A 72,089-nucleotide genomic window follows, 5' to 3' on the forward strand; every position below is an offset into this window, starting at 1 on the left:
CTTCTTCTTCTTCTTCTTCTTCTTCTTCTTCTTCTTCTTCTTCTTCTTCTTCTTCTCCTCCTCCTTCTCCTTCTTCTTTCTCCTTCCTTCCTCTTTCTTTTCCTTCCTTCCTTCTTTCTTCCTTCTTCCTTCCTTCCTTCCTTCCTTCCTTCCTTCCTTCCTTCCTTCCTTCCTTCCTTCCTCCCTTCCTTCCTTCCTTCCTTTCACCTGCCTAAATATATCTCCTTCTCTTTGGGGAATACTTTGTAGGATTTAATCATGTACTCAGAAATATTGTAAAAATCATGAAATGACTGATTGTGTTTGACTCATAAGCCAAGAGTTGACCGTGTTCTTCCAGCAGCTGAGTTCTAAGGGGTCCAACAATGTAAGGAGGTTATCATTACTTTGCTCCTCTGTTTTTTTTTTTTTTTTTTTTGACTCCAGTAATTCCAGCTTTACCTTACAATTTCCTGTGTGGCTCAGCATTGTTTCCTACTCAGCGATACTTGTACTTGTAAGAGAGCTGTGTTCTATGCTACACAGCTAAATGAATTCAATTCCGTATGCAGCAGGCATGGAGGAGAAGATGGAATGCAGGAGAGGGGAGCGAGCCATCCACAAAGCAGGAGCAGAGAAGGAAGAGCCAAGCATAAGCAATCAGTGTTGCAATGAAGGGACACCCCAGTCTACAGAGGGAAGGACACCTGGCCTAGGGGCGAGGTGGCTTGGGTCACAGGAGGCCTGATCAGTAACTCAAGAAAGGCCACTGAGCAGAAGAAAGGCTGCAGGGCGAAGATTGGTGCTGAGAATGGAGAGCGTGCCCCAGTTAGGGAAGCAGGATCTCGTGGCAGCGAAGTGTCCGAGTTAGACTACAGTCTAGGGTCTAGGTCTTAATATCAGCCTATTATCTCAAGCAAGTGTGAAACAAACCAAAATTGCAAACATAATATACAAACAGCCCCTGAGGGCATTACTAATGTAACTTGGCTGAACACATGATGGAAACAGAAAGTTTATCCTTCAGGCACCAGAATAATAGTGATTTAAACATTCATATCTGGAGGCACTTGGGTTACTTAGTCAGTTAAGTATCTGACTTTGGCTTAGGTCATGATCTTGAGGTCCTGAGATCGAGCCCCATGATGGGCTCTCCACTCAGCATGGAGTCTGCCTCTCCCTCTACCGCTTCCTCTGGCCCGTGCACACATCCTCTCTCTCTCTCAAATAAATAAGTAAAATATTTTTCAAAAGTTTGTATCTGTATACCTAAACACAAAACTGTAATATATTTCAATATAGTTTTATCCTGTTGTATTTTATATAAGAAAAAAAAATCCTTGAGACAACCCCACGCGTGTGAAAGTTTCTTTTGGTGCTAATACCCTTGAAGCTGTTTCTTAAACAGCAGACACACTCCCCCAACACAGGTTAACCTCAGGGACTTTGCACTTGCTGTGTCCTCTGATTGGAAGGCTCTTGACCCAGAGAGCCACATGTGTGTTCTCTCTCCTTCTAGGGAAGCCATCATCAGTCACCCTATCTAAAATGTCAGCCCTTGGGGCACCTGGGTGGCTCAGTCAGTTAAGTGTCTGCCTTCAGATCGGGCCATGATCTTGTGAGTCATGGGATTGAACCTTGTGTCGAGCTCTGTGATCAATGTGGAGTCTGCTCAGGACTTTCCCCTCTGCCCCTGCCCCACTTGTGTGTTCTCTCTCTCTCTCTCTCATAAGTAAATAAAATCTTAAAAAATAAAAATAAAAAATAAATAAAATTCCAGCCCTCATCCTATTGCTTCTTGTCACCCTTCCCTGCATTATTTCTTCCTTTGCATCTGTTATAGTAACATATCATATTCTGTTTGTCTTGTTTATTGACTATCTCAACCCACTAGAATGAAAGCTCCATGTGAGCAGAAACACTTATCTGTTCTATTTCTAGCACCTTGAACAGCCCTTGATGTGTAGTAAATGTTCAACCAAGATTTGTTTTGATGAATAAATCTAAGAAGAAAACTGGCTTTAGAATACCCCAGACCTGAGTTTGGCTCTAGTATTTTCTACTTATGGCTTCTGTGAACTTAGATTCCTCCCTCAACCCAGCTCTCTGAGTTTCAGTGTCCTCATCTATAATATGAGCTAATACAACCCACCTCTCTGTGTTGTAAAAAGGATAAAAGAACTGTTATTGACATGGGTGGTGAGCCTGCAAGGAGCATCAGTTGCTGTCCTCTTTCCAAAGGGCCCTTCCCGACTCACAGACATTCCCGTCAAGAAATCAAGGTCCAGAAAAAGTCATGTTAGGAGCTGCTCCTAAGCATGCAAGCTCCACAAATGAGCAAGGAGTAGAGTGAGCCCAGGGTGAGCTCCGTGCTAGAGGCTGCTCCAGGGCAGTACTCTGCCCTCCAGAGGTACCGACAAACCACCCAGTGAAGGCAATACCTGGCATCCCGAGGGATTCTGCTCTGTTTTTGGAAACTGCTGTGTCTTGAAATGTTACTATGCAAATGTCAGAGACTCAACAGCACCATCAGAAAGCCAGGTGCATGGGCTTTAAAGCTGTCCAGCTTCTCTGAGGACCCGGCACTATCTTTCCCTCTGTTACTCCCTTGAACACAGTTGACTCCTCCCTGGTCCAGTTTCCTCAGCTGTACAATGACTACCAAGCCGGGACACTGTCTGGTTCAAGAAGGAAGACCATCCAGAACAGGCAAAAGACCCATCACTCGCCCACCTCTGAGTTTCCCATGGGTCATCACTTTGGGATCTCACCTAAGCGAGCATGGCTGCTTTCCCAGAACCCTTCACTCTTACTGCAAACCACAAACTCCACAAAATGTTTTAATTTGAAAAAAAAGCAGCATTTTATTGAATCCATACATCTGCTCTTACCAACCTCATTGTGTGTTAGCTGCCTGTACAATGAGATTATTGCTATCAGCTTTTATCTTAAACTTCAGCCTGGCCAAAAGAATCTGCAGTAATGCCCCCTTGGCTAAGGACCCACCAGACCCCAGGTAAAGAGAGTGCATTTCCATCCTCTTGGGTAATTAGCAGTAACACGTCAGGATTCGGTGAACTTGCTTCAAAGGAAGTTCATATGTCAGCATATGCAGCTGGTTGGGACAAAAATCAACAGTTAGTGCAACTTGCCAGCCATCTTAACAAAACTTAAGAATGATCTTCTATTAGATTTACTACCTCATTTACCAGACCATCGAAAGCCACTCAACCATTTATAAATAGTTTATAGAAATCATTGGCACAAGGGTCTGGGTATATGGGCATCATAACTCACTTTAGTGCCCCTGGTATGTTATGGGATGGACCACCAAGGCCCCACAATCATACTGGTTTGCTGTGATCTGAACCACACTGGTGAATCATGTCATCCTTCTCATCCTTCCTGTCCCTTGGCCTCCATTCCACAGAGAGCCCTGATCAAAATAAAGGCTGCACAAAAATTGCCCAAGGGGATTAAAACATATTTAGTTCCAATAATGTCTTATATTCTTGAGCTAAGAGAAGTAATTGGTGAGTCACAAAACAGACTTGGAATACCTGATTCATATTCTGTTATTTCCACTGATAATTTTAAGGGAAGAAGGGAATTTTCAGTAGGATGTGTTCGGGTGCCAGTTATTTGAAGCATGAAAACTACCTGTAGGCCTTTAGTTACTACTCAGTTGCTAACTTTTGACAACAATGCCTTGACATATATCAAATTATTAACTATAGTTTTAAGCATAGACACAGAACATTTTGGGTGCCTGGGTGGCTCAGTGGTTGAACATCTGCCTTCAGCTCAGATTGTGATCCTGGGGTCCCAAGGTTGAGTCCCACATCAGGCTCCCTGGAGGGAGGCGCCTCTCCCTCTGCCTATGTATCTGCCTTTCTTTCTGTGTCTCTCATGAATAAATGAATAAAATCTTTAAAAAAAAGAACATTTTTACATGGACTGTTTGTTTTCTTATGGCTAAGTTTTTAGAGTTCTTTATAAATTCTGGACATGAGTCTTTTATCAGATAGGTGATTTGCAAATAATTTCTCCTGGTCTGTGTTTTTTATTCTTGTTTTCTAAAGAGTGCTTTTGAAAAAGCAAAACGTTTTCATTTTATAAAATACAGTTTATTAATTTGTCTTTTTGTTGTCTAATGAATCTTGCTTAATCCAATGATCACAAAGGCTTTCTCCAGGGTTTTCTCCTAGGGGATTTATTGGTTTAGATTTACACTTACATTTATGATCCATTTTGAATTCATATTTGGATATGGTACAAGATATTTTTAAAAGAGGGTATTTTTCCTTCTTTTTTCTTTTTTATCTATGTGTATTACTATTTGTTTAAGAGTATCTTTTCTCCATTGAACCAACATTGCATCATTGTTGGAATTCAGTTGTCCATGTATGTGTAGGTCTATTTCTGGAATCTACCTCATTCCATTGATCTGTTTATTTGTCTTTACACTAACACCACACTGTCTTGATTATTGTAGCTTTATAATGAGTCTTGAAATAAGATAGTCTAGTTCTCCAACTTTGTTCTTCTTTTTAAAGATTTTACTTGCTATTCTATTTTTTGAGCATTTTTTATTTGTATTCATTTTCTTATTGAAGTGTAGTTGACATACATACATTATATTAGCTCTAGGCATACAACATAGTGATTCAGCATCTACACATACCAGGAAATGATCACCATGATAAATACAGTTACCATCTGCCACCATACAAAGCTGTTACATATTTGCTATTCTGCTTTTTTTCATATTTGCTACACTAGATCCTTTGAAGTTCCATGTAAAATTGAGAAACAGTTTGTCAATTTCTACAAACTGAAAGGATGCTTAGATTTTTATTGGAATTAAGTGAAACTTGTAGAGCAATTTGGGAGATAATTTCTGATCCATGAACATGGTCTGCCTATCTATTTATGTAGGGCTCTTAGAATTCTTATGAATCATGTTTAGTTTTCAGATCTCTCACATCTTTCCTAAGATCTTTCCCTAAAAGTTCCACATTTCCAATGCTATTGTGAATAGTATTTTTTAAATTTCAAAATCCAACTGTTCAATGTTAGAATATGGAAATAATAATGGTCTTTTATATACTGATCTTTTAACCCTGCAACCTTATTAAACTCATTTGTTAGTTCTAGAAGTTTTCTGGTAGACTACACAAGATCTTCTACATAGACAATCTTGTAATTCAGGAATATACAGTTTCTTCCTCTCTGATCATACTGTACTTTATTTCTCTTCTGTGCATTGTTGCACTAGTTACACCTCCAGAGCAATGTTGAATAGAAGCGGCAGAGAGGGCATCCTTCTTGCTCCTCAACCTAGGAGGAAAGCATCCAGGCCCTCCCTACTGAGGATGATGTTTCTTCATAGGTACATCTTTATCAAGTTGAGCAACTTCTCTCTATTCATAGTTTGCTGAAAGTTTTTATCAAGAGTAGATGTTAGATTTTGCTAAATAATTTTCCTGTATCTTTTGAGATTATCATGTAGTCTTTCTTTCTTAGTTGGTCAACATGACTTATGTTAAACAAACCTTGCATCCTGGAATAAGCACTGCTTGATTATGATACATCACTATTTTTAATATTGTTCTACTAGATTTGCTAGACTATTGTCTAAAATATTTGTATCTATGCTCATTAGTGATATTTATCTATAGCTGTCTCTTCTTGTAATATGTCTGTCTGGTTTTGATATCAAGATAATGCTGGCATCATACAATGAGCTGAGAAATATTCTCTTCTTAAAATATTTGATGGACAGTTTCCCAAATGATACATGGAGGGTCAATGAGCATGTGAAAAGATGCTCAACATCATTAGTCATTAGGAAAATGCTAACACATTAAAACCCAGATGAAATGTCACTACTCTTAGATTAGAAAAGCTAAAATTTGAAAAATAAAATCAGCCTTACCAAAATTTTGGCAAGGACACAGAGCAAATAGAACTCTCATTTACAGCTATTAAAAATGTAAAATGTCACAACCACTTTGGAAACAAATGTGACCAATTCTTGTAAGGTGTAATACAACTAGCATATGATCCAGCCATTCTATTCCTGTATATATTTACCCAAGAGAGTTGAAAGCATACACTCCTACAAAGCCTGTACACAAATTCTAATCCTTACTTTTTAAAAAATTAACAAAAATTGGAAACAGCTCAAACGCCCATCAACAGATGAATGGATAAACAAACTGGTACATCTTTATAACAATATACTACTAAGCAATGAAAAGAATGGCCCTACTAATACACAACTTGGAATAATCTCAAATTGTCTATCCTGAGTGAAAGAACCCAGAAAAAGAAGCATGCATATTATTTATGACTCCATGTATATAAAATTGTAGAAAATGCAAACTGATCTAAAGTGACAAGGTGACAGAAAACAGAGGCGTAGGACAGAGGCTGGAAAGGTTGAGAGGGAGGGATTGCCAAGGGGCATGAGGAATCCAGTAATGATAGATATGTTCATTTCTGGATCGTGGTCTCAGCTTGACAAGTGTATTCATACATCAGAACTTTATCAAATTGTGCACTTTAAATACATGCAGTATAATGAACGTTGACAATGCCTTGTAATGCTGTTAAACATAAATAAATACTATTTGTAAAGATTTAACTTTTGTGTAATATCTATAATTCTTTGCTGACCAAATTTAATGTGTCTTTATTGTAGATTTGGGAAAAAGAAAGTGCAAGGAAGAAAATGAAAATAATCCATCACTAAACCATTCCAAAATAATCACCTTTTAAAAATTCTATATACTTTCTTTTCTTTGGTTGTATATACATTTTTAAAAGATTATCTTATTTTGAGAGAGAGAGAGAATATTAGCAGAGAGGAGGGGTAGAGGGAGAAGCAGACTCCCCATGAGGAGCCCGATGTGGGATTTGATCTCAGGACCTCGAGATCATGACCTGAGCCAAAGTCAGACACTTACCTGATGGGGTCACCCAGGTGCCCCTGTATATACATTTTTCCTGCAACTTTCAGATTATAAAGCAGAGGCTGTTATGTAATCTACTCTTCTAACTTAATAAACTAAGCTAAGCATTTCGCTATATCATTAAATCTCCTACAATGCAGTTTTTAATGAGTTCATAATGGACTGCTACTTATTAAGCCAGTGTTTTATTAGATCTAGAAGTTAGGTCTAATTTCTGTTTTTAAAAACACTGTAACAAACATCTTTATGTATATAATTTGGAACATTTCTAATTATTTTCTAGCACAATACTTAATTTTCTCCATGTTTAGGAAAAAAAAGTAATTTCTTAGTTAAATAGATAGTAGGCCTTTTATATCTTTTTTTTTTTTTTTTTTTTTTTTTTTTTTGTCCATGGTACCAAATTTCCGGGGCGGGGGGGTTATTTTTGACAGAATTTGTCCTTTTCCTTGTTAAAAATCAATGCATGCCCATCCTTTTTTATATTTTCGGGATCACATATGTCCAGGAAAAATACAAAAATTCATTTTTAGAAAAATAAAATAAGGGACGCCTGAGTGGCTCAGTGGTTGAGCGTCTGTCTTTGACTCAGGTCATGATCCTAGGGTCCTGGGATCGAGTCCCACATCGAGCTCCCCACAGGGAGCCTGCTTCTCCCTCGCCTGTGTCTCTGCCTCTCTCTCTGTGTCTTTCATGAATACATAAATAAAATATTTAAAAAAAAGAAAATAATTGATTTAGGATCATTTCACTGCTTAGTGAAAATCAAGATCATATGTTAGAAAAAGCTATTATTTTTAAAGAGCTGCTTATCATAGACCCGAAACCCAAGAATTAATTTCAATATCTAGTTGTTGCTCTTATTGTTATTTTTTTTTAATTGCCGTAAAACCCATAAAAGGCTCACACTGCTAGTGTGGCCTCATTAACACTATCTCCTGACTAGCGGACAGGGAAGGTGTCTTCAGTTCCTTGAGTCAACTGTGATTTTCTCAGGACTGGGAGGAAGCGATAATGGATTGTTAGGGAGCGTGCTCTGAGACAGCGGTGGGACACACAAATAAATTAGCGTCAAGGCCTCAGGCTGAGATACTAATTAACTCTGGCTGTTTCTGCTAAGCTTGGCCCCTCAAACCTGACTTCACCTGGCTGGACACTCAGATTCTCCCCAAGTGGAGGCCCTGCCTCGAGGAGGAGGGAGAGAAGTCTCATGATCTCTCCTCCCTGAAGAGCCACATGCATCCTTAATTCAGTGCCTTTGTTTAATCTGCCAAGGGAGGCAGGGGGAGGGAAGGAGATGCAGGATACAGAAGGGCAAGTAACCCAGGTATAACATTCCAGTGGTTGCCATTTCTCTGTCCTTCTAGAAGATGCTGTGAGTGCCATCAGAAAAGGCTGAGAGGAGGGTACCTCAGGAGGCCCTCCTGCAGGTCGCGGCATACACAACAGGTCCTCCTAGTGACCTGGCCTCCTTGGCTACCTGCCCTTGTCCAAACAAGGTTGCCCATCAGAATCCCCAGTGATCCAAGGGTCTTCACCAACCTCCTCTACTCTTCGGGAACATATTCACCAGAACCTGGGCTGCACACAGCATTGGTCTTGTGTGCATGGGTGCTGCTGAGTAGTCCAAGCAATGAGCAGAATTTATTTCAGGGCCTATTTGTGCAAGCTATGCATTCTGATTTACACCTGATCCCTGCAGCTGATGGCCTATGATAGAAGGCACGGAGCACTGAGTGTGAGGCCCAGAAGATCCTTTATGGGGTAAAATGAAAGCAATTGTCCAAAGCTAACCCCAGGGTGACCTAAGGCCCTGCTCAGATTCTACTGACATGGAATGGGGAGCAAAGTTGAGTGGTGATCTAGGGAGGGATCCTGCAGGGGTTCAAGGCAGGTGCTCCCAGCCTTAAGTGCAATCGAGGATGTCCTTGGGGGAGTCAACACACCAGACAGGAAGACCATCTGTCAAGGCTGTGTCTTCGTAGCCAGGGAGCACCCACTTGCTGCTTTGCAGTAAACAGAGGAAGGAAGAAGCAGGACTTCAGCATTTTCTCCCGCCGACGCTCAGGATGTCTTCGGAGGGCAGCCTCCAGATACAGATGCTCCGCTAGCGGTGTATGTAGATCTTCTCTCTGAGGAATAGTCACTCCTCTGATGTTGGTGCAAGGATCTACATTTCTCGTTGCCTGCAGTCCCACATGGATATAGACGCTGGATGCTGTGTGCAATTAGGCAGAAGAACTCAAGCCCACTTTGCCCCTTCCTTTCAAGCTGCATGCTTAGCCTTTGTATTGAGCACTCAAAAGGGCTGTGATTTTTTTTTCTTTTTGAAAAAAAGAAAAAAAAAAAGATGTGTGATTTTTTTTTTCTTTTTGGATCATTCTGCTCTGGTTGAACTCATTTAACAACTTTATCTGAATCTTTTATTGAAGGTGAATTAAACTGGATACTTATACAACTGTAATAGCCCAGAATCAGGTTTTCCTTAATTTACACTTGACAAGATATACAGAAATTCCTTGCAGCTCTACAGGAGGTTCCCATTGTATGAGCCACGTAATTACAACAGGACCTGATTTGAGAGGAAACACGGAGACAGCATAAGAAAGACCTAATGTCTGAAAAGACAAAAAGAAAGTGGTAGTGGGTAATTTAAGTATAGCAAACTTCCTGACTCCCAGACACACTTGAACGGGGTGAAGTAGGCCAATGCTGCCCTTAGGTCCCCTCTCTTGGCTCCCAGTGACTTCCTAGGGACCCTGTTTATTGTGCTCAGCTTGAACTGCTCAGGTCTGAGCTGGAGCCCATTGGCTGATGGTCGATGCCCAGACCTCCAGTACTTGACCTGGTCGGCTTCTCGGTCACCACTGGCTACAACACCCAGCCCAGCGTGGCTGTCCCAGTGACCACAACGACCGAGCCAAAGCAGACCCCACATTAGGTGTCGTCCACCGTTACCCACCGCTGGGAAGTTGATCCGTGTCAGTCCCTGGGTCCCTTGGCTGGCCACAGCTTAAACCCCTAGTCAGTCCTGCCTGGGGGAGAAAATACATCTGCAGCCTTTCCTCAGTTTCCCTTCAGACCCCACAGAGCTCTGATTTGATTATCTGCACGTGAAATTTATCACAGGAGTGACAAAAGAGTGGCAACTCCCTCTTCCCTTAAGTTTTGCCTGGTTTCCCAGCTCCAACCTAGTATTCTGGTCCTAGAGATTTAGGGATCAGCATTTAAAGGGCCTGCCTCTCTGCACCCCGGAGCCGCCTGGAAGCCCTAGAACTGGAACATTTCCCCAGAGCCTACGGGCAGATGAAGTATTTCCACCAGCCCGGCCTGATTGCTAAGTTGGACCCTGGCAGCATGTAGTTTTTCACTGCAACCCTCGCTTCTGGGCTGGACCTGCTGGGACCGGCCAGCAAACCCTCATCATCATTCCTGCCTTATCTGTGCCTTCCATCTCCCTGGTATCTGCTGCAGAGGCCACCTCCAGGCCATGCACCCAGCCCTGCCATCCCAGGCTGCTCCCTCCACTGGCCCTGCTGAGGACTAAAGAGCTTTGCCCCTGATGCCCATGGGAACCTGGCAGTAATTGTACCCAGAGGGAGGGATGTAACCCTAGGACATCCAGGGACATGTGTAAATGCAACTTTGGGAACAGCAAGCCCTGCTTTGCCTCTGTTGCCAGATTAACGATAAGTCACTAGAGGAAATCAGTCTGGTGGGAAGAGTATTTTCTGGTCTGTTGGTGAAAGGCTTAGGGGATCCATCCTGGATCTTTCATCTGGGAAGTGATTCACAAATAAAACTGCTTGTCAATTAAAATGCCATTGGATGAGCCTCGAGTTAGAAACAACTCAGGAGCTGCTGAGTCAGCCCGGGAGCAGAGGGTATTTGCAGGAGGAGCTGCTCTGGGCACCGTCTCCTCCCTTGGCTTCCCCAGCACTGCTCTCACATTCTCAACCTCATGTTCTCCTTTTTCCTCTCTCCACGCTCCAGTGTCATCTTCCTCAACTTAACCTCAACTCGACCACCTTCTCTGTTCACACCCTGATAAGGAGCACTCATTCCTATGCCCTCAGAGCTTTCCTTCGCGGCAGCTCTGGACTTGAGGCTCCTGTGGGAATATTCCCCAGACATCACAGATACCAAGGTCAGTCTCTGCCACTACGTGGCCCACAGCTCAGTGGCCCCACGTCCAACCAGATGCAGGTGGCTGAGCTCTTGCGGCACCCTTGCCTCCTCTTTTCCCACAGGGGGTCGGTTACCAAGCCCACTAGTTCTCCTTGCACGTTGGCTGCCCTACATCTCCTCTCTGCTGTCCCAGCCTCCTCGCCCCAGCCTTGGGTCAGGTGCTCCTAACATATCGCTTTCATTACCACACGGGCCTCAAACTGATCCCCGACCCCCACTCCCATGCTCTTCCACCAGAGTTAGCTTCCCACAATATAAGCTGCACTCAAGACTCCCCAGACAATCCCCTTTGCCTTCTTCAGAATGAAGTGCTCATACATGGGGATGGCCCAAGGAACCCTTCATGGGCCCCTGGCATTCCTCTCCAACTCTTCAATTAAACAATGCTTTTTAAATTAAATGAGCCTTTTATTTTAGGGTAATTTTAGAATCACTGGAAAGTTGTGAAGGATGCTGTGGGTACAGCCCTCACCCAATGTCCCCATTGTACCTTATATGCTAAGACACCTTGGAAAAAAACAAAATGAGCATTGGGAAATTATTATTAACTAAACTTCAGATTTTATTGGGAGTTCTAGATTCTGTCCCTTTCTGTTCCAGGCCCCCATCCAGCCTCCCACTGACCTGCTATGTCTCTCCAGCGTCCTGTTGCCTCCTCGTGGTTTGTGACCAGACAGTCTGGGGGAATAGGTCAAGGATCCTGTAGAGCATCCTGTATGGGCTTCCTGATGTTTCCTCGTTAGACAGAGGTGATGGATTTGGGGGAAGGACAGGGTGAAATGACCACCTCATCAGCACACACCATAGGTGAGTGACGTCCACACAACACCAACAGTCATGTCAATCCTCATTACTTGGTCAAGTGGTTTCAGCCAGTTTCTCCATGGAAGTCATGATTTTCCCCTTCCAGACTCCAATCCTAAGACATGATATACCTCTCAGTCCAAGACCTTGTCCAGCAGGCTTTCCATTGCCTAGAAAAATGCAAATCGATGGCAGCCATCAAACTCCTTGCCTTTGCAAGGATGTAGTTCTGCCCCTGCTCTGGTATCCATGAGGATCCTAAATTGTCCTCACTACTGCCCACCCCTCAAGGACTCTCACCCCTGGTAGGTGAGACATAGCCAAGGCTAAAGTCTGCTTACCTTGGCCCTTCTTCACCTTCCCTTGGAAGTGGGGTGGACAGAGGATCATGCATGCTCCTCCACTCCCAGGCCCAAGCCATCAGCAGGCCTACAAGGGAGGAGGTCCTCCTATGTCCAGGCCCATTGCTGGGGAGACCTTGCTGCTGCATGCACGTGAGGAATAAAGCTGGCACCGGGGTCACTTTCTGACTCTCCCTTCAGCTCTCCTGCCACTTAGCTCTGAACTCAAGCAGAAAAGCAGAGGTGAGGGGCTTAGAACCCACCCAGAGATCCACCATCTTTCTGGACTCAATGGTTCTACTTTGAGGAGCTGTCTTAGGGAGACAGGAAGAGCCAAGTTTGGAAATGCCTATTCAAGAATGCCTCTTCCCAGTGTCATTTATAACACGTAAGAGATGGGGGCATCTCTTGTCCTCCACGCCAATACATTCGGCAAATTACTAAATCCTGGAGATTGTGTCCCTTATACGGCTCTTATCTGCTACTCTCTCTACTCATGGCTGCCTTAAAGTTTCCCATCCTAATCCCTTCCCAGGTTCCTGTGGGATCTCTGACACCATTTCTCCCTTCGGATCCATGCTGTATCTAGTTACCCACTGCCCTGCTGCATCTTCAACACTCCCCATTGTCTAAACAGAACAGAGTCTCTGATGTTAAATCTGATAAAATAAATAAAAAATAAAGGAGGACACCTGGGTGGCTCAGTGGTTGAGCATCTACCTTCAGCTCAGGGTGTGATCCTGGGGTCCTGGGATCGAGTCCCCCATCGGCTCCCTGCAGGGAACCTGCTTCTCCCTCTGCCTGTGACTCTGCCTCTCTCTCTTTCTCTGTGTCTCATGAATAAATAAATAAAATCTAAAAAAAAATAAAAAATAATAATAAATAAATAAATAAATAAATAAATAAATAAATAAATAATAGAAATAGGGGAAAAAAAGAAAAGAAAAGAAACCCTCCAACATGGCTGGCATAGTCCCCCAATCCAGCTACAGGGCAAGACAAGCTGAATATATTTGGATATTCTTCCAAATATCTCTTCTGACTAGGAATAACTTTTATAAGAAAGCATTACTCGTGATATTTTTCATGTAGTGATTGATTATATTTCCTGTATATTTTCCTCATTTTCTACCATGAACTTTGTAGTAATTACTTTCATGTAAAGAAAACATTTTTTAAAAAGAGTTAATATGACCTACTTAGGGGGAATATAAGGCATTTTTAACTTAATCACTTTTTAATGTTTTTATTGAAATATAATTAATATACAGTGTTACAGTTATTTTAGGGTCACAAAATAGTGATCCAACAATTGCACACATTTCTCAGTGCTCATCACATGAATGTCCTCTTGACCCCCTTCCCTATGTCATCCACCTCTTTCCATCTCTCCTCTGACTTAATCATATTTTAATAGTAAACACAAACACGCTGGCCCAAAGTCCAGGTGGTAAGTACAGAAACCATGTGATTTCTGTGCAAAGTTTGACTCTTGGCCGAGGGTGGTTCAGGTTTCGACCTCTCAGATGGAATCGGTGCTCTGAGCACCTCGAAGAGTTCGCCCGCCCGTCCACTTGTATGATAAAGTGTGCGGGGCACGGCCACCCTTCCTTGTCAGTGCCTTGCTTAGTTCTCTTCACTTTCATTTCTGATTCCAAAGGGTCTTAGAGACGGCCAGCCATCGCCTGTGGTTTCCTGAGTCTCGTTTGCCCCCACAAGGTTCTTCTCTTGCACTTCATGCTCTGTCTGCTGCCCTTGGAAGGTCCCTGCCTCTGGAGGACGATGCCCCTAGCCCATGTCTGTTCCTCTGAGAGCCTGCGGGGGACACAGGCTGGCAGTAACCCAGAGCCCCAGGACCTTGCACAGAGGCGGTCTGCTCTCCACATTGAGCCAGCCTGCAGTCCTCTCCATCCTGTCAAAGGGCAGGAGGAGCTGGAAAAGAGATACCATATAGTAAGGTAGCAAGAACACTATGGGGCGGACTTCTGGACCTGGGAAAGATCACTCCCAGACCACAAGGTCTGTGCCTTGACGGCACCAGGTCACTGCAGTCCCCACTGTGCTAAACAGCAAAGGAACCACTAGCCACCTGGGGCTTCTTGCATTTATATTTAAGAAAACTAAATACAATTTAAAGTGTAGTTTTCCTTTGCTGCTGTAACAAATTATCCCAAACTTAGTGGACAAAACAACACAAATGTATGATGTGCAGTTCTGGAGGTCAGAGGCCCAGCCCAGATCTCCCTGGGTTAAAATCACCAGTGGGGCTGTGTGGCTTTCTGGAAGTTCTTGGAGAGAATTCCTTCTCGGCCCCTTCAGCTTCCGGAGGTATCTGCATTCCTGGGCTTGTGACCTCGGGATCTCCAGGGCCCATGGTGACCAGTGGAGGCCCTTTCCCCTGGCCCCTGGCCTGCTTGCACACTGCAGGACCCTTGTGTTTGCATTGGGTCCACCTGGAGAATCCAGGACCAGCTTCCATGATAAAGGTCAGTCCAGTAGCAAATTTCACTCCATCAGCTTCCTCAACCCTCTTGGCCACATAAGCTCACAGCTTCGCCAGCCATCAGGACAGGTGCATTGTTGGGGAGGTCACTACTCTGCTCACTGCAAATTCTCAGCCACGAGCCAGATTGACTGGAGCAGAGTAAGACCTCACCGTGATTGCAGAAAGCTCTAGTGGACAGTGTGGCACTCATAAAGTCACTCTGACAAGAATTCCCACAAAAGCAGTGGAGACAGTTTGCTTGCTCAGTGGGGTTAAAGAGCACGAGGAGAGCTAGAGCAAGGTCAAGGTGGAGGAGATGCCTGCTGGGGGTGAGGGGATGCAGAACACCACCCTGAGCCCCACTCACAGCCCCCCTTCCATTCACCTCAAGAACAAAGACTGTCCTTGACCAAACTTCAGACAGGCTGCCCTGAGCTCTCTTTTCACTGAAGGCTCATCCCTGGGCCTCCACCTGCTTCCTCCACCTGTAGACAGAATCCCACTAAGTTGTTGAGCAAGAATCTCCAGCCTTGACACCTGATCAGTTCCCTCAGCAACACCTTAGGGGCTGTGTCCTCAGCTGGCCTTTGGCAAGAGTCCCGTCCAGCAGCTTTAGAAGCCCCGGCCTGGATGTCCCCTCTATGAACTGTCCCATCCCTGAGCCTCGCTGGCCCCTGGCGGTGAATCCCCAGCTGCATCCGCTATGTCTATAGTGGAGCTCGTCTTCCTGAAGCTTCCTCTCCCCCATCGCCTGAGCCCTGGGTCAGCACTGTCTCTACTGCCTCAGCCAGTGTCCACTCCAGTCCTTTGGCCACCTCAGCCTCTCTACCTTCAGTGTCCAGAGTCCTAGCCTGGTGCCCATCCTATCCTGCCCTTGTCTACAAATCCTTAAGTAGCCCTTTGCTCTCTTCCCTTTACTGATACGCCATGAAACCAAGGATCAAATGTTAATTATCCGTGACCTCTTATTGAATAAAGTTTATTTTCTTTATTCTATATGAAACTGTTTACACTTTCTGTAGTTCTAGTTCTCACCAAAAAAGCCTCAGATAACAACATGAAGTAGCTCTTAACTCATATTTGGTCTCCAACTTGTATTTTCAAAAATGTAGATCAGCATAACTACATTTAAAAAAGCAAAGACAAGGAGGCACCTGGGTGGCTCAGTCAGTTAAGCATCCTGACTCTTGATCTCAGCTCAGGCCTTGATCTCAGGGTCATGAGTTTAGGTCCCACACTGAGCTGCATACTGGGCATGGAGCCTGCTTTAAGGAAAAAAAAAAAGCAAAAATGGAACCCCAAGAAGGATGACAAAGTTGTGTCATAAAGCAACACAAAGAGAGTAACCTGAGGCCGACCCTTGCAAGCATACGGGCTAAGCCTGCCACTACATTTAAACCTGATGCTCTCTTTTAAAGGTGCCTGTTATCCAAATGCTTAAAACACATAGCATCTTCGTGGTGAGAACAAATGTGTCCCCTTCAGCAAACATGATAGTAAACCCTATCTACTTCAGAGGCAGGATGTAGGTGGAGCACAGACAACCATCAAAAAATATTTAAAAGGTGTAAATGAGAAAAGGAGACTAAATACTGCCCATCTCATGCATATTACCATTCTCAGGGTGGTACATATCATTAGGAATAATTAACATGCTCGATTAGAAGCAGAGGTTGAAACTTGTCATATCGCAGGAAAAGGACGAAGGAAGTCAGACAGAGCACAAGGAGGAGGGAAGAAAAAGAAATAAAAATAGGAAAACTCTAGATCTTCATGTATTACCAGGAGAATTTCATTTCAAAGAGAAAATCAAGAGCTTTCAAACATTGAGTTGCTAAATGCATATCAAGAAGGGCATTAACATATTTTCGTTATGACACTGCTCTGAGTCTCATTCAAAGTATGCGTTCCTGAGAAAGTGGCACGCTAGAACGGGATCATAATAACTGGTCAGTTGTACTTGACATACACTGAATGAAATATCAACAAATGGTTAAGCACATAGACTAAGAGCAACGATGTATGAAATGCCTACCCGGAGATCACAGATTTACTTAAACCATATATAATATACAGACTATAACAACACTGTCTACACTTCAATACTGCCAAGTGGCTCCGACGCTTAGCTTATAATTATGCAGAATCACTGTTCCTTTATGTTGCTGAGACAGCACTGGCTTTATTTATTTTTCTTTTTTTTTTTTTTCCAGCACCGGCTTTTTTAAGATTTTCTAGTGGAAGGCTCTGAGCAGCTGCTAAGATCCACCCCTATAAGTATTTACTAAGTGACAGTACTATGCCAGGTTCTACAGTGATTCCAAAGGATGTGAGAGCGTAGTTTCCAGAGTTCATGATCTACCTGAGAGTAGCCAGCAGAGAGCAACATCAGAGGTGTCATCATCACATGGCTTATGGAAGGCCCTGTGGGAGAAGGTTGTGCTGGTTTGCTCACACGGATGTAAAGCCAGTTCCCCTACCAGATGGGTCAACAGACCCCGGCAAGGGTGCAGTGGGAAACTCATCTTGAGCGACAACACTGGGGTTCAGTAGAAGGAAGGAATGGCTCATGTGCAGTGTGTGTGTGTGCGTGGACTGTCTGTCTTCTGGGGGTTGTGTTACTGGGCAAGGGTGCCTTGAAACACTTGACCTGCTTCCAGACTCCAAGAAGACAGCAGCATGAGATAAGAAGGAATCGTGTACTGGAATTTCAAAAAAGACTCATAGGGCTCCATTCTTTGATATATGTCAACGTGAGGGATACTCTATATAGCCAGGCAAGACTTGAGGAAAGAGTCTTATCATGAAACTATGAAACAATGGGAGGGGATCAGTGGCAAGAATAATCTTGAGAATAAACTAACATTCTCCAGGGCAGCAGGTCTTTCTATCTGGGCAAAAATATCTGGGTTTGGTCTATGAGTCAGTCCAGTTAAACATTCTTGAGTAGAACAAGGAAGTTGGGGCAGAGCCAGGAGCCAGGAGCCAGGGTCCTCCTGGAAGGGAGCAAGGGCACCTTGGAGAAACTTGTAGGGATTTGGTAAGTGGAGGAGCCATGTGTGACATGCAGGTAGAAGCACACAGGCAAAGGTGGCTCCAGAAATCCTTATGGCAAAGGGGGTCGAGTCTGGCCAGCTGGACACAGCCACAGGAGCCACCAGTTTTGGATGTTGGCAGACCCGAAACCAAAACCAGAGGTAGGAGGGACTTTTGGAGAAGTATTCACAGCAAACAGGCAGCTGAGGGAAGAATGGGATCATCGGAAAACTCATCTCGGAATAAGTATTTTGCTAAATCCCGGTTGGTTGGAAAGGACAGGATAGCGTCACAGTTCTGGATTGGACCTGAGTCCTGCCATTTATAGGTGTTGACTTTCTACGAGTTACATAGCTTCTGACCTTCCATTTGTTGGAGATAATAATAACCCTGCTTGTAATGTTATTGTGAGGATGAAATGCCTTTTGATTTGCACAATGCCAGGTCCACAACAAAGATTCAGTTAATTTAGCTGTTAATGAAAATAAAGCAACAGAAAGAGAATCAGATCATAAGCAGGAAAGAGAATGTCCCAGAAGTCCATCAGCAAGCTCAACTGAGCTGGCTCACATTCACCAGTTGGCACTGGCCATTGTGTGCATCCAGACTCTTCCTCAGCTGGATCAGCTGAATTAGTGAAGCTCAGTGCAAAATAAAGATGCAGAGCCCCTCGTTCAAAATATCTTAGAATTTCAAGACAGCACAAAGACATATCCAAGGAGATAAACAAATAGAGTAAAAGCAAATGGATAGAACCCAACACGACAGTTGGTGACTGCTAGGCTGGATTTTTAAATTCAACTACATGCTATATATAAGGGACACATCTGAACCTAAAGACATGGGAAAAGGTGGAAGTAAAATGAAAGCAAAATGTAAGTAGGCAAATGCTAATCAAAAGAAGGCTGAGCTCACTGCAGCAACAGCTGTTAAAGCTTTAAGGCAAAAGTATTTTAGGCCTAGAGAGAATCACTATTAAATAATTTTTAAAAATCAGTTCAATAAGAGCATTTAACAATTTTAACCTCTATGAAGCTTGTAAAATGCCCCTAAACAATTTTTTGAAGGTATAGACATATATACAGGGAGGAAATGAAAAATCTACCCCATACAATGTGGTCTTTCCACATTGTTTTCAAACATCGTTAGGTCCAATGGGGAGAAAGCCCCAAAGGTATGGAAGAGTTGAACAACACAATCATGATGGGTAATTTTATGTCAACTTACCTGGATGAAGGGGTGCCCAGAGAGCTAGTACATTATCTTTAGGTGTGTCTGTGAAAGATTCTAGAGAAGATTCTCACTAATGCAGCAGACTGGGCCAACACCTGCCCTCAGCACCATGCGCGCACAGCATCCAACGCAGTGAGGGCCCTGCCAGAGCAGGAAGCAGAGGGAGGGTGAATTCTCTGCATCTGGCACGTCCATCTTCTCCTGCCCCTGAACATCAGAACTTTTGGGTCTTGGCCTTTTCGACTTGGGGGCTCATACCAACAGCGTCCCTGTTCTCAGGTCTGGAGGACTCAGACTAAGCTCCACCACTGGCTTTCCTGCATCTCCAGTTTGCAGACAACAGACCCAGGGACTTCTCAATCTCTATAACCATGTGAGTTTCTCCCTTTGTATATATAAATATATCCCCTATTGGTTCTGTTTTTCTGAAAAATTCTGACTAATGTAACAATGAACCAGCATGTTTTAATGGACTGTGCAGAATTCTGCACCCTACAATTAAAGAATCACATTAACCTCAAACTCACATGAAACATTTACAAAAATTGGCCATGCACAGAGCACAAAACAAGTCTCCACTCTCCACCGAGCTCAAACAATTTATGTCTGGCAGATCATGTTGCATGATGCAACTGAGCAAGAAGTCAACAAGATAAAGAAAAAAGGCCTCTAAGTACATAAAAAGGGGAGGTGGAAGGGGGACGGGGTGATAGGCATTGAGGGAGGCACTTGACGGGATGAGCACTGGGTGTTATACTATATGTTGGCAAATCGAAATCCAATAAAAAAAAATACAAGAAACAAAACAAAACATGATTTTAAATGATTTGTGGGTCAAAGAGGAAATTGAATTTAGAAACATGGAGAAATGAATGACCAAGAAAATATTCCATGAGGGATGCCTGAGTGGCTCAGTGGTTGAGCATCTGCCTTTGGCTCAGGTCATGATCCTGGGGTCCTGGGATCTAGTCCCGCATCGGGTTCCCTGAAGGGAGCCTGCTTCTCCCTCTGCCTGTGTCTCTGCCTCTCCTTCTGTGTCTCTCATGAATAAATAAATAAATAAATAAAAATTTTAACAAAAGAAAGAAAGAAAGAAAGAAAGAAAGAAAGAAAGAAAGAAAGAAAGAAAGAAAAGACTCTAAGTATTAACAAGTAAAGCATCCAGATTTAAAAGTTAGAAAGGCCACTCATTGAACAGACCCAAATAGAGCAGATGTGAAGAGACAATAACGGGGCAACAGAAATCAGTTAAATAAATAGTGAATAGAGAAAAGAGAGTCAAATGTTGGTTTGGCGGGAGGTTAATAAAATAGACAAATATAAGTAAAGCTAATTAAGAAGATAAGAGAGAAACACCAATAAAAAAAAAGAAAATGTACTGTGTTCAGGAAAAAAAGATGTAAATAGCACATAACAATGAGTTAATAAACTAAGTATATAATACCGTTCAACTCAATGCATTTAAACCACTTGCATTTTGTTCCTCTTCATTAAAAGCCAAATTATTCTAAGGCTTTCATACTCAAAAGAAAAAAGAAGAAGAAGAAGAAGATAAGAGAGAAGGCAAAAATAAGCTGTATTAGGAATGAAAGTGGACAAACCTACACTTCTAATGCATATTGAAATAAAACATACATAACTATGCACCAACAAATTTGGAAACTTGAAATGGAGAAATTACAGAAAAGCGTAACTTGGCAAAACTGAATCTAGAGGAAACTCTGAAAGCACCAGGATTACCAAGTAATCTGGAGTAGTGGTTAAAAGTGTTCCTGCAGAGAAAATACCAGACTCACACAGTGTTACAGGAAACTCCTACCAAACTTAAAATCTTATGCAAATTCTCCCAGAGCATAGGAAAAAATAATATATTTCCCAAGTATTCTAGGAGACCGTGTGTCTCGACACTGAAGTTAAAACAGGAGCAGTGCATTAAAAAAAAAAAAAAAAAGCAAACACAAAAGGAAAAAAAAATCACAAGCCAAACTCACTCCCAAGCCCTGTTTCAATATCCCTTAAATAAAATATTAGCAAACGGAATCTGACAGTATATATAAAATGATAATCCATATGTATACAGGGCACTTACTGCAGGAATTGAAGCAGGGTTTGATGGGACAAAGTTTATGAATATTACTGACGACATTAACAGATTAAAGGACAAAACTGAGTGATTTTCTCCATATGTTGGGAAAATCACCCATTTTCCTAAGGTAACAATACATAGTGATTCACCTTTTTTTCCACGTGTTTCTGAGGTTCTGTTAGATTTAATATAGAAACAAGTATTATAGGAGTTGGGACAAGGTTTATTAAAACTCCTCCAGTGTTTCTGTGGTTGATTTAGAATAGCTTGATCAAAGCGATGTCCAGTATAAAGCAGATAATTACATCTCATCGTTTCTCTGTCTCTGGGACACAGGGGCTCCACGGTGGGCACCAAGGAGCTCAGGACCAGTCCTGGGGGCGCCGTGCCATCCTGTGTCCCAGACCCGTCCCTGACCTGCACCCCAGTGCCCTGCTGTCCACCTCTGCCAGCGTCACCCCTCGACTCAGCCAGCAGCTAGAGTGGATGGAATCACAGGTCCCTGCAGGGTGACCTCTGCCTCAACCACACCTGTAAGGACAGTCCCTATGCAGCAGAAGGCTCTGCGCTCTGCCCTCCTGCCCCAGGGTATAGGGAGAAGCCCCAGGCCACCACTCAAGAGAGTCCCACTCCTCTCCTGAATCACAGGAACAGCATGTTCTCCTGAGCCACTCACCATGGGCTGTCACCGGGAACATCCAACTGTGTGGTTTAGGAGCTGCGGCAACTCCCAGTCAGGAGGGCCAGTGCCCCCCCAGGCGCATGGTGTCCCAGCAGCAGCGCAGAAGCTGCTTCCCAGGTGGAGGATGCCAGCAGAAGGGGGCATGGCCCTGACCCCAAACCCCAGGGATCGAAGCAGGGGGCTTCACAGAGCGGCACCTCTCTGCCCACTCACCACTCACAACATTGGGTTGGGGGGGCTTATTCCGTGCAGGTGCAGGAGGACCCTCAGCAGGGAATGGGGTGGGTGGGCTGGGCGGCCTGTTCTTTCTCCAGGTCCTGCTCAAAATTGCGGGAAAAGCAGCCAATGAAACAGAAAATCAATAAAACATGTAGAACATCTGATGGAGGTAAGCTCTATGGAGAAGGGACAAAGAAGGCTGGCAGGGGTGCGAGTGAGTGTCAGAGGTGTTAGAATCGGGAAAACTGACTTGGACAAAGATTTGACCTCAGTGGAAGGACAAACTATGCATGTTGGAGAAAGAGCGTTTGAGAGGAAAGAAAGAAAAGTCTCCAGGTGTTTGCAGGATTCGGGGTGCTGCTCCCCCAGCGCCCTCCCCCTCCTGCCGCAGCTTTGAGCTGCCCGATAAACCTGTCATTTTTCTAATGGCCTCAAAGTTCCCAGTTTTCATGTACACCAAGGGTAGGCTGCAGATTTTATATAGTAATAAACCTCAGCTGCTACATTCTTCTTCTTCCTTAGAAGAGTGTAACTCCTCAATAAGGCATTTTAAATTTAAATTTATTTCGAGAAAGGAGCTTTCTCTAAAAGCCTTTATACTCCTTCAAGCAACAGGTTAGGAACAGCCACAGTGATGTGATAACCTACATTTTCTTCCTTGAGCGATGATGGGAAAGGCTTCTTACCCCGATTCTCTCTGCACACTCACCTTTGGCTCTGCACCCAGAGGACCGTGGATGAAACACGGAAGGAGAAAACTGGAAAAGACACTTTGGACTCAAATATGACGTAAAAATCTCCGAGGGATACAAACACAGTGCAGCGATGGGGGCTGGAGCAGGGGGTTCATTCCAGAAGCGGAATGCAGCTGCTGACAGTCAGCTCCTGTGGAGTGGAGGAGACACACCTCTCAGGCATCAGCGGCCCGACAGGCAGGAGGACAGAGACCGTGTGTCTGTGTGGCTGCCTCCCCGCGGCACACCCCCCTCCACCCAGGCTGAGGTTTCAATAAGTCAAGGTCATTCAAATTCCTCGTTGGCCAGAGGCCAGCAGCAGCTAGTCCCAGACTGAGGATCACATTCCTCCTGAAATCATTTCCAGCCATAGTAAAGGAGCAGAAGCCACAAAGCCAACCTCCCACCTTGTCCCAAATTCCAAGAGCCTCATATATTGAGCTGGACTCATGTGGACTCCACTGGGAGCCACATAGCAGCAAGGCCTCCCCTCTTCCAGTCATATTTCAAAGAGCTACTGCAAGATGCAAAGATAAAGGTATCAGTGTTAATATATTAAGAACAAATTTGGGAGTTGGAAAGTTAAAAATAAAACTCCAAAATGCATTAAAACCATGCATGGAGGCAGCCCCGGTGGTGCAGAGATTTAGCGCCGCCTGCAGCCCGAGGTGTGATCCTGGAGACCCGGGATCGAGTCCCACATCGGGTTCCCTGCATGGAGCCTGCTTCTCCCTCTGCCTGTGTCTCTGCCTCTCTCTGTGTGTCTCTATGAATAAATAAAATCTTTAAATAAAAAAAAAAAACATGCATGGAGGCATCCATGGTAGTTAACGGAAGTAACTAAGGTCCATATTGCATTTGGAGGGAGGGCTGAATAACGAATAACTCGTTGACGTGTATACACACACTATATATATAGGGTAAACGTCAAACATAGCGAGTACGAGAATCGGAAGGTGTAGCTACCATATGAGGAGACCCAAAATCTTTATTCACCAAACACATTTTTCTCTGTCTGCAAAGAATCAGATCAGCAAAATTGCTATACAAATGTAAGCATGCAAACACCAGTTGTACTTCTGTTTTTACGAATAATAACCAGTTACAAGGTAAAATACAAAGAGAAATTACACTTACAGCGGGGGTTCGAGGAAGTAATCCAGTCGCTGGTGGGCCAGCCTTCCTGTGCTTCTGGGCAGCCACCTTCCCGGGGGTCACTGCAGTTCAGAGATGCTGGCAAGAGTCTCAGGCCCTTCTAGTATGTCAGAGGTCTCTGGTGGGCGTGTCACCTCTCTGTTCAGAACCAAGACTGGTCAATAAGACAAAGCCATCGATGCCCCCTCTGTGGATTTTCTCTTATTCTCTTGTTAAGCTTCAGTCTTTTTTAAAAAATATAAATTCAATCCGCCAACATACAGCACATCATTAATTTCAGGTGGAGAGTCCAATAATTCATCGCTTACATGTAACACCCAGTGCTCATCCCATCACATATCCTCCTGGGTGCCCATCACCCAGGTACCGCATCCCTCCTACCTCCCTTCTGAAGCCCTCACTTGGTCTTTTTTTCTGCTGGCCACTTGGGTAGGGCTATTCTGCTCCCACCTGGCACCTTCTCTGATTTCTGGAAGCTTCCAGAGCTGAAGCTGCAGGGTGTTCTTTAGGGAGGAGGGATTGTGCATCCTCTTTCAGAGCTACCCTCAGCTAGCTGACTAGAACATCTAAACAGTCATCAGAGAGAGAAGATCTTTCTGTAGAGCTGCACTTCTCCCTGCTGGGACAGAGGAGCATTTACATTTCAAACAGAATTCTGGGTATTAGTACTTGACTTTCCAAAATACAACTTAAGGGTGGATTTGCCCTTGATAATAAAGGAGTCATCATCTTATGAAAGGAGAACAGGGCTCCTTTAAGTGTTTTCTTCTCAAATGTTTTGAGATCATTGACAGAGGGAGAAATTAAAAGCTGAAAGATTCCAGGGGGCACCTGGTTGACTCAGTTGCAAGAACATATGACTCTTGAACTTGAGGTTGTGAACTTAAGCCCCACACTGGGTGTGGAGATTGTTTAAATAAATTTTTAAAAAACTTAAAAAAAAAATTTAAAGCGAAAGTATTCCAAATCGCTGTTGATTACATTTATCAAGAATGATAATGAAACAGGAAAGGAAAGTAATAATAAGAAGGAGCACGTCTCTATCTGAATTTTTTCTTCAGTTTGTTTTACTAGACAAAAATCTAAGTTTGCTAACTTGACTTTCTGGCTCAAAGTCAAACGCCTAATGATGCAATCATACCTTTGCATTTCTCCTTTTACCTTGACCATGTCAGCACAGGCTCAAACAAGGTGCATTGGCTGAGGATGCACCAAGCGATGGACAGTGTGGCATTCTCAGAATGATGGATCCCGATGACTACTGCTGCACCAGGGTAGTTGACCTCCTGCCAAGGCCTTCCCACAAGCTTTTCACTAGAGGACAAGGTATCCTTCCCCAAATCCTTGCTAGCCCTCTTTGCAGCCAGGGCCATCAGAAACTTATAGGCTGGCCATCCATGCCATGATCTAGGTCACAGAGCCCCCTGCGTAGAGCAAGGCATGGTCTGGTTTCACTATATTCCTGCTCGGCTCTTGAGTCTTCTAATTATAATGGATCACGTCAGAGGTTGACAATGGCAGATACTATAACATTTGCTTGTGATGCACACATGAATAAGACAGCCATGGCCTCATGTTCAGAGCACGTAGGGAAGCACAAGCACATGCCCAGGCTGAATACTATGCTGTAAGAGAAGCATGTTCAATGCCAATGGGGCTCAGAAGAGCAAGCCTGGTCTGCTTAGGGGACCAGCAATTCTCTCCAGAAGGACGAGCTGGTGGGTAAAGAAGACACAATGTAGGCAGGGAGTTAACACATGTGTTCACTCATTTATCCATCATCCACTCAAAAGCACTCGTTGAGAGCCTACATGAGCCAGGCACTGTTCTAAGTGCTCAGGCTGGGGAAACAGGAGAGATAAACTCTATGTCCTCATAGGCATTTCAACTAGTATATCTACTGTTGAACTACTGGTTCTTCCAAAGCAAGGGGACTGCTCCAGTTAAAAGGGGGGGGGGGGTTTAAGCTGGCCAGTCTAGGGACCATAGTAAGTGTTCACCAGCACGAATACTAGTAGTTACACTGAAGCCCATTGGGTAAAATAGGAATCCATCATCCTACACCTTCTAGACAGAAGAAAGAGTAATGCAAAACCCCAAGACTAGAAGGAATTTGGCATGTTTAAGAAAAACATGAGGGAAAATGTTCACATCTGATGGGAAAAGGAAGTGTTAATATCTATAATTTAAGGCTCCATCCAAGTCTATAGAAAGACATGATCTTTTTTTTTTTTTTTTTTTTTAGAAAGACATGATCTAAAAGAAAATATGAATATAACTAAGTAGCTCACAGGGGAGAGAATACAATGGGAAAATAAAACATAAAATTATGTTCAGTCAAATTAGTCAGAGGTAATCAAATGAAAATTAGAGTTGTTTTCTTTTTTACCAAAACATTATCAATTTTGGTTATACGTTAATTAAATGTTTATTTTTATTTCACAGGAGTTTTTTTTAAATATTATGTTGAACTTCTAGATACTATTCTCTAGATTGTGCTCTGTTTGCAGAGCTATAGAGAGACTGAGAGAGACGGAGTGACGGGAGTCAGGGAGGAAGTGAGAGAGGGAGAGAGAGAATTTACAAATATTGTATTATTATTGACAATAGTTTTAACACATTGAAAGCCAGACTATCAAAAGGCTGAAAATTTTACTTTCAAATACTTTTTTTTTGAAATATACATTGTTAAAATATTTTTTTGGTTAATTTGAGATATTCTTTGATGTTTTTTAATTTTGGGGACTTGGGAACCATGAGAATGCATTATTTGCTCATGTAGATTACTAGAAAAATATTTTATATATTATAAAAAAATAAAAACAAACTGTCACAGCAAAAATAAATGTTTCCATAAAGATATATTTTCTTTCCACAATTGCAGTCTAGGATTCTATCTTAAAACAATATTCATGTATTTTCCCAAATATAAATGCACAAAGATTCCATCACACCAATGCGGTAATAGCAAGAGTCTAGAAATAAGCTGCAAATTCACCAGTAATCGGCTATTAAAATATACTAGCACATTAAAATTATAGTAAGATACTACTTCACACCCACCAGGATGCCTATAATTTTAAAAAAAGAAATGAAACATAGTAAATGTTAGCAAGGATGTGGAGAACATAGAACCCTCTCGTACCTTACTGCTGGAAAGGTAGGATGGTATGGCTGCTGTGAAGACACAGTTTGACCATTCCTTAAATGGTTAAACACAGAGTCAGCACGAGTCACCATTCCACACCGAGGTATAGATCCCAAAGAACCAAAAACTGTACATATAGAGTAGAATATTATCCAGCCAAAAAAAGGAATAAAAAAAAAAAAAAGGAATGAAGTTCTTCCTACCTGCTATGGTGTGGATGAGCCTCAACAACATGGTGCTCAGTGAAAGAAGCCAGACACAGAAGCTCAGCCACGGTATGACTCCAAATGGACATACAGAATTGGTAAATCCATGGAGATAAAAAACTGGTGGATGCCAACCATGGGCTTTGGAGAGGAGAGAATGGAGAGTCACTACTTAGTGAGTTTGAGGATTTCCATTGGGATGATGAAAATGCTTTGAAACTAGATGGACTAGGGGGTTGTACAATGAGTGAATGTACTAAATGCCACTCGATTGTTCACCATAAGATGGCTCATTTTACATTCTGTGGATTGCACCTAGAGCACACACCCACACACTCATCATAATAGGCTCCTGATTGCATTAAAGACTGGCCATTTGGTGCAGTCCCAGTGGCCCAGCGGTTTAATACCGCCTTCAGCCCAAGGCCTGATCCTGGAGACCCAGGATCGAGTCCCCTGTCAGACTCTGTGCATGGAGCCTGCTTCTCCCTCTGCCTGTGTCTCTGCCTCTCTCTCTCTCTCTCTCTCTCTCTCTCTCAGTCTGTGCCTGTTATGAATAAATAAATAAAATCTTAAAAAAAAAAGACTGGCCATTTGGAAAAGAAAAAATCAGAGGATACTCGATGTACAAATATGTAGAAAAGCACAGGCTGTGTTGAAGGGCAAGGTTAAGCCAACTAGACAGTATGATCCCATTGATGAAAAACCTGCCCCATGTGTGGTAGATGTACAGACATTCATACACCCGCTTAAATACATTTATGTGTATGCAAACCAGTCTTGCAAAAACTGGTTACCATGGGAAACAGCAATGAGGAGCTTCAGGGAAGGTGAGAAGGGAAACTTTCCCATTCTACTTTGTTGATATCTGTAATGTTTTGTTTTGTTTTGTTTTCCCTAAGAGAGTGAGACCATGGTTGAGAGGTGGGGAGAGAAGCAGAAGAGGGAGAGAATCCCAAGCAGACTCCCTGCTAAGTGCGGAGTCCAAAGTGGGGCTCGATCTCACAGCCCTGAGATCATGACCTGAGCCGAAACCAAGAGTCAGATGCCCAACCGATTGAGCCACCTGGGTGCCCCTGTAATGTTTTTACACCATGTTTTTTTTTTCTTTTTAATCTAATTTTAAAAATTAAAAATTTAAACAGTAAGCTGAGAAATCATAAATATACCTCACATGCCATATATGTGACATAGATACGTTTTATATAAGTGTTATCTATCATGCTAAGTCAGATTCTCTTGCCGCACCCCACCCCTTAGACTTAGCAATATACAGTCAGTTCCCCCTCCAGACTTCTCCCGCGTCCTGGGAACGAGTGTGTGGGACCGTCTCCCTCCTGGCCTGGATGCGGGAACTTGGCCACAGTATCCATTCCTTATACACTCGTGCCTTTTCAGGATTAGCACACTGCCTGATGCATATCACATACGGAAGCGTACACACAGAAGGAATTACTTAGCATGGAAATGAGTGCATCACGTTTTTAATAAGTCAACAGTACCCTATTAGGGTTTGCCGAGTGTGGCGCTCCCGTGTAATACTCTAAAGATACCCTCTAGCAATTTCTAAATTTCCACCAAACTGAATAAATTTGTACATTGCAGATATTATTTTAAGAGCCACAGCTTTCATCTCAAACACAACTAGAACCCGTAAGTATTGCCACAGTACAGTATTGGCAGCAAAACTTGGTCATTTCTGCGGGAAGGGCTTTCAAATTTAAAATCAGAAGAGTCTTCAGTTAATACCCCATGTTGTCCAAAAGATGCATGGTATCCTTGGCTCGGTAAGCAAATGAACAGGATATAAATAAACCTCTGAGAATTACAGATTAGCATTTATCACTTGTCACCACAGCATCATCTATGAACCCTCGCCTGGGCAGGATCCAAGCCATGGTGCTCACGGTGACATCAGCTTCCCTGTCACACCTCAGGAAGGCCCTGTGAGGTCCGGCTGTGAACCCACGGGACCCCTCACTGGAGAGTGAGTGTCATGCGAGTTCTCCTTCCACCCGGCCACCCCAAAGCCTCATCATTGTCACGAGCCACACTTCGGGATTGGCAAAGGAGCCCCAGTCATGAGACTCTGGTTCCCCATGTGCATTGTCTGGTCAAAATAAAACCCTTCACTTCTATCAAAAGGTGTAGAGTCAGTTTTGAGGGGCAGAAGGCAGCAGGAGCCGCGGCTGGTGACCACACAGGTGAGCCCCCGCCCCAGGCAATCTGCAGGGACACGGAGGGCGCCACCCGCGGTGGGTGGACAGAACCTGGGCAGTCACGGACAGGACGCGGAGCAGAGTCCTGGCCCCAGGCCCCGGGGTGCCGGTCGCCTCTCCACCTGCTGCTCCCGTCCAGGGGGTGCAAGGCCAGCTCCATGAGCTGCCGTTTGCCCGAGCCTCCCGCTCTTTCCAGGCTTCTGGTCTGTGGTCTGCCGACATTACTTTGTGCTTAGAGATAGCGGGTCACTGCTCCCCGAACCCTCGCTGCGCGCGGACCTGCCACTGCCGCGGGGTGGGAAGCATCGAGGAGGGGGTAACGTCCGGCCGGAGGGGAAGCGATGTCGGGGTTAGTGAAGTTAATCCACTGCGGCACCTGCCTACGACAGCAGGGTCCTGAGGAGAGAAACAGAAAGTGGGGTGGGGGGACACTGAGCCCAAGGTTGAGAGCACCCAGGAAACCGGGGTGGCTAAGTGGACGTGAAGGTTGGGGCAGAGGTGACGTCAGCCCCCAGAGCCCAGTGGACTCTCCCAGACCCCGTCCCACACCTGAAAGCACACATGGCCATGGGCGGGATTACTTAGGGTCCCCTGGGCTGAGCCAGGACAGTCAGCAGAGGTCGGGAGCTCTGAGCCAGCGGAACCAGGGATGTCACACAGAGAAGCTTCGAGGCTCCGGTGTGCTGGAGAGGCCCGGCTCCTCCTGCTGGCAAGGCTCTCGGTGTCCGGGCCGGCGTCCTGAGGTGCCCCCTCTGGCCCCACCGCTGTCCACGTTCATCCCCTTTCGGTGCCTGGACCTGAAGGGGTGGCTGCCCACAGCCGGGGGCTCGTGTGTGACGGAAGCCCGAGACAGAGGCTACCTGGAGAGCTCGCACTGTCCCTGCCGTCCGGCTCACAGGGCAGCGGGAAAAACAGGCCTCCATGACCACGTCCTCGCAGACTAAAGTCTCGAGCTGCCATCCTACAGAGGACGAGGCACAGAGGGGCTCCCCTGACCACGGTCACCCAGGAAGGACAGAGCAGGGCTGGGAGACGTGCTCTGACAAGCAGGTAATCTAGCGACTGCAGCGATGATAGCAAGCACCCCCAGAGTGCTCCCTGGAAGCCAGGCCCTGTCTGGAGCCCGCACAGATCACTGCATCGCTCACAACAGGCAGACGACCACGTTCCAGATGCGGGCCTGGACTCACGCAGGAATAAGCCACCTGCCCAGGGGCACACGGCTGGTCAGGGAAGAGCCCTGACACCAGAACACGCAGGCCCCGGCCCTGTCTGTCTGCGTGAATCACCCTGGCACCATCCCCCGAGGGTCCTCCAGGACTCGGTGGTGTCAATAGCCCTGCCACAGCCTTCCTGATCCTTCTATGTAGGGTGATCTCCGGCCTCACCACCCACCCTAGCACAAGGAGTCCTCCACACAAAAAGAACACTTGCAAATCTTCCCTTGCCCTTTCTTAGCCTGGCCCTGCTCACCACCATGTCACGCAGACTGCAGTGGGGCAGGACAGAGGACGTGCACACCCAGGAGGATGCCCCTGGCCTTCCTGTCCCCTGACCATCAGCAGCACTCCCTGTAGCACTGACAGGTCCCGGGGAGACTCTGCTCCCCCTGCTGCTGGGCCCTATCCCCCATCCACCCCTGAGTAAGGTGTTAGGGCTGTGGGATTTTCAGTGAGGATCCTTTTCCCACAGGGCATCCCAGAGCCCACAGGGAGGCCCTCTGGGCAGGCCCAAGTGATGACTGCACTTGGACATGGGACTTAGACTGGCTATTGTCTGGGCAGGGCATGGGGGTCACCTGGGGACCACTACCTTCTTCTCTTCTAGCTGTGTGCAAGACGGAAAAAACTCTCTAGCCTTTGCCCTCATGTCCCCCTACCTGCAGAAAGCCCTCCTCCAGGACCGGACAGATCATAACTAACATGGCCTGGCTGCCTTGCTCAGCCCTAAGTTGAAGGACTTTTGCATATGAAGTGTTTGCAGGTAAGAACTTGACCGTGGTCCCCTTACTCTGTGGAGCCAAGGAGTCACAATCCCATGACCTCTGCACCTCGTTTTACCTTTTGCCTGGAATGATTTTACAATAATCACGATCTGGTGTAATTTATTTATAAAATAGGAGAAATAAATGACAACATGAAGAGTACATAGACAATGCCTCTTCTGTATCCTTCTCTGAAAGGTTTGGTCGTCCAATAAAGGCATTTACATAATCACATTACATTTATTGCTCACAAGGATAAACTAACAGGGGAAGGAAGGCTGTCTAGCAGATGCCCAACGATAGAAGTTGCAGCAGGAGGATAAACATAAATGTTTTCATCGCTATTCCAGGGGCAAGTGCTCTCCCCAAAGTCAAATATTAGAAGAGTTGGCGGTGGTTCTCGATTGACCATTTTTTACTCTAATCACTCACTCTCTATAGATTATCTTCATAGGTAATCTTTGGAAAATCAATCCCCGTGTGGCTGAGAACAGAGTTCATGTTGCCTCTCACTTTGTGCCTGATTTTAAAGGGATAAGGCTGGAAACTTCTCATCCAGAGGTGTAGGTGGCAGGAGAGTGGGAAACAGCACTGAGTGCCGCAGAGAAGCACTGGGCTGTCCTTGGGCACATGAGGCCAAGGCTGTACCCCTAAAAAAGCATTGTGACCTGAGATATAAAACGCACCAGGTGGCTGACATCATGCCTCCCATCTGGAATGGTGGAGATGACAGTAGTTGCCACCCACACTCCTCACGAGGATATGGGAAGAATGAACAAGACGGTGTTTCTGTTAACGGCTCTTTGTGGCTCAGGGCTGTGCTACCTAAAACAGCAGAGCTGGACACTGCTGCCAAACATTTCCCAGGTCAGATTCATGCTGTGCTCCCTCTGTGTTGTGGCCCTAATGGATGCACATTGCACTAATCTCTGGGGACCTAAGGGAGTACTCACCTGTCTTTCTGCATCTTGAGGAGAAGCTATTTGCACGAAATCAGTCAGTTCTGCTGGACAGAATCAGTACCAATATGCACCAAATAAGCCTTCTTCAGACGGGCCTTTCAACAGTCCGAGTTTGTGTTCTGAAAAGTGCTGGTCTGCTTTGGTCTCCCTGCACTGTGCTTGTCCCCTACTGTGCGTCAGAGTAAGGGCATCAGAAAAAGAGACAGAGGGCTTTAGCCCCATTCAATCTGGTTAGTGCAGGCAGGCAATCTGACAAACACAGAACTTGGGTTAAAACAATGCACTCACAATTGTGAAAAGAGTCTTTTATTCCCGGGAGCACCTGTGTGGTGCAGTGGGTTGAGCATCCGACTCTTTGTTCTGGCTCAGGTTGTGATCCCTGGGTCATGAGATCAAGTCCTACATTGGGATCCACGCTTAGTGCAGTGTCAGCTTCAGATTCTCTCCTTCTCCCTCTACCCCTCCCATATGTGTTCTCTCTCTCAATATATAAATCTTAAAAAGAGAGAGAAAGAGAGTCCCCTGTCCCCTCTCCTACCTTTCCACCAGGACAAGTCTCTATTTTACAGAGAATAGGGAGCCACCAATGGGAACAATTATTGACTTTTGCTCTATTGATTTATCAACTATTGGGCTATCCAGATGTTTGGGGGCCGGGAGAAAAATAAATGATGACATTTCTACAAAGCCCTGTCAGTAGGAAAGGAAAAGGAGGGGAAATAGGTCAGAAGCTGGGGAGCATAAAGGAGTCCGGGAATCCTCCTTGTACAGGAGAGTCCAGAATCAAGCTGGGTCATGCTGCATGTGTGGTGTGTGGGGCCATGTGCCATGTGAATTCTGTTCTCTATGCTCCTAATATCACGAGTTCTCACACCTTTGGGGGAAGGAGAACAAGAAGCTCTAGGAAGAGGCATATGAACTCCTAGCCCCAAGTTTTCCAAGTAGAGCACATGCTCATACCTCCACCCACAAAAATTCTAATTTACAAGTCAGCAGGTCCCACTGACACAAACCATACAAATCTCTGGGGACAGTGAGTCTGCAGTGATCCCTCTCTGATCATATGCTCTATCTAGTGGTGATGGTACCGAGGACTTTCTGGAGGTCAGGTGCCATGCTAAGTACTCAATGCACACTGTCTCATGCATGCTTCCTGGACACCCTGACCCAAAGACGCATGGCTCACAAGTGCCATAAAATGTGTTTGAATTGGACCCATGTGATTCTAAAAACCAAATAAACTCTTCCAGATTGCCTTTAGACTGACAGGGAGGAGGACTCAGTTGATGTTGTTTGCTCCCTCTGAGATTAGGAACTGCAGCCTTCCTCCTTGATCAGTTTTGTTCTCTGTCCAAGTTTCTCCCTTGACTTTGTTTGTACCTTACATCTCTGACTTACATCAACCACTTCCTCCTATAATTAGGTCTCAAGACTCACCAACACTCTCCAAGGTTGTATTTTCACTAGATCACTGAGGTTAGGTCTCCTTAGGAGTATGGTGTTCTGTGTTTATTAATATTAATATTTTCCTTGAGAAGAACTTTATACATGCTCATTGTAAAAACATTTTGGAAAATGTACACAAAGTTTAAAGGTAATAAAATTCACACACATTAACATATGTACAGTCTCATATTCACATACACACACTCACACTCCCCACACACACACACACACTCATGCCCACTTAGACACACACCTGTGCACTATCACACGCACAAACATACTCATACATGACACACACATACACATTCACACATATACACACACATACATACTCAGGCATATTTACAAATGAGATCATATCATAATCTTGTTTATAGTCAATCTTTAGCCTATTCTTATATAATGAAATATTTCCATTTTATAAATGTGCGTATACATATATATACATACATAGTTTTACTATATATTTTATTTTTTTAATGTTATCTCATTTTATGGATATATCACATCTTATTTGTTGAATGTGCCACTTTTGGACAAGAGGTTTTTATTTAGTATTGGCATTTGTAAACAAAGTTTTAACGTACATCCTTGTAACGTGAACTTAGTTTTCTTTTCATTAAGAAAAATTCTAATGAGAATAATTAGACTGATGAGAAGCCACATTTTTAAACTTGAAATATATATACATATAACAAAACATATATATACATTAAATAAAACATACAAATAAAAATATATATATATATATAAAATAAAGGGAGCCACGTTATACTCTCCTGAGCATTCTATAAGATTCCCTCTTTTATCACAAGTTCATCAACAAGGGATTATCACCATAGCCACTGCCAAATTGAGATTTAAAAAAATGAGATTTCATTCATTTTAAAACTGTATGGACTTGTTATTGAGGTGAAAATTTTTTTGTTTGCCCTATGGCCATCCAGATTTCAACTTGTCCAAAAAGACCATTTCTAAATGTCACCTATGTTTTTGTCTCTTTTTGTGTGTGTGGCTAAATATGTCTTCATGAGTCTTAAAAACACTTCTAATAAGAAGAAAATTAACCCTATTCCTCTGACCCGTGATACACTGCAAATGCTTCCCCTAGTTTGTTTTTTGTTTTGTTTTGTTTTGTTTTGTTTTTTGGCATATTTTCTGATTTATTTCTGGTGAGGCTTCTACTTCCAGTCTGGATGGAGTAACACACCCTGGGTTTACTCTTCAGGGTGTGTTACTCCTCTCAGAGGAAGAGGGCCAGTCACATATATTAAAAATTGTTTTCAAACACTGGCCTTGAGGCAGCCCAGGCCAGGGATATCTATGAGACAGAATGCAAATGGGGTGAACCCTGTGATCACTCAGTTTCTGCCCAGAGAAGGCACCCAGATGTCAGAGGGACTCAAGGAAGTCAGGACCACTGGAGTTCTTGGGCAAAGCACCACAGAGGAGAGGACGTGGAGGTGTGCAGAGGGTGGGCTCTGTAAATTGAGTGATGATCAGCACATGTGTGTGAGAATACTACCAGAAAGAAAGGGCAAAGGATCTGTAGGGCTGAGGAGAACACCCCTGGGTCTCTCACAGACCAGGTACCAGCCAGAGGGGAAAATCTCATCAACTATGGGAACAGTCCTGCTAAGCACAGGGGAGGGGAAACTGACCCTAGACTCAGTGTTGTGCTGGTTTTCCTGAAGTCAGCTAACAGGAAGCTCTAAAAAGAACCACACTGTCTTTATTGTCTCCAAGAACACAAATCAACAGTACTTACAAGAATGCAAAAGTATTCAGCACCCAAGGTAAAATTCACATCTGGCATCCAAGCAAAAACCACCAAGCCAGCAAAGAAGTAGGAAAATACAAATTGCAAGGAGGAAAACTCAGTCAATCAGAAAGGCACAGATAATAGAGTCAGCAGACACAGATAGTGGGAGTGGTTGTGTGACTGTGCACCATATGTCCAGAACTAAGGGAATGATTGAGAATGTTGAGGAGAGACAAGGAAGTTATGGAAGGCAGCCCAATCAAACCTCTAGAGATGAAAAGTGCTAGGTATTATATTCAAAATACAAAGAGTGTTATTAATAAAAGATTAGACATTGAAGAAGAAATAAATAGAATCTAAAGATAAAAAAATTCTAACAAATGAAACCCAAGGAGAAAGGAAATTTTTTTTTAAAGATTTTATTTATTTATTCATGAGAGAGAGAGAGAGAGAGGCAGAGACACAGGCAGAGGGAGAAGCAAGCTCCATGCAGGGAGCCTGACATGGGACTCGATCCTGGGTCTCCAGGATCCCGCCCTGGACTGAAGGCGGTGTTAAATCCCTGAGCCACCGGGGCTGCCCAAGAAAGGAGAATTTTTAAACAAATATATGGTGAGACAGCCTTAAATAGCCAAATATACCTCTAACTGGAGTCTCTCCAAAGGATGTGGGAAGTGGGGGTGGAGAGCAGAAAAATGATTTAAAGTATTAGTGGCCAAAAATGTTCCAAATTTGATGAAAACTGCAAACTGACAGATCCAAGGAGCAAATCTTAAAAGCAGCCAGAGGGGAAAAGGCACTTTATATACAGAGGAACAAAGAAAAGGCTGACAGTAGATTTCCTATCAGAAACTGTAAACTATAAAGCAGAAGAGAAGCATCTCTAAAGTACTAAAAGAAAATTGTCAACTTAGAATTCTTTATTTCCTGAAAATACCTTTCAAAAATTGTGGAGAAATAAGGACTTTTTTCAGACATACAAAACCTGAAAGAAATCATCACCAGAAAACTCACACTACAAGAAATGTTGAAAAGATGTCCTTCAAGCAAAGAAAAATGCTATCAGGTGGGAACCTAGGTCTACACTCAGGCATGAAGAGTATCAGGACCCAGCAATTGCACTGTTGGGGATTTACCCCAAAGATACAGATGCAATGAAACGCAGGGACACCTGCACCCCGAGGTTTATAGCAGCAATGTCCACAATAGCCAAACTGTGGAAGGAGCCTCGGTGTCCATCGAAAGATGAATGGATAAAGAAGATGTGGTCTATGTATACAATGGAATATTCCTCAGCCATTAGAAACGACAAATACCCACCATTTGCTTCAACGTGGATGGAACTGGAGGGTATTATGCTGAGTGAAATAAGTCAATTGGAGAAGGACAAACATTATATGGTCTCATTCATTTGGGGAATATAAATAATAGTGAAAGGGAATAAAGAGGAAAGGAGGAAAAATAAGTGGGAAATACCAGAAAGGGAGACAGAACATGGAAGACTCCTAACTCTGGGAAACAAACTAGGGGTGGTGGAAGGGGAGGTGGAAGGGGGGTGGGGGTGACTGGGTGATGGGCACTGAGGTGGGCACTTGACGGGATGAGCACTGGGTGTTATTCTGTATGTTGGCAAATTGAACACCAATAAAAAATAAATTTATTATTAAAAAAAAAAAACCTTTACCTAAAAAAAAAAAGAAGAGTATCAGGAATGTTAATGACATGACTAAATATAAAGATTATTTTATTTATTAGTTCTATCTCTCAACGAGATAACCAATTACTTAAAGTAGCTACTTACTGTGTATTGTAGGGGTTATAACATTATGTAGAAGTAAAATCTATGCAAAGACAGCTCAAACTCCAGGAGAGATAAAAACGAAAGTATTCTGTGTAAGGCAGCAGAGTGTTTCCTAAAGTTTGACTGTAGGTAAGTTATTTTCCTTTTTCCTTTCTTTTTTTGCCTTATTTTTGATTAAGTAAATACTTTATTATGTTTTCCTCTAGCATTTTCTCTTTTTTTAAAGACTTATTTATTTATTTAAGAGAGAGTGAGATAGAGAAAGAGCATATGAGTAGGGGCGGGGGCAAAAGAAGAAGCAGGCTCCCCACTGAGTAGAGAGAGCCCAATGTGGGGCTTGATCCCAGGACCCTGGGATCATGACCTGAGCCGAAGACAGATGCTTAACTGACTGAGCCACCCAGGCACCATCCTCTATTGTCTTCTTCATTATATATTCTTTTATTACTCTTTTAGCAGTAACCCAAATCAAAATATGCATGCCTGACTTACACAAAAAAATCACTTTTTTTTTTTTTACTACTTCCCTGATAAGGGAATTCAGAGCTAAGAATTCAATTCTCCATCCACTTTCCTGACATTCAGAGTTATTGTTGTCCAGCATTTCCATTACATATTTGTTTTAAATCCCACCAGATAGCATGATTATTGTTTATACCATCAGTACTCATCTATATATTCATTATTCTCATAATTCACCCATTACTATTCTCCTGCATTTCTTTCTGTCCTGCCAGGCTTCCATCTATGATGAGTTTCCTTCTCTTAGAAGAACTACCTTTAGAATTTCATTTAGTGAAGACCTGCCAGTAATTACTTCTCTTCGTTTTGTTGGACTGAACATATATTTATTTTGCCTCATTTTTAAAAGATTTTACTTATTTATTCATGAGAGACACAGAGGCAGAGATATAGACAGAGAGAGAAGCAGGCTCCTCACAGGGAGCCCGATGTGGGACTCAAGCTCCAGACCCAGAATCATGACCTGAGCCAAAGGCAGCAGCTCAATTGCTGAGCCATCCAGGCGTCCCTGTTTTGCCTGATTTTTAAAGGGTGTGATCCCTTGGTAGATGATTTGAGGTTAGCAGTTCTTTTGTTTCAGCATTTCAAGATGCAGATGGATTTCCATGTCTTCTGGCTTCGAGTGTTCCTGTTGAAAGCCTGCCTTCCTTCACCCCCTCTCCTTGGGAGAAGGTGTTGGTGTATCTCATGTTTCTGTGCCCCTCTTGTGTTTCTGCACATCCTTGTATCACCTTCTGCTCCCTCTCCTCTCTGGGAGCCATTTTCTGTATTTGCCCACTTGGTTGGGCTTTCTCCCCTATACTTCCTCTCCCCTCATCACTTCCTACAGAGCCTCAGGATAAGCTCTAGAGTCCATGTCCTGAATCTGGCTGTTTATTTGAGATTTGTAATATTCCTATATCCTAAGTATATACTATAGGTGTGTGTTATGAGTGGTGTGGTCTGATTTTCTTGTGGAATCGTATTATTCTATTTGAAAGTGTGTGGACAGTTTGGATTTCAATGACCATCAACATTCTATGGTCTCTCTTCAACCAGACACTCAAATTGGTTGTTGGGAGTTATATCAAATAGAAATATCCAAACTTGTTTATGGGCAAATATTCCTTTTATAATCTGTTGCTGTTTTCATTATTATGATTGCCGTTATGTTTTGATCTCAAAAGAATGCCCATCCTACTCCCTCAGAACTCTCGGTTCCAGGGCAAGTCAGTGGTCTACAGCCTATGTCTGTGTGCCCTTTCCTCAGATGCCACTTTCTATATATAATCCATAGCTCACACTCTGGTGTGCATTCTCAATTCACTGAACAGCTCGTTTAAATGCTAATTCTTGGACTGTATCTCTAGAGATTATGATTCAAGGAGGCTGTTGTGGGGGCTGAGAATGTCTGAATTTCTAATAAGCATCCCACACAATTCTGACTCAGGCAGCCCTGGGACCGCCTTTCTAAAAACAGTGATACAGATGTACCTCATAGGCCCATCATCAGGAAAGGAAGACCCCCACTGGATGAGATTCATGCCAAGATAATGTCATTACAGCAGGACCCAGGGCACCAAATAGGCAAGAAGGCTGAGAACATCAAACAGGATCTAACATTCAGGAGCATAACTGTGCAAACAACTGGTTCTCAAGGAACACAGGCAGGTGCTTTATCAATCATTTCACAACATATCATCTCTCTTTCAAAGGTTAGAACAATGGGTCAGAGGCACTCACCCAGAACCCAGGTATGATGCCTGAAACAGGTGGGCAGAGGCACAGTAAACAATAGGAGTCAAATTACTAGATCAGAGACTGCAGATTGGAACAGAGTCAGTATCCGGTCCAGTCAAATTCTCTTGATTAACGAGGTATGTCCTGAAGCCAAGAATGTCCCTGAAACACAGGACACAAGAGATTCCCTCTGCAGCTGCAGAGAGAACACCCAAGGAGGACATGATAGTTGTCTCTTCTTATCAACTCATTTTCTTTGCAAAAGAAGGTCCCTTTCATAACCCTCTGAGACTGTTATTAAGCTTCAAATTAGTAGGGACCAAACATGTTGGTGTGCAGGTAGGAAGTGCCAGAAGAAACAAAATGGATTGGTCATCCTGGGAGGGAAACACCTCATGAGTAAAAAATCCTCTTCCTTGGAGAAGAAATGATTTCATGCCTTCCTTTCTTATTCCACAGAAGTAAAAACTGTGTTGGTCAACCAGGTGGTTCAGCTTCCCAAGCTCCTTGCTCTTGACCAGAAGCCAATTATTACCAAGGCAGTGTGTCTGCAACTTGCTGTCCCTCAACACATTTCCACTGGTGAGTGTGCTAATTTAACTCATCCGTTGGAGATCACAAAGCATTGTCTAAGACAGGGCCTTTCCCACTAGACAGGAAATGAATAGCTTAGCAATTTGGGGATGACTAATAAAACCAATAGCCCTTTAAATGCACCGCTACTCTCTGGGAAAAAAAAAAATTACAAAAGGTATCTTCATTAGCAGTTGATGAAAATCTCTCAAGCTTTTGTGATGTGAAGTGCACTTTGCCAAATCAAGCAAGGTCTTCTAAAGAGAGATCAAGGAATTATGCCCACAGTATTTGAACAAGCTTGTGAAATAGCTTGTGGACCTCTGTTTGTTCATTCTCATACTGGGAAATTAAATTTTACATACCTCTTAGGTTATACAGAAAGTTTTCATTGTAGAACTGAAATTTCCTAAGTTTCAGAGATAATTTTGATTCAACTCAAATTATCTTTGATTACATTATAATGTCACCTTTGGTCTTTCCTTTGTTCCTAGCAAGAAATCATCATTTCTCTTTGGGATTTGATTCAATTTCTTTTTACAAAGGAACTTTAAAAAATAAAAAAAAGGAGGGGGGTCAAAATTCTACATCACTGGGAAAATTTAAACTTGACTTAATTGTATTGCAGCTATTGTTATAGCTTGGTGATAGAATCAAAAAAACAGCAGAGTTAGTTATTTATAGTGCAAAAAGCTCAACATGCTCTGAATATTTTAATGAATTACTCCTCCCAGAAGCATTGTAAGGTGTATTTTCCTCTTGATCCTTCAAATACACATAAGGACAGTGTGTCCCAGGGAGGACAAAAAGCCTGACCCCAAATCCAGGGGACCTGCACTCATAGTCCTCGATCTTTGAATCTTTAGATTAACATACTGGCACATTGGTTCCTGGAGAAGATAATAGCTCTGAACATTGACGCCGTTCAAGACAAATTAGGCCCAACTTAGTCCCAATTTCAGCTATAAAAAGCTGACAGTAAGCACTATTTGTATGTGGTTAACTAGTAATTTTCGTAATGCTGCTTTTTGTTACTATTCAGGGCTCTATAATTAATACCATTCCGGTATATTAGTTTTAACTCATATTTCACTTGAAGCAAAAACTTGGCAGCCATGTTAAGGGTATAAAAATAAGCAAAGGGATAGACTATTTTTAGAATGCCAAGAAGTTTTGAATCAAATTCTGGGATGATTATGTAAAATATGTAGCAGCAGTCAAGACCGCCAGACCCTCACACACCCAGGGAGTCATCGTCAGCATGGCTGAGCTCACCTGGACGCCAACAGCAGTGGAAAGAGCCCAAGAAAACAGTGCAGAGACTAGACTTGTCTACAAGGGATACATTTTCCAGACTGTCAGGATAAGCCTAAGGGAGGTCCCTGAAAGGCACTAGCACCCAGAGACATGGGGTGTGTAGTAGGAGGGATGTGCACATTACACAATGAGTAATGTCCTGAAATGGAACATGGAGAGGTTCAATGCATTATTGACATGTTAGGTGTGAGTGTGGTCAGCTGGGATGGCACAGTTGGCGCACTGTGGGCATTCAAAAAGTACTGATGGAAGGACTGAGTAGGAATAAATCCAGAGTGGTGCCTCGGTGGCTCCATCAATAACGTGTCTCCTTTCAACTCAGGTCATGATCTTGGGGTTCTGGGATCGAGCCCCCCATTGTGCTCCCTGCTCAGTGGAGGGTCCTTCCTGCTTCTTCCTCTCCCTCTGCCTGCCTCTTCCCCTGCTTGTGCTCGAGCCCTCTCTGTCAAATAAATAATAAAAATCTAAAAAAAAAAAAAAACCAAAAAACTGAAATAAATCCAGAAAGCACTAGAAAGGCTGATTGGGTCTTGGATATTTTCTGTAATGAGCAAAGGGTTAGCCTCTCATGGATTAGGCTGAGATTAAGGTAGGTTCTAAGAACAGACCAGTGCCCAATTATGTCCAAACGCTCTTTGGGTGGGGACATGGATGGAGGCACAGCACAAAATTGCTATCTATTTCCTTGGATTTTTCCCAGCAACCATTGTTATTCCTAAAAATGTGACAGGGGTAAACATGAAAAATAAATAAAAAACAAAAATGTGAGAGGGGGAGTGAGGGCGGGAGAGAGAGAAGGAGGAAAGGAGGGAGCGGGGAGGGGGGGGGTGGGAGGGAGGGAGGAAGGGAGAGGCTGGTTCACGTGGGCTTCCGCATTGCTCACATTGCTCTGGGGCTGCACTCAGGGTGCTAGTAGGCCCGGCTACCATTCTTAGCTGACCTCTGTCCTAAGTGTGGTGCCTGCTAAAATGGAGTAAGAATGAAGGAGTAAATGGAGTAAAAATGAGCATTTTCATTTATTGAACCTAAGCACTCTTCAGAAAAAGGAATTTCTTTGTATCCACGGCAGAGCACATCTCACCTAAGCAACAACTAAGCTTTGTGTTTCTTTTGGCCAGATGGATTTTATGTAGCATCTGTGGGTAATTCTGTTAGTAGATACCGACCCCTCCATCTGGATAAAGCTTAATTATTACCAAATCTAGTTACAGAATGATAGAAAGACAAGGAGGACCAGGGGGAGAAAGGGAATAGTTCACATCACATGTTTTTGAATTTCATTTTTCTTTTCCAATAATGATATGGTTCGGTAAGAAAATAAAACTAGATTAAAACCAGGTGGGCTAAGTGGAAGAGTCTTGAAATGGAACACAAAGCGATTTCTTCTTCCAATGAACCACACATTATTTTTGAAGCAGGTGATATATTTGGTTGAGATTTTGGCATCCTCTGTGTGTGTCCAGAATGCACGAGGCTCTTTCTGAACGTGCACTGAAAGACATTTATGTTTTTGATGTGAAAAAGTTTTATCTTCTTGGTTTTCTTTCCTAAATCAGGAATAAGTTCCCAAACTTCTAAGACATGCCTATGCTTGAAATACATCCTCTTCACATGCACACACACACAGACACACACACCTCATTTGCTCATCGGACCAACATTGATGGTACTGACATTTGGGGTTGGAGAACTCTGTCGTGGCAGCTGTTCTGTGCACTGTAGGATGTTAACCAGCACTTTTCCCTGAGCATCATGACAATTAAGTGGACTTCTCTGCCTCCAGCCCCACAGAGGTGGCCTTGAGTGGCACACCAGGAACACGGACACTCCGGGCCCCTGAGCTGAGGTCCAGCTGGGAGCCTCACTTGGTATTTTTTGTGCTCTTATCTCTGTGTCCCCCTTGGGGCTCAGACTGCTGCTGGGAAAAGGTTGATTTGGTTTCTGAACACCCTTTCTTCCATGACCTATCCTCCTTCAAGGATTTTTGAGCACTTGTCGAGTGTCTGACAGGTAGAGATCCCCAAAGGCATTGGGCTGGCATCCTAGGAAGCCGGGGGGCCTGAGCCACCCGCCCAAACCCCCACCCCAGGCTCTGCAGTGAGAGAGCCACCAGGCCCAGGAGGTCGGGTCGGGACCCCCCACCTCACGGTCACCTGGAAAGCCAGGAGAAAGGAGGGCTTTCCATTCTGCTTCCAGTCTGTGGCCATACACCCTGTCTCTCAATCCTTTCTGCCAGCCACTTAAAAAAAGAAAAAGAAAACTTTGCTGTTTTGTAGCCCTCTCCCGGGAGGCACAGAGCCAAGTCCTATATGCTGCTAAATAAACTCCCACATGAAGCATATGCTGTGCATTCCTGTGGCGGCTGTGGGTCTTTGTTTTGGCAGTGTGAGCCCGTGTGAGCCCGTGTGTGCCTGTGTGTGCCTGCACGCCGAGGGAGGGAGCACGGGGCAGGGCAGCAGGGCACCCAGAGGATGGTCGGAACAGCCTGGACCACCAGGATCTGCCTCTTACCTCCCTGAGGGTGCAGGGCCCTGCTGCTGCCCCTGCGGTTGGGGAGGGATGTGTGGGTGTCTCATCACTGCGGGGCTTTCGAGGGATGCTCCAAGGTGCTCTCTCTCACTCTCTCTCACACACACAGTCTGGATACTGTATTACAGTACACATGCCCCGCTCCCTGCCTTACTGTGTGAAACTTTGAATAAATGACTAGCAAGCAAAGCACATACACAGACGGAGCCGCTGGGCCCCGAGACACACAGGCCTAGTAAAAAGGAGCCGGGAACCCATGTGAGGGGAGGCCTTGCAAATCTTCTGCAAAAACAGTAAGACAGACTCAGACTCACGGCCTCTGCCGTCATGGGGGCAGGAGGGAGATCCTCCCGATGCCCTCGCCGTGTGGCTCTGGGCACCCCGTGAGGCCCCGGGTCCCCAAAGATGTGATCCGGGAGGCGGACACTGCTCACTGGGATTCATCTCCAGTGGATCCTTCCAGTAGTCCAACTACAACTTTCAATCCCATCATCAAGAGTGAGAAAGCCGTCTTGTCATGTGTCCGTATGGCTAGGCACAGAGAAAGATCCATGGCCAAAGGTGGGTCTGAACAGGTCTGAACAGGTGTCACGGTTCAGAAAAATCCAGACACAAGCCTGAATCTAAGGTTCAGGTGAGACATGTGGGGCGATCTCTTCCATTCCCCTTTGATCCATCCGCTGATGTGTCAAGGTGCACTCCCTTCTTACACGACTGGTTTGCTCATATAAATGACAGAGGCGGGTGGCAGAGGCGGGTGGAGGGAAACAGAATAATGGGAGTTTAAAAATACAGCGTGACAAAATTATAATGTAAGTCGAAAATGTGTCTGGGTTTAATTTAGGAGACGAGTTCCACTTAGACACACATGTCCCAAGTGTCTCTGATTTTCAACTTTCTTCACCGTGAAACAAAGCTCCCTGGTCCCCCCTGCCCCGCCCCCTGAGCATCATGAAACACAAACGTTCCTACAAAACTCAGGACACCTCTATGGCCCGTTACTGGGGAGATGGGAGCTACCCCAGAAGTGTCCTTCACGGCTTCTCAGGGCACAGTGGAACCCACCGAAATCAAAGTAAGTGTCGTGTGCAGCTGAGAGACACGGCTGGCGGGCCCCTGACTCAGGACCAGGTTGAGGAGAAGATGTGTGGGGCACCCCAGTCCCCTCCCTGGGTGGGTCAGGGTCCCACATCATCCTGTCACTCTGGCTCCCTCCACAGCACATGCACACACACAGCGCCCCCCAGGCCTGGTGCTGCTCACCAACCTTGAATCTACCCCATATGCCCCACACTGAGTTTCTAGAACACTGTTCCCATGGGTTGCTGCACACATCGCCCAGTCCTCATCCTCCCAACACTATCCGCACGGCCACGTCTCAGAAGCGGCTCCTCTTCACCTGTGAACATCCTCCCTTCTCTTCTCCCATTTGCTCCCCTCTTTGCCAGGCCAACTTCATCCTTGAGGACTCCATCCATCCAATCGTCCTCTCCCCTTAGTATTTCATTCCCTCTCTTAATAAAAAATAGGCTACCTCACTTTGCAAACACACTCGAGTCTTCACATCCTTTAAGTCAAAAAACATTCTCTCATCTCCACCATGGTTCGGGGTCTGAGGACACCAAATGCCAGCCTCAATCTCGACTTCCAGTTGCAGGAACACTTGGGGTGCAGGACTCCAAACCAGCAGAGGAAAGGGTGCAGGGGCAGGAGACGGACATCCTGAGAGCAGCTAACGATGGCCATAGTGAGGGGACTCACTCCCCCAGGTCACCCCTTGATGCCCAGGGCCAGGGCTTCGGCCATGTGTGAGACAGTGCCATGCATGCGTCTCTAATTCGAAGAGCATCCAACGAGGGGGGAGTCCATCCTTGCCAGAACGTGGTATCCCAGATGTCACCATAAGGATGTCCTCCTTCGACCATCCCTACCGGCTGTGGGGCAGCTGTTCTGGGGAGGGTATGTGGCGCTATCAGCACAGGCCCTCCACTGTGTCTCTATTGCTAGGAAATTAGGTTTGGGTCCAGAGAAGTGCTGCCCACATGCCCCGACGGGGAGTAAAGGCAATCTTTGTCTCCTCTGATCCTCATTCCTCCAGTGGCATAAAGCTGGATGGCCCTGTCACCATCGCTTGATTGAAACTTCTCTCTTTAGGGTTTCGGATCACCCAGAATTGCTAAATTGCCTGTATTGGGGGCGGTTTGCACCATGACCCCTCCCTCCCGGCCCTCCCACCACCGTGTCCCACTAGCCCTCCAGCATGCAGGCCACTGCTAGGCATCTCTCCTGGCTCCTTCTCTCCTGCCATCTGTTATGAGCATGGCAGCTAGAGACCAGGTGTTGATGAAGCCATGAGTCTGAAGGGCTGGCCAAGAAAGAAAATACAACTGAAGAGAATATAGAAGTCTGTACTGTTGCCAGTGAAGGCAAGATAGAGGTCAGGGCACCCACATTTGGAGATGAGCTTAAAAGAGAGAGAGAGAGAGAGAGAGAGGTCAAGAATCCTTTGACCTCAAAGTCCTTGAAAGGGAAAAGAAAGGAAAAAACGTAATCTTCAGTGTTCATAAAATCACAGTGAGCAGATGTCACAAATAAAGACAAAATACAGAAAGTATAACCATCACAACTTAGGACCTGGTTCACCGTATCTTCTTTTGAAGCCTGTGTATTCAGGGTGGCACGGTAGGGCAAGCAGCCGTCAGTCTGGCAGGCACACATGCAGTCCCCGCGGAGAGCTCAGAGGACGTGTCTCTGAGGACAGAGGGGATCTGAAGACAGCCCCACGCGGTCCACCCGGGCCACATTCGCTCAGAGAGAGGACATCGTGAAGCGGGCAGGTCTCAAGCACTGCCCTACACGCGTGTCCTTGTCGAGCGCAGACGCTCAAGGGCACCCAGACTCCTCGGGTCTCCTCTCGTTAGAAACAGCCTGGGACTAATTTAGGAAGAGGGTTGTGCACAAGGATGACGCAGAGATTTCAGTGAAGGGTAGGGATCCTGGGACGGGAACAGCGAGGCCACTGAAACACCTGCCTGGCTAAGCGTGAGGGACCCTCCCCCACAGGCGTTAGAGCCACATCAGAACAAGCACCAGCTGTGCCAGTTTGGCCTCACAGCCGGCATCCTGACAAGCTCTCACGTTCCCTTGCAAGCATGTACCCCAAGTGGAGGTCTGGCCCCCAAATTAACAGATCATGTCAGATTAATTAATAGAGTTTCCTCAATCCTGAGAAGGAACTGAGCACTGGCCTTCTCACACTGGGGTGTAACCCATGGGGCCCGTAGGAGCCAGGGGTGGGCGCGGCAGAGAGCTTTGCAAGGGCAGCAAGTTCTGGTCCTCACCCAAGTGCCTTCCTGCTTTTACAGATGTGAATGAGGGCGCCCCTTCCGCGGAGATCTGCTCCGGACATAAACACCGAATCCATTATGATCTGTTACAGAAGGGAGGCCCAGGAAGATCGATGTGTCCAGGCAGCCTAGGAATCAAGCCAAGGTCTCAATATACTCGTCCCTACACACATGCTTGTGCACAAACACATTACATGTGCATACACAGGCCCACATACGTGTACACACAGATGCATGTATATACACCACGACAGAACCCTACCTGTGAGCTCATAAACATGGACGTACGGACACACACGTGGCTTCATACACACACAGCTGCCCTGCTGCATCACATGTGTAGGGACACACGCCTACTGCACACACTCAGCACGCACACACACAGACACAGAGGCTGCTGAGGGACGTTAGTCAGTCCCAGTGGCTGGAAGTCAGGACATTCCAGATCCCTCCCCTGCACCCTGGGAAGTGCAGGCTTGCCCCCTCCCTGCACCACCCCTAGGCATCATAGACACCTGCCTCCCTGCTGAGCCCCCCTCCACCCCCAAGTGGTGGGGGAGTGGAGGAGGGCAGGGCCTGCTCTCTCTGCCCCCTGAGCACAAGGCCCAGGCTGGTGGGGGGGGCATGGGCCATCTCCTGGGCAGGCACAGTCAGCCACCCCTTTCACAACAAAGCAGTGTTAAAAGGCTGCAGGGCCAAAGGCAGCCCAGGGCTCAGGCCGCCCCAACCAGAAGAGCCAGTTGTCCAGAAGGTACGTTTACAGAGCTCAGAGGGTTGGCATGATAGAAGGTCCAGTGTCATTGCTCAGAGTGAGGACACGCAAGGGGTCCTGTTTCTTATGGTCTGGAAAGCTCTTCTCTGGGTTATGGTTACCCTGCGCCTCCCAGAGAGGGTTGAGCTCCATTAGGTAACCCCCCAAAGCTCCACGAACACGTGAGGCATAGAACACGGCTCAGCGGGCAGGTTCCAAGCCCCGGAGCCCGGGTGCTGCTCCCACGGGCCTCTGGTCCCCTTTATTCGGCTCCTCTAGTCTCCCCGATGCCCTGGCTGCCAGATGCTGATGGGGCCTGAGCTGCAACTGCATGGAATACATCATCGCTGCCACCGCGACAAGGCAAAGCCAACCCCCAGCCACCACCCGCACCTAGTGCCAAGGGCAGCCGTGGACACTGCCTGATTTCCCCCTTGCTCCCTCCTTCTCTTCCAAGTCTGAATTCACCGGTGCTTCTGGGGTCTCGGGAAGGTCTGGGACGAGGCCCTAGATCATTCTGACTGGTGTGCTCAAGCGGGGATTCCTGTGGCACCGGCCCTCACCCCAACAACGTGGGTGTCAATGGCTCCTAGGAGGTGCGCAGTGGGCTGGGTGATGCAGACTCATGTTTTCTTTCAGAAAATGTAGGCTCCATCCATCCTTCAGGGGCAGCCTCGGCTGAGTTGTCACTGCTCCCCTGTGGCTAGGTAGGGACCCAGCACCGAATGTGTTCCATGGGAGAGCTGACAATTCACCCGATATAAAACCCCCCAGATACTCGCTTTTCATGACCATCACAAAGATGTATGTGCACAAGATCTAGAATTAAATTTCCCCGTAATCAGGAAACATTAGATTGGCAGCCTGGAATAAATATTCCGGAGAAGACCAAGGTCCCTGGGTGGAGCTCACCGGTGCATTTGCATATCTATTCCTGACAGGATGCAGCTTGTTTCCTAACGAAGCAGGGACCTGCAGCCGCCTTGCTGGAGAACAGTGTCTCAGAGTTCAGCGCTGGGGAGCCCCCATGGGTCCTCACACAGGCCTCAGGTCTCCGTGCAAGGCCGTGGGCTCCATAATCCTGGAAGGTTCTGAAGCTCCTGGAGAAATGAATGATGGATGAAGAGTCACAGATTGTCTGTCGTCTGTGGGAGAAGGCCTGAGCTGTGATTCAGCAGAGAGCTGGCTGAGGCTCTCACCCCTTCACCCCAGGAGATATGAGAGCCAAGGTCAAGCTAAACCAGCTCCAGGGTCAGCTCAGGGCAAAGAAGCAGGATCTCGGCTTGCTCCATCCTGAGCCAGCTTCCGGCCCAGTGTGCACCCTGCTCTGGGGCCCTGGCAAGTGTCCAGAACATTTCAGGGGGCAGAATGACCCTCCCATCGCACTGCTGGGGTGGGCACCCCAGCAACTATGCACGCAGCTGCCCTCACGGCAGCTGAAAGGCAGGGACTCGAAGAAGGGGGAGGCCAGAGGAAGGAACAGGAGATAGTAAGAGAAGCAAGCAGCAAAAGGATGCTCAGGTGCGGCATCGGCCTCTGTCCAGGGGCCCTCTGTCCCGACAGTGGAGATCCAGGACGGGGCACAGGGCGCAGGTGGGCCTGATTGTGTCTCTGCACCTTTATGCTCAATGTTCTGATGGGAAAACAGTCCTGAAGGATGATGGATGAAGGATTGCTAGACCTGCAAGCACATCATGCAGGGTGTGAGATCACAGGGCACAGGGTGTGTGGGCACAGGGCACTGTTCCTCCCGTCCTCGTGCCAGGTGCAGAGGCAATCCCAAGGGCTGGGCTTTGTGTCTGTCTGTCCCTCCCTCACTTAGTTTAGTCTCTCTGCACATCCATCATCCATCCCTAGGTCCCCTCAGCATCAGCCCTGGGCCATTCCTCACTCCCTTACACCATCTGAGTCTTAGGGGGCTGGGACGTGGGAGCAGTCACAGCAGAGAGACACCTGTGGTGTCCAGGTAGATGCAGGAATGAGGATGAAGGAGCCACTGCACCCTGGCTCTGCACCAGCCTCTGGCCACTAGGGTTCACCGCTGCTCCCTGCCTCACCCCTCCCTGCCTGTCCCCTCCCTCCCTGCCTTTCTTCCTCTCTCTTGCTTTTGCTCTTTCTTTTTCATATGTAAATGTAATTACTTAGAGCAGTTTGGGGAAGTACAGAGAGTTCCCTCACAGCCTCCCTCTCCTGTCCCCACAGGCACAGCCTCCCCCCCCACCCCACCCCCACCCATCCAGGGCAGCAAGTTTGTGACAGTGGATGAAGCCACATTGCACGTCATCACCTCCCCCAGCCCACAGTTTGCATGAGGTTTGCACTTGGAGTTGCACAGCCCTTGGGCTTGGATAAATGTGTAATGACATGAGTCCATCATTATAGTGTCGCCCAGTGTTCTCACTGTTGTAAATTCCTCTGCCCTCTACTGGATATTTACCCCAAAGGTTCAAAGATAGTGACCTGAAAGGGCACCTGCACCCCAATGTTCACAGCAGCAATGTCCACAATAGCCAAACTGTGGAAGGAGCCTCGGTGTCCATCCAAAGATGAATGGATAAAGAAGATGTGGTCTATGTATACAATGGAATATTCCTCAGCCATTAGAAATGACAAATACCCACCATTTGCTTCGAGGTGGATGGAACTGGAGGGTTTTATGCTGAGTGAAGTAAGTCAATTGGAGAAGGACAAACATTATATGGTCTCATTCATTTGGGGAATATAAGGAACAGCGCAGAGGATCATAGGGGAAGGGAGGGAAAACTGAATGAGAAGTCATCAGAGAGGGAGACAAACCATGAGAGACTCTTAACTCTGGGAAACAAACTGAGGGTCGCTGGAGGGGAGGCGGGTGGAGGGATGGGGTCACTGGCTGATGGGCATGAAGGAGGGCACGCGGTGGGATGAGCACTGGGTGTTATATGCAACTAACGAACACTGAACTCTACCTCTGAAACCAATGACGTACTATATGCTGACTAATGGAATTTTAAAAAGTAAGATAAATAAATAAAATAAAATAAAATAAAATAAAAATAAAAATAAAAAAAAATAAAATCTTCTGTGCTCCCCCTACTCATCCCTCCCTCCCTAAACCCTGGCAACCACTGATCTTTTTTTTTATCTCCATAGTTCTGTGTTTTCCAGAATGTCATAGAGTTGGGATCACCCAGGATGTGACCTTTTCAGACTGTCTTCCTTCACAGAGTAATATGCATTTATGGTTCCTGCACGTCTTTTCTTAGCTTGACAGGTCATTTCTTTTTAGTGCCACATCTTCCACGGTCCAGATGGACCCCAGTTCGCCTCTCCATTCACCCCCTGAAGACTATCTTGGTGAGTTCAGAATGGCCTGCCACAAACACAGATCTGTTGTCCACCCCACAGCTCTGCCCTCCACGGGATCTCCACACCTGCCTTCCCTGGCAGCTACACATGGGGCTCCCACCCTGCACTCCATCCCTTCCTTCTCCCTGCAGGGCAGAGTCCTGAAGTGGCTTCCTTAGTGAGGCCCTCCCTGACCACCCAGAGGAAAGCTACCCTGGCACAGTTTCTCAGTGTCCCCTCTCGTTTTCTTTGGCAGGACTCATGATCTCACAACTGCCTTCTGCCTGTTGATTTCCTGTCTGTGTCCCCTGCACCCTGGCTCTGTGCCCACGAGGACCTTGACTGTGTCAGGCCTGTAGCACAGGTGCTGTTCGTGTCCAGGCACACAGGAGCTGTCCACAAGTGAGGTGGGGGGAGGGGAGGATGAGGCCTGAGTGCTCACAGCCAGAGGGGCCAGCAGTGGCCAGGGACAGCTTGTCCCATATGGATGGTCGATGAAAAGAATCAGAGAGATTCACCCAGGAAAATTTGATTTTATATAGAGAGAATATGTGCTTGAGTGTATATGTACATTTGTACACTTACCTAATGAAATTGTAATATGATGCAGGAAGCACACAAAAATAAGGGAAATGTCTCATTAGATTTGCATGGGAAGTATACTCACTTTCATTTGTCACCGTATTTCATCGTATCCAAGACATATTCTAACTTCAGAGCTGTTAAAATACTAAAATACTACAATGAAAGGCGCTACTGACTCTCAGACTCAGCTCGATTTCAGAGACCTTGGTCCATTTGTCTAGCACCGTCCAACAAATCACAGACACTCAGCAGCACACGCTGAGCCCCGTTCACTATGCTCCCAAACTTGGCAGCAAAAGTATGTCTTTCCACAATCAGAAGCCCCCACTGAGAAGACTTGAGCTTCTGGAAGTGACTCTATCAGCCAGGGACTAGAATAATCTGGAAGGTTATTTCCTGGCCTGGAGTCTGATCTGCGAAGAGGGAAAGGCTAGACTCAGCTACAACTGCACATGGCCTTGTCAAGTGGCGTGGGCTTCTCAAAGCATGGTGGCTGGGTTCTGAGGTGGGTCATTCTGGAAGGAAGTGTCTTAGTTAGGTCAGGATGCTGTAACAAAAATACCACAGCCTGGGCAGCTCAGACAGTATTTCTCATAGCTCTGGAAGCTGGAAATTTAAGATCAAGGTGTCCCCAGACCTGGTGTCTCATGAGATCCCCTTCTGATTTGTAGGTGGCCAACTTCTAGTTGGGTTCTCACAAGGTGGGGAGCAGAGAGAGAGAGCTCTATCTCTCCCTCCCTTAACAGGGGGGCTAATCCCACTCCTGAGGGCTCTTCAAACCTACCTCCTGTACCTCCAAATAATACCACACTGAGAACTTAGCCTTCAAACCCATGAATGTTGAGGGGATACAAACACTCAGCCCATAGCAGAAAGCATCCAGAGTGAAACTTCCAGAGAAATAGGCAGAAGCTGTAGGAGTGTTTCTAATATATCCTTGAGAATCACAAAGCATCTCTTCTGTCCCCTCTATTGGTACAAGTGAGTCATGAAGACCGGCTTCCATTGAAGGTGTGGACAAGGAATTAGAGCTGGCTTTTGGGAGGAGGAGAAAAACGACATGGCAAAAGAGCAGGTGGGATGGCAGGAGCTCCTACAACCATCCTTGAAAAACTCAATCTGCCATGAGCATTAAAATGTGAAATGATAGGTATCATAGAATTGACTAGATATAGCCTTTACATAAAGGTTATCTTGAAAGACGAAGAAAGAGACAAAGTGCGCACACTTATAGGTATATTTACTCACTTATAATAATTTTGAAACCTAGTGTGCAGACACATTTACTGTGCACCACATGTCCACTTATTACATGACACCTCTCAGCCCCCAGTTTCTCTGAGCCATGGAGCCATTTCTGGTCAACAGCACATGACCCAAGGGACTGTGTCAATTCCACTCCAAAATGTCCCGTTCTCTCTCCAGCCATGGCCACTCAGGTGCATTCTTTTCACAAGTGCAGCTACCTGCAGGCAGATCCTCTTTCTGTAGACACCTCACAACCATCCCCCTGACCCCATCTCACTGTTTTTGTGTAGTGTCTGTGATGTGGGCAAGATATAAGATTTCATTGCATTCAATTAGTGTAACCTGAGGATTTGTCTGCCACCCCACAGGACATAATGGTATTGCGACAATCTAAGCCCTGGTACACGCGTGGAAACCTGCTAAATAAAGCCCCACAAATGTGACACTGACTTAGTGGCAGAGCGGTGTGAGGCCAGGAGCTGATTCCAGAAGGAACACGATTGGGATCCATCCATACTGTCAAATGGAAAAGTGGTAATGTGCACTGGTTATTGCTTGGGTCCAGAGAGGTATTCCAAGAAACCCAAATGAGCCCAGCAAGAATTGACTAGTTTGCAAGAACAGATGAAAGAGAATCATGGGAGTCCAGAATTTGGGGCCCTTGAAATGTTGGGTGACCTGATTATTTCTAGGTTCTAGAAAAATATGAGGCCTCAAAAAGACTTTAAGAGATGAAAATCTAATACAGCCTCAAGGCAGCCTCCATTAGGGAGAGGGAAGTTTATGGGGATGATGTAGCAAAGAAATATAGCACGGGTGAGATCTATGCTCTAACCAGGACCCACCAAAGCCTCCCTGGCTCTTCTGAGCCTGCTTCTCAGCCAGGTCCTGTCCAAGTCCTGCGGGGCCAGCTCAGGGACAATCTCCCCACCCCTGATACCTACTCAGTTCCTGTTAGTGACTTTCCATCTGTGGACTCTCTCCTTCCAGCCACTGACTTGAAATATCTTAAAATATGGCCCAGATATGCTTGCCATATGCTGAGTTGTGCTTCATCCTCCCTACTGCAATGGTCCAGGGTTCTTTCCTAGCTGCTTCAGCCTGTCTGGTGAGGTCCTCCTATAACAGCCTAGAAAGCAACTATGAGGATGTTTACAGAAAACAGACCAGCAGCTCATTAGGTGTTGGCATGAATGATGTAGCCCCATGAACCCTAATCCTGGCCTCAAAAAACATGTGAATGTTTGAAACTTGGGATCCAATATTTTGAAGGCTGAAAGTGGGCCAACAAGGCTATCATCCTCCCCAAATACATGCATGCCCCAAAGCTTGCATCTGATTTTCTGGGATTTCAGAGTTAATTTATTAACACAGCACATACGAACATCACCTAAAAAAATACATGTTTGTTTATATGTACACATTTATATTTATATGTACTTTGAAAATAGCTTAGGAAGTATAAATCTTTTGAGAATTATTCTGGAATACCACCATCCTATCAAATGGCCTGAATTACTGTGTATGTGTGTATTGTGTGTACATGTATGTATGTATAGATAAGTGCGTAGATATGTATGTGTGTTGTATGTGTTTATGTGTATATGTGTAGGTGTGTGGATGTATGTGTGTATGTATAGGTCTATGTATGTCTCTATGTATGTCTCTGTGTATAAATGTATGTGTGTGTATCTCTGTGTATGTGTATAGATGTGTCAATGTTTGTGTGTATGTGTGTATATGTGTAGGTGTAGGTGTAGGTGTGTATATAGGTGTGTGTAAATGTGTGCATATGTGTGAATGTATAGATGTGTATATGTGTGTGCAGGTGCGTATACGTATGAGTAGGTGTGTGCATAGGTATGTGTAGGTGTGTATGTGTGTGTAGGTATAGGTGTGTAGATGTGCATATGTGTGCGTGTGTAGATATAGGTGTGTCATATGTGTGTGCTTGCACATAGGTATGTGTGCATGTGTGTGTGCGTGTGTAGGATGTAGGAGATAAGTAGACTACGGATTTCAATTATTCTTGGAGCAAATTTCCCCTAGAACCTGACCTGCTGCCCTCATCACTATTCCAGTATTAGGATCACAAAACAATAAGTGGACACAAAGTAATGAAAACAAACAATTCCTAAAAGGCACAGACATTTTTGTTAGTGTACTGCTTGGTCCCCGGACGGCATCTGCACGTTCCTGCCTCCCGCAAAGTGTATTGCACACATCCCCGCCGAAGGGGCGCCCTGTCCCCCGCCAGCGCAGACCCCTGCCTCCGTGGTCTCCCTCTCGGCCGGGGACGGCCTGCCCCTCGGGTGCACTGCAGCACCGCCTCCTGTTGGGATCGCGCGGCCGAGCTGCCGCCTAGAGCTGCGGGCAGGACCCGGTGCGCACTTAGGGGCCCACTCGTGGGTGACAAGTGCTCTGTGATGAAGCAGACGATGTCAGCAGGGGCCAGAAGCCGCGAAGCTGTAACCTACCCGTTATCCCGGCTGCGAGGGAAGATCCTGATCGCTGTCTTCCCATTTGACTTGGTATTTGTCTCTAAGGGGTCGGGTTTTTTTTTTTTTTTTAAGGGGTCGGGTTTGAGGCAAGTACTGTTATTGCTGGTTGTACCAGCACTTTGTACTTTTTCATAGTTCCAGCTACAAGCACGAGCCAGCCTAATGGCACGTGGGAGTCGCATGACCTTCCTTTCAAGGGCAGCAAGCAGGGCACCTGCTGATGAAAATGCTTAGACGCTCGTAGTCGCAAGCAGCTAAGTCCCTCTTCCCTCAAGTGCTAATGGGAACATTTTTTAGACCTGCTTCTCCTGCCATCTATTGATTTACTAGCCAATTTCGTCACATGCTTGCTGAAGCCTGTAAGATGCAGCCTGTCACCGGGCTACCATCAGCAAGGGTCGTGGTAAATGTGAGAAATCACAGCTGAGGGTACAGGAAATGGAGGCACAATGGTCCAGCCTAGAACATCCAGATGCTCTTGCTGCTTTCTGATATGTTATAAAAATCTACAATTGCTTATTTATTTTATTTGATTTGTTTTCATTAAACCCATTCGGCAGCAATAACTTAACCATTGAAGGTGCATGTTTGGTGAGAAATCATTCCTGTTTTTTAGGAACCTTGGTGATAAATTTGTAACCTGTATGGTTTATTGGTCAATATTTGCCACACACCCTGCCCAGGGAGGACATGGGGACATCACAGCCCAAGCGTGCATCCATTTCAAAGGCACAAATCCCCTGGGAACTATCAGTGATTTTAACGAGATGACTCTGGAAGGTGCCAATTTCACAGAAGCAACCACAGAAGGTGAAGTCAACTTTCCCTCTGACTCGCTGACCTTTAAATCAGATGATGGCTTTCTAAATTAATTTTATCCATTTTCAATTCCAACTTTTCTTGTTCCTGGACAGAAAGTGAAGAAATATCTATTAATAGTTTGGCTGCAAAGCAGAAACACTTCACAGTTAAATGACGCAGTTTAGTGTCAATGTCATCAGATGCTTCAAATAGAAAGCCAGATAATTACAATAATTGTTAAATATTTTATGCAATTCACTGAGTCAGAGAAAAGCTTTCTGAAATTTACTGATGAAGGTAAAACATTATTGTTAATGTTCTTGTATATTCAACACTGAACATAGAACTATTTGTTTTGCATAATGTGAACACAAATTTCGATGGAGCAAAATATTATGGCAAAAACAAAATTCTTACTGAAATAAAATTCTATGAATCAGAATTTCACTTCAAATTGATTATGGTGCATCCATAATTCATAACTGCATTCAAGCCAGATGAGAGATTCCACTAGTCAAAATAGGAGCTTCATTATTAGATGTACACATTTTTAACATATGCACAGAGTCACCAAAACACATATGCTCTGGTTAAGGATGGTGTCAAATGTAAAAAAGTGTGTAATACAAGAAATGGTACTGGGACAACTAAACTTTCACGGAAATATAAATAAATCTTGGCCTCTACACTATGCTGTATTAAAAAGTTAATTCAAGGTGGCTCACAGATCTGAACGTAAAACTAAAGCTTCTAGCACTATTTATTTCTATTTATTTTCATAATAACTTATGGACATAAAATACTAAGCAGAAAAGGGAAAAAATTATAGGTCAGGCTTTATCAGTACTATGTTAATGCATGCTCCTCAGAAGACACAGAAAAAGTCAAGACATAGGCAGGTGAAAATATTCACAATAAATATATCTGACAAAAGACAGTATCCAGAGTTTAACTCTTTAAACCCCAACAAATCAATAATTAAAACACCCTAACCTTAAAAAGAGACAAAAGATATGAACCCACCACTCACTAAAGAAAAATCTGCTGGTCTGTAAAATCATGAAAAGGAGCTCTACATCCTTATTTTTCAGGGATAGGCATATTCCAATCCCCACTAGAATGTCTACAGTTAAAACAACTCATAATACCAACTGTTATGGTGAATTTGGAGCAACTGAATCTCTCCTACATTACAGAGCATAATTACTTTGAAAGATAGGTTGGCAGTTTCTCATTTAAGTTACACACACATTGACCATGCAACTCAGTGCTCCCAATCCAAAGCATGAATACAAAAGAGATGAACACGTATGAGCAGAAAATGACTTATAGAATAATATCCATAGCAGTTTTATTCATATTAGCCCCAAACTGGAAACCATCCAACATTCACCAGCAGGAGATCAGATGAAATATAATGCCAAGGAAAAGAAGCCAGACATAAAAGAATGCCCACTATGACTTACGATTCCATTTATGTGAAGTTCAACAGTAGGCAAGCTAATCCACAGGAACAGATGTCAGAGTGGTGGTAGGCTCTGGGGACTAGAGTGGGGATTACCTGGAAAGCAGCTTGAGGGAACTTTTGAGATAAGGGAAATATTCTCTGTCTGATTGAGATATTGGTTACATAAGCATTTATTCCATTGTCAACTTTTATCAAAAATGGTAGCTTGTAGAGGTGGCTGGCTGGCTGGCTCAGTCAGTAGAGCATGTGACTCTTGGTCTTGGTCATAAGTTTGAACCCCACATTGGAGGTAGAGTTTATTTTTAAAATATTTTAGGGACTCCTGGGTAGCTCAGTCAATTGGGCATCTGCCTTCAGGTCAGGTCATGATCCCAGAGTCCTGAGATCCTCATCAGGATCCCTGCTTGTTTCTCCCTCTTCCACTCCCTTCCTCGTGTTCTCTCTCTCTCTCTGTCAAATAAATAAAATTTTTAAAAATATACTTTTTAAAAATGTACGCTTATGATTTGTACCTTTTACTTTAATTTATACCTCGACAAGAAAGCAAAAATACTATCCATTTCATGCATGAGATATGCTTTAAACTAAATATTTGCATCCCCCCCAAATTCATATGTTAAAACCTAATCCCCATTGTGATGTTATTGAGAGTGGGGCCTTTAAGAGGTGATTAGGTCATGAGAGTGGAGCCCCCACAAGGGGATCAGTGCCCTTATGAAAAGATCACAGAGAGCTCCTTCACCACTTCTGCCCTGTGAGGACATAAGAAGTCTGCCAGCTGTGAACCAGGAAGCAGGAGCTCTGCAGGCACAGAATCTTCTGGTGCCTTCCTCCTAGATTCCCAGCCTCCAGAAATGTGAAAAATAAATGTCTGTTGTTGATAAGCCACCCCTTCTAAGGTATTCCATTATAGCAGCCCAAATAGACTAAGACAGGGTATATTAGTTTTCTGTTCTTCCTGCAATAAATTACCACAAATTTAGTGGCTTAAAGCAACACAGATTTGTCATCTCAGTGCTGGAGGTCAGAGTCTGAAATGAGTCTCCCTGGCCTAAAAATCAAGTTGCTGTCAGAGGTGCCCTTCCTCCAGGAGACTCAGGGGAGGATGCATTTTCTTCTGGCTCTTAGAAGCTGCCTGCATTCCTCGGCTCCCAGCCCCTTCCTCCACCTTCCAAGCCAGGGATCACCAGTAGAGTCTTTCACATATGGTATCACTTCCACTGTGCCTCTTCTGCTTCTGTCATCCACAGATGAGGACCTTGTGATCACACTGGGCCCATCATATAAATCAGGCTAATCTCCCCACATTAAGGTCAATTGATTAGCAACCTTAATTCCATCTGCATTTGAATCCTATTTGCATATCACTTACCATATTCACAAAATTCCAGGGATTAGGACCTAACATCTTTGCAGGCCCTTATTCTGCTCCCCATGTGGGAATAGAGGCCAAATAAGGGTCACCATTGCTGACTGGAAGAGACATGGGCTTTGAGGGGAGCTGGTGGAGAGAATATTCTTAATCTGTATCTGGGAGCTATGTATACAAGTATGTTAATTCATAGAAAAATCATCAAGATCAAGCTGTATGTATAAAATGTATCCACTTTAAATATGACATATGTCAAGAAAAGGTTTTCACAAAAATAACTGTGCCTTTGAAGCACTCACTGCAAATCATCAGTGTCCTGCAAAAAGATGGAGTGAAGTCTTTGGAACAAAACTGGAAAATTCTAAATCTGAGTACTCAGTAACGTAGGGCAAGAAAACAAATCTCTGATGTCAAAATTTGGTGCAACTTCAAAAATTCATAAATAGAGATGATTTATTTAAAAGATTTTATCTTTAAAAAATATTTGTCAAAGAAGAGCACTCTGAATGGAGAACGAATGTCAGCATTTATCCTGAAATGTTTATGTGTTTCAAAATAAAAATTAAGAATTCCCTCTTTTGGGACTCCTGGGTGACTCAGGAGTTGAGCACCAGCCTTCAGATAAATAAATAAAAATCTTTAAAAAACATATTCCCTCTTTCGTTGAGTCATTTGTTTTGAGTTCACCATGTATATCTTCATCTGTAGGAAGAATGTTTACTCAATTAAAAACGGTATGAGTCACTTAAGGACATCAACAACTTCGAATTTATTATAATAAAATGCAACTATGTAGACTATTACAGCTAATTTTTTGAAAATATCATAAAAATAAGATCATATTAAAAACACAATTTCCAGAAAAATATTAGTGACTTAATAGTAGCAATAAATATGTTAAATAATTAATACATTTTGTGAATCTATACCAAAAATAATTATTCTGCTAATATTATTTTAATGTAATATTGTCAATAAAAGATTAAATTTCCCCTTAGTGTACATGTTATTTCAATATTTAGACTATTTTTATGTTTTTTTTCAAAGATTTTATTTATTTATTCATAAGAGACGCAGAGAGAAAGAGGCAGAGGCATAGGCAGAGGGAGAAGCAGGTGCCCTGCAGGGAGCCCGATATGGGACTCAATCCCAGGACCCCCGGTCTCTTATATAAGATAAAGCAGTGAAAGATGGCAAATAAAGGATACCATGCTCAAACTACCATTCTGCAAATATCATTAAAGTACATTTGAGAACCAGATGAGGACCATTTTTTTTTTAATTTTATTTATTTATTCATGAGAGACAGAGAGAGAGAGAGAGAGAGAGGCAGAGACACAGGCAGAGGGAGAAGCAGGCTCCATGCAGGGAGCCCGATGTGGGACTTGATCCTGGGTCTCCACCCAGGCTGCCCCCACATGTGCTGAGGACCACATTTTTGAGGGGCAGACCCCAGGCTTGGAGCCAGGGCGATGCTATAAGGCCCATTCATTCATACAGCCGGGTTCCCCAGAAGCCAGCTTTGGGTGAAGATTAGCACACGATCAAGCTTATTAGTAGGGCTCCTATAATCATGACTCATGGGAAGCCCTGGGCTGAGGGAGAAACCAGGATGTGATGCCATCCCTGGCGGGGTGGGGTGGGGTGGGGGTTCCAGTCCACCAGAGGAAAATCCTGAAACTGGCAATAGACGTCAGGTTTCCATCACCACAAGAAGGGGTGCGACCTCAGCCAGGGCACCTCCCTCTGGTGAGGCAGTTCCCAGGTGGGCTGTCTCCACCAGCATGCCTAGCACCTGAGGAGGGAGGTCTTCATTCCAGAAGGTGGCTCTGGGCACCACATCCCAGCATCCACCAGGCTCATCCGTACGCAAGCGCCTCTCTTCACCCAAGGGCAGCCCTATTTTCACTTATGGAGAAAGTAGTAGAAGCAACTGGCAGCACAGTTCTCCCAGGGGAGGCCATGCTTCCTTGTCCTTGACCTGGAGGACACTGAGATGGGAGAAGCTCGGGTTTGCACTTGTCCTGCCAGGCTAAGCAAGAGCTCCACATAGCACGAGTAAGAAGACAGGAAAGTCTCCAGCCTGCATACCTCTGAGCTCCATCTCCCTTAGCCCAGGAGCCACTGCAAAAACAGGGGTAGATGGAATGCGGGGGATGCATGCAAATGCACAAGACCTCCTCCTCCCTGGTGGACGTTAGCCCAGAGCCAGGGCAGGACTGCCAAGTGACGCTGGCCACAGTTACATCAATGATTACCTCTGCCCCTTCACCATTCATCTGCCTCTTGCACGGTGAAGGTGTTTGGCTGGTTATAATTCAGAACAATCATTTTCTAATCACATCTGAAGCCAGCAATTTACCAAAATGCCATTTAACAAAATGCTGTGCACCAAAAAAAAAAAAAAGAAAGAAAAAAAGAAAAAACAAATGATGAATTATCCTCACAAAGGAAAACAACCAAATTCCCAAAATAGCCTTTGCTGTAAAAGCTTCTCTGCTTTATGTGCTTCATCTGCTGATTCATTCCATTTCAAGGCCTGTTCTTTCTGAACATTTTGGTGTGAAAGAAAATGAAAGCCCAATTTTCCAAAGTAAAAAATCGTAATTTGGTAAATATTGTTTTCCAATACTCAGCATTATAAACCCCATTAATTGATCATAAGCAATCAAAACTTCCACATTTTTAAAGGTTCTGCTCCCAACACTAATAACTATTTTTTTTCTTATAGATCATTTCTTTTTGGCCCAGATCACCAATTTTCATGAAGGATGATTCTGGATCTGAAACTAGGGAAGAGTTTTATAGCAAAGAGAGCAGTAAGGAAAGCATTCGATAGCTTGTAAACTACTTGACTATGAGGCACTGATGTTACTCTCTTCAGTAGTAGTAGAAATGATGCTGAGACCACCACCTGACAAGGTGTGCAGGCAGAAACCAAGGGTGAGGATGTCGAGAAGTATGACACAGCACATGGCACATCTGCTGCATCCCATAAATGTTGGGTTATGCCCATGTAAGGGCACTGACATGACCTACATAGGAAAGCTTTCCTGCACGAACCCTGGGCCCAGAATGGCCAGAGGGAGGGACCCCGCAGGTGTCCTTTTCGGCCCATGACAGTGAGTCCAGGAGGCTGTCCGACTCCTATGAACTGGACCATTAGGGCTGCGGCCCTAGGTTTAAATTTAGAAGAACCTTCCACATCCTGTGCACAACATGAGCCTGACTCTCGCTGCCATGCCAGGCCTGAGTGCCACTGCAGACAGTCCCTGGCACATGGCTTCTGAAACAGCCAGAATGAGTTGCAAGTACCCTGCCAAGGAGTTCCTGTGTGGCCTGGGGCATCTAACCAGATCCTCCTGAGCCTTACATGTAGAGCAACCTGGCCCCTGGGGTCCTTGGGAACTAAAGAATATAATTGTTAAGAGGCACCTACCAGCTCTTCATAACCAGAGGTCTCAGGAACTCTTGATGCCTGTCCCTTCTCCCTCCTTTGTTATAAAGGTGTTGATCTTTCCCACCACCAGGGATGCTTCCCTTGTTTATTTCTGTCTTGAAACACTCCCACCGAGGCTGGTGTCACCCTACTCACAGTCTGAGCACATCTTCCATGGGTCACCCTCCTTCTGTGAGCTCATGTGGGCAAAGGCAGGTTTTTTAGAGCAGTAAGAACCCTGCACCTTTCAAATCTACTCGAGCTCTATCATCAGTCAGCCCATGCTGATATACAACCCACCAGGAAAGCCAAGTTTGGTGGAGGATAGCTAATATTTTCCTTACTTCAAATAACACCCAACAGAACTAAATTTCAAGATGATTACATAATTAGGATGCCCTTTGAATTAGGCTATGATATTCTCATTCAACCAACTAAGTGAACTAAAGCCAGTCGCTCTCACGGGTCTTTCCTTGGAGTGAAAAGACATCGTGGCCATTCTGTACTGTGAGAACAGAGTGCTGGGCACTTTGCATAGATGGTGATTCCCTCTTACCCAGAACCTGAGGTCGGTGTGCAAATTCACTAAAAGTAGCCCTGAGATGCATCCAAAGGGTGTGATGATATCGGGATGTGTTGATTCTCTTTGCTCTCCAGGCCTAGGAAAACCAGACAGGTCCTGGGGGTCCTGAGGGGGCTGCTACCCAGGGAGCACCGGGAGCCAGCTGGCCCTTTCTGGACCCACCACAGACTGATTAGCAGCAGATTGCACCTGCCCAAGGTGCTACTGGGGTGGGGGGTGAAGACTTGAGTCCACCATGAGGCCCCTGGACCCAGAAATGAGCTGATTTGTTTCAAACGATGACCACAGGTGGAATTGCCTTGTCCAGATTCTCCTAGATAAAGGAAAATATTTTTTATTATTTTTTTTAATTTTTTATTTATTTATGATAGTCACACAGAGAGAGAGAGAGAGGCAGAGACACAGGCAGAGGGAGAAGCAGGCTCCATGCACTGGGAGCCCGACGTGGGATTCGATCCCCGGTCTCCAGGATCGCGCCCTGGGCCAAAGGCAGGCACCAAACCGCTGCACCACCCAGGGATCCCAGATAAAGGAAAATAAACATTCATCCAATGTGAGTCAAATACTGTGCAGTGCCACCAAACCCCTTCTACCTCAATTCAGTCCAGGCTGGGTGGGACCACCAGTCACATGGTACCCCTAGATGCCATAAACACCTGCAGTAGAAACAAAGGAGCCATTTCATGTGTCCAAGGAGACAATTTGGAGCCTCTGGTACTGAGGGGTGTTGGAAAGCTCTGACTGGCCTGCCTGGGCTTTCACGCGGCAGGAGGAAACTTCTCCCTAAGGCAGAAAGCTGCTACAAAGGACAGCCTTGGCCCAAGGTTTTGGGCCAATGGAACACCTTGCCTGGGGACTAAATGATGGCATAAGGTGGACCAGATGGAATCTAAAGCCTCAGAGGCCCAAAGTGCCAGCCTTGTTTCTTGCACTCGCGTCCATAACAGCAGAAAAACACTACAATTGCAAACTTCAAGACAAGCCTGGCCTCCACCACCACGCAGGTGCAAGGTCAAATCTTCCTGCTGTTGAGGTCTTCAGAGGTGGAGAGAAGATGTGGGAAGACAAGACCTGCCTCTGCTGAGCAGAACCCTCCAGAAGACGGGGGGTGTGTGATCCTGGAGCAAGGGGTTTTCTCAAAGTGTAAACACAGTAAACCATCAGACCTATGGAAACAGCACCCGTTCAATATCATTCATAAACACAATCTTGGTCTGTTGGTTTAAGGTTCGTGGCATGCATTATTTATCATTCGAGGTTGCTCCACCATCATGAAGAAAACCTGTAAGGCACTGTAACGTCATGAGTGAACAGAAGAGGTGATGCTGGGAGGCGCATCTAACGACTCCATGGGCCACTGGAATGAGGTCAGGAAACTGTGGTGACACGTGAGTGCAAAGTCCTGGCCCTTCTGGGCAGTTGGGGGTTAGCCCAGGGAGGGAGGTTCGATGCCGCCGAGCTCCCGGAGGTTCCAGAGTCTACACTCTTCCTCCCCAGAACGTGTTCAGGCAAGCTAAGGGCTCCTCCTTTTTAATGGAAAACATGCCTTAGCAAAGGGTGCACATCTGGAGGCGAGGAGGCGCCCAGGTTCCCGCAGGCCCGCTCCCCTCCCCAGTCCTGGGACCCACAGCCCCAGAGGGGCTTGGGGATTGCAGGAACGGGCCTGCGTGGATGTCAGGGGATGTTTGGGAACGTCGCACATGTTTGGCAGGATCTGTGAGGACGGTCTCTGCAGCACCTCTAAGAGCTGAGTGTAACACGAATCCCAATCGTCCCTTTCAACATCGACATCACCGCAGCCCAAGAAGAGCTTGCTGCAAGCAAAGGCGAAGAAAGACATTCCCAGTTCCTTTCTTACCACACCCAGCTCCCCTCTTGTTTAAAATATTGCTGTCCATCCTTGGACCTGAATTATAGTGGCTTCTCAAAAACCAAGAGTCCTTTAATAAGGGAGTGATCACATAATTACATGTATGAACGATCACAATTTTAATTTTTAAAAAATGGCAAACTGATCAAATGATAGTAATAGGAAGGTATATATTTTTAAATGTTATTTATTTATTCATGAAAGACACAGAAAGGGAGGCAGAAGAGACACAGGCAGAGGGAGAAGCAGGCTCCTTGTGGGGAGCCTAATGCGGACTCGATCCCAGGACCTTGGGATCATGCCCTGAGATGAAGGCAGATGCTCAACCGCTGAGCCACCTCGGTGTCCCTAGGAGGGTATATTTTTTCAAAAAATAAAACTGGCCTCGAATACTTTTTTTCTCTTTGTTTCTGATTTCTAAAATAAATTTAATTCTTGGTATCACCCTGCAACAAGCGTTTTTGTAAGTGGACACTGGCTATAGGGTCTGGAAGAAAAATCCAAGCCTGGCAGTCAGAGAAACACACCAGGAATGTTCTCTCTGATTCCTTGCAGGGCCAGAAAACCAAAAGTTGAAACACAGTAGCAGGATCCGCAGAGGATGGGAGTGAAGGGCTGTGTTGCAGGCAATTGGGTCTTCCACCCTTAAAACAATGCCTTGGATATTGTCAAGGCTCAGTAGAAGTTGTGTGACCAACACACAAGTAAAATAAAATGAAGTAAATTTAGTGTTTTATTACCAAATGATGCACATGATTGTGTTAAGTTTTCCATAAGCAGACAATAAAGTGGAAGAAAATGATGACAAAGTATAGATACAATGTCTCAGAATATTGTTTTTCTTTCTAATGTTTGTTACATTCATTTTTTCCTTTTTTTTTTTAACAAACATTAAATTCTATTTTGACTACTGTTTGGTAAGCTTTATTATTTAATATGAAACAAACATTTTTCACATCATTAAGAAGACTAGTAAAAAAACCCAACTGAAATCATCAGATTAAAATGTATTCATAATCAGCCTACGAAAGAGTTCTGCTAATGTCTTCTGGAACAATGAGCATCATTACGAGTGAATCAATGTGGGCACATGAGAAATACGTGATTAATGAGCTGTAGGTGCTTTTCTAATTCTGAGGATGAGTCTGGAGAACATTTGCTATGTACACACACCTCTATTCTACTTTCCAGCACTAACATGCACAGGAATGTAAGGCCCCTGAGGGGTGTTTGCTCAGAGCTACCCAAGGACGGCTCTGGACCATCACAGGTACTTGGTCAACGCTTGCTGGATGCACCTATTCATCACTTCCAGTGAGCAAGGGCACCCCAAGCTTCATTGTCTCATCGGTGACTAGTCAGTTGTTCATCAATGACCAGGCACTTCAGCCATGGAGAATGTGAATGGGATGATAAACAAATCTAATTCTGTGAATTCTTTGAAGGTTCTTTGAACGTCCTGGGTTTCTAAAATGCCACTGAATCAGCAGCTGCCTGACTACACGATCCCCTCTGGAGCCCAGCATCCCTGCAGCTGTGTCTGGTTGGTCACTCGAATGCTGTTTAGTACCCTGTGGTGTGCTTCTCTGTGGTGCGGCTATACCCAGGTGCTTATCTGTTATACCGAAGGAGCACTATTTCCAGGTGTTGACAGATGTACATGGTGTTGAGACTGTGGAGGGTTGGAGTACTAAAGTGGTGCACCTCTGCATTCCTATCCTGAGGGTGCGAGACAGCCAGGTTCCCCACATTTTGCCAAATTTAATTCTGCTTTATCTTCTTCTTTTTTTTAATTCTAGCACCCAATCAGCTCTTCTCTTTTTTATTTTTAAAAAAGAAAAAAGATAGAGAGAGAAGCAAACCATAAAAGACTCAACTATAGGGAACACACTAGGTTGCTGGAGGGAGGGTGGTGGGTGGTTGGGCTAGATGGATGATGGGCATTCAGGAAGGCACGCGCTGTGATGAGCACTGGGCATTGTATATAAGCGATGAATCCCTGAAATCTACTCCTGAAACTAATATGACACAATATGTTAACTAACAAGAATTTAAATAAAAATTTGAATAAATGGAAAAAAAAAAACCTAACTGGGATCACGTTGCACTGATCCTGTAGAGCAATTCAGAGACAATTGACATCTTCACATTCCATCCACCCGTGAATTTGGAAGACAGCATTTATTTAAGCTCTTCCTCAATTTTACTCAGGAAAGTTGTATGGATTTCAAAGTATAGGCCTTGTACACCTTTTCTACTATTTCTTCAATTCTGATTATTCTCCTTGTGAACAGAATACAGTTCCATTTTATTTGTTATCCAATCTGGCTGTTCAAAGCTTTTCACTGGAGTGTTTAGTCCATATACATTCAAAGGAATGACTGATAGATTTGGTTCTATGTTCCACCATCTTACTTCTTTTTTTAAATTTGAGAAACACATTTTATATTTTATTTGATCTCCTTTATTGTCTACTTTTGGATTAATCAAATACGTCAAATGGTGGTCTTTTCCCATCTACTGGATTAACAATTAAATATTCTTTAAGAGGGGGCAGCCTGGGTGGCTCAGCGGTTTAAGCACCTGCCTTCGGCCCAGGGCATGATCCTAGGGTCCTGGGATTGAGTTCCATATCGGGCTCCCTGCATGGAGCCTGCTTCTCCCTCTGCCTGTGTCTCTGCCTCTCTCTCTCTCTCATGAATAAATAAATAAATAAATAATCTTTAAAAAAATATTCTTTTAGTGGTTACCGTAGTCATTATAACACGCATCCTTTTAACTTTTATTTATTATACTTTTAGCACTATCCCAACAGTGCCAGAATCTTAACATTTTTAACCCCTTCCCACTTTATTATCATCTTGAATTTAATTCAACACATATTAGATTCCAAAAGACAATATTATAGTTACTTTATGCAGTCAAAAATCATTTCCAGTTATTCACATATTCGTCTCTTCACATGCTCTTTATCTATTTATGCATTTCTATACTTATAATTGCAACATTTTCCTTTTGCTTAAAAAACTCTTTTAATATTTTTAGCATGTATTGTTGATAACAAATTCCCTTAGTTTTTATTTGTCTAGAAATATCTTTATTTCATGTTCATTTTCTTCAACACCTTATTATGAAAATGTTCAAGCCCACAGCAAACCTGCAATAATTTCACATTAAACACTTATATACACACCCAGCTTCTACTGTGAACGTTTTATTCTAATTGATTTATCACATATATAAGCTTTCATCTATCAACTTACCTTATTTCATTACATTTTAGAGTAAATTTTAGGTATCAGTACAATTCCCCCAAAACGCTTTATTACTGATATTATTGTAAGAACTTAGTATTTGTTAAGTTTCTCTCTTTTGATGTAAAATGTATATACCACAAAATACACAAACTTAGCGGTACGTTTCTGAGTTTTGAGGTGTGCATACCTGTGCAATCCAACACCCAGCAAGATAAAGAGCAATATCACCCCCAAAGTTCCCCACATCTTTCTCATCAGTTCTCATACAAAGCCACAAAAGGTAGGCACGTTTCTGCCTTTTCAAATCAAATATTAATTTCCTCTTAAAAACCACAAAATATTGCTAGATGCATTAAAAAACACCTATATGAATGGACAGATAGGCCATATCTGTGGATCAGAAAACTCAACATTAAGATGTCAGTTCTCTCCAATGTGACCCAGAGCATCAATGTGATTCCAATAGTCTGGTAATCTAAAAACTGAAAAGCTGATTCCATAATGTACATGGAAATACAAAGGACCTAGGATGCCCAACCGCCCATGCAAGAAGCTCAAAGCTGAATGACTTGCACAAGACTTACCATGAAGCTATAGTAAGTAAGCCAGTGCAGGACATACATGAAGACAGACAGATTGATCTACAGAACAAAATAGTGGATCCCAATTGAGATCCATCTTAAATCGTCACTTGACTTTTCAAAATGTTGCCAAGACAATACAAAGAAGAAAAATCAGTTTCAATAAATGATTCTGGAAAACATGGATACAAAGAGACACATGGCTCCCACCTCATGCCATGCAGAATAGATCTAAATATAGAAGGTAAAGTTGTGAAGCTTTCGGAGAACATAGAGAATAATGTCATCACTGTGATGGGTAAATGTTCATAGGTAGGTCATATGAAGCAATAGCCATAATTTCATCAAATCATCAATCCTGGTGATTAAAAGTCATCTTTAAGGAAATAAGGACAGTAGCCACAGAGTGAGAGAAAATATCCTCAAAATCTTTAGCTGGTAGAGAACTTGCATAAAATATATAAAGAACCTTTATTTTCAATAATAATAATAAAGATAATAAAAGAACAATCCAATCTAAGGGCAATTCTTTAACAGATACTTCACAAAAGAAAACCACAAATGATTAACAGGCACAATACAGACGTTCCAGTATTATCAGCTCTCCCCTCTTGAATTGCAAATGGAAACCATGAATGGATAGCATTTAACACCCCCTAGAATGGCTAAAACAGAAGTGACTACACAAATGCTGGGCAGGATGTGTTCTGGCGGGAATCCTTGGGCATTATTACTGGCAATGCAAGATGATACAAACCCTTCAGGTGAAGACCTGGTGGTGTATTTCATAAAACTAACTGTACTCTTACTGTGTGATCTCATAATTACACGTCGGTGTTTATCCAAAGGAAGTGAGAACAAATCTACACTATGTTTGAAAAGTTCAGTCAACCTATTTTCTAGAGTATAGACTTTATTCGAGTGCATGTTTCCTGAAGACACACAGGTTTATTATGACCACAACTATGGATTCCCCCACTTCACACAAAGCAAAACGTACTTGCATCTAGTAGCCACCCAACGCATATGGTATTATATATGCGAGTGAATAAATGGTAGAGTAGAAATCATCTAAATGATAAAAAGTCTTAATGACTTGGTCTTCGCTTAACTGCTCCTTTCACAGACAGTGTGTGTGTGACAAGGCGTGGGATAACCCACGTAGTTCCCAGAGCAGTACATGTGGGCGTGCTCTCCTTTCACTGTCCAGACGACAATTGTCAAGCAGCCAGTGAGGACATCTGTGGTTTGTTCTGGTGCTAAGTCCTAGCATTGGTGCTTGGCCAATAGCTCTACACTCAGCCAAGGCCAGCAACTTCCACCTGCCCGAAATGTGATCTGGTGCCATTTAGAAAAAGTCTACTAGGAGGAGGATGTGAGGATTTATTCGGTCAAGACAACTGCTCATATGCACCTTCAGTTTTCCAAAAGGTTTCAGAGTTGAGTTGAAAGTGGAACAGCATCCTTTTTTTTTTTTAAAGAGTTTATTTATTCATGAGAGTGACACAGAGAGAGAGGGGGCGGGCAGAGACACAGGCAGAGACAGGCTCCATGCAGGGAGCATGACATGGGACTTGATCCCGGGTCTCCAGGATTAGGCCCTGGGCCAAAGGCAGACGCTCAACCGTTGAGCCACCCAGGGTCCCTGGACCAGCATCCGTATGGCAGAAGTCCTCGATGCTATGACGAAGGGTGGCATCATCCGCTCTGGGCTCACTGGGTTCACAGCTCCCATCACTCAGTGAGAAAGGTGGCAACTTCAAGAAAAGAGGCCTCTATTCGCATCCCCAACTTGGAGAATGATTTGGGAAGTAGAATTTTTCTTTAAGCCAGCAAGATAGCTTTATCCCATTTAGATTATTCTCTATAGTGCTAATAATTAAAAGAAGAAAAACCTTAATCTCTAAACTTAAAAAATAACTCTACAAGTAGAGAAATTCCTTGAAAGAGCAGTCATTTTCCCACCTAACGTATTATTAGCAAACACTTCAGCACGCTAATTATTTTCACAGGAACTCATGGAACACAAGTGAAAATGTCACTGTTAATGTCTTTCTGAGAGAATTCAACAATGAAGACAGTTTAATTGGCTATTACATTCCTGAAATAAGATGCAAATTATGTAAATAGTTACAATCCTCAAAGTATATGCAAACACACTTTAAGTGAATTGCTCACAGTGAAAAGGTCCGGTTCCCCAGTGGGGTCCCACTGCAGCCTCAGACACTCACACGAGGCCGGGGAGCAAGGGGCCTGGACCAGCGGCATCTGGCCCACCATCCCTCTCTGAAAATGGGGCTGTTCGTTCCTGCCCCAAAGTCCAAAGTCTTCTTTGAGTTTTCAAATCTCTTTTTTTGACTGCAATGGAGCAGATTATAAGTCCACTTGGGAACTAGATGGAGGGAACCAAATAAAATTAACATCATATCCTTTCTCTTAAGCTAGTTTCAGTGGGTTTCTATTTCTTACTCCACCCAGTCCCAGGCGGAGCTACTACTCAACGACGTTGGTTTCCTCTCTGTCCCCATCTACTCAGGGAGCCACAGGGGAACGGAGGTGCCTGTCATCTTCCCCATGGTATCCTAGGGAGTCAGGAATGGATCTGGGCGTGGGACCAAACTCTCCTGACCTATTAACCAGACCCGTTGGAGTACCTCACATTTATTTCCTATGTTTTGATAATGAGAGAATACATTCATTCAACAGGCTATTAATTATTTTACTCAGCATGAGCATGAAGTAACTGTATCACCTTATAAGAACAAATGAGTATGGGGAATTTCAGAATTGACCTTGTAGCTACTAATTGTGCCTCTAAATATTCAACAGTACAGAGTGAATACTCATCCATT

The 72,089-nt window shown here is 44.6% G+C and overlaps 2 long non-coding RNA genes across 4 annotated transcripts; one reads left to right on the forward strand and one right to left on the reverse strand.

The window, feature by feature from the left end:
* Positions 1 to 2,841: 2,841 nt before the first annotated feature.
* On the reverse strand, positions 2,842 to 22,989 carry LOC144302187 (uncharacterized). 3 transcript variants are annotated; one of them, XR_013369030.1, is made up of 5 exons: positions 22,740 to 22,989; positions 19,038 to 19,184; positions 12,290 to 12,508; positions 11,769 to 12,118; positions 2,842 to 3,094 (listed from the first exon to the last, which is right to left on the reverse strand). It is a non-coding gene; the product is annotated as an uncharacterized LOC144302187 (long non-coding RNA). The 3 variants fall into 3 exon arrangements; XR_013369032.1 differs by lacking the exon at positions 12,290 to 12,508; XR_013369031.1 differs by lacking the exons at positions 11,769 to 12,118; positions 12,290 to 12,508.
* LOC144302188 (uncharacterized) lies at positions 19,201 to 29,393 on the forward strand. The gene is made up of 3 exons (XR_013369033.1): positions 19,201 to 19,416; positions 25,100 to 25,245; positions 29,132 to 29,393. It is a non-coding gene; the product is annotated as an uncharacterized LOC144302188 (long non-coding RNA).
* Positions 29,394 to 72,089: the final 42,696 nt, after the last annotated feature.

Source organism: Canis aureus, chromosome 31, assembly GCF_053574225.1.
Source record: "Canis aureus isolate CA01 chromosome 31, VMU_Caureus_v.1.0, whole genome shotgun sequence".
Lineage (NCBI taxonomy): Eukaryota > Metazoa > Chordata > Mammalia > Carnivora > Canidae > Canis > Canis aureus.